Below are 72,089 nucleotides of genomic sequence, written 5' to 3' on the forward strand. Positions count from 1 at the left end.
GGTTTGCTAGGACAAGGTGGGTTAGAGGTTTCACATGGCAACATGGGAGGCATGATATAGCAAGTGGTAGGTATCATAGCATAGGCATAGCAATAGAGCGAGCAACTAGCAAGCAAAGATAGAAGTGATTTCGAGGGTATGGTCATCTTGCCTGCAAAGATCTCTGAGTTGACGTTAGCTTGATCCTCGTAAACGTACTCAACGGGCTCCTCGATCACGTACTCGTCTCCCGGCTCTACCCAAGCAAGAACACAAGCAAAGGGAGACACAATCAACCACGTGCAATGCACAAGCAACATGATGCAAAACATGGCATGATATGCGGGATGTGATATGCGATGCATATGCATGTCTTGGAAAGGAAAATTTGAACCTGACTCAACTTGGAAAACCAAGAGTGCCACTGGAAAGGGGAGTTGATTTCGGTCGAAATCGATATAAAGATCACCGGAATCGGATGCACGGTTTGGAAATGACAAGCCAAAACAAATATGGCACCGATCTGCGATTAACAGCACGAGACCATCTAAATGCATCAAGAACAACAAGCTACAGCACTCTAACACCACAACAAAATACATGGCAGAGATCCACTCATGATGCTTGAAAAAATATGAACACTGAGATACGGCTAATTCACTCAATAGCAGGTTCAAACAAGCATGGCGAAAGTGCAAAAGATATCAGGTTACAGACTTAGTGAAAACAACAAGTCAGGAATTTAACATCAGGAAGTAATGTTTAGAGCAAGATGACAACATGCTACAGGAACATATCATGGCAAGGCAATGCATGGCATGAAGCTACTCAAAGCATAAAATAAAAGTCCCTTACTGACCATAAGCCAAAAGGGATCAGAAAATATAATGGCAACCATGTGAACATAGCAATTATCGTTAACATATTCAGACTTAGCAGAAAACTGGAACATGGCAAAACAGATATTAAGTAGGCATGTTTACGAGCTCGATGCACTCACCACAAGGCATTGCATGATAAACTAAGCATACACCCAGCAAGTAGACATGGCATAGAAGCTAAACATGGCAAGAACAACAACATAGCATGCATGGAACAACTACAACAACCTCGGCAAAAATGCTTAACATGTAAACATTCTGCCAGGAACATTTTATAGCAAAAGTAGAGCTCAATTGAGTCAAGCTAGGGTGCTCCATAATTGCAAACAAAGACATGGATGGATAGAGCATGACAATATCTATAAAACATCCCTACTGGTCATGCTCAAAAGAGGCATGGATCACTCTGTAGCAACAAGAATATATGGCATAAAAATAATGGCAGGGCAAAGACTTAGAATATTTCTAAGTCCCTGAAATCAGCAACATTACGAGAGCTACTTTGCATGCTTGTGCTAGTCACCACAAAGACCACAAAAATACATGGCATACAACCCTGTAAAGATGGCATGGCATACTTCAAAACACATGTAGGGAACAAGTTCATAGGAGGCACACATCAATCATGGCGAAAATGACAAATGTCCAATTACTGATATGAATCTGAAACTAACAGAAACTAGCACTCTTGCAACAGCATTTAGGGCATCAATATTAACTCAAATGAACATGATGCAATGGAATTAAATGAAGTACTCGTCGAGACGAACAATTTGATATGCTACACGCCCAAAACGGAGCCACGGAGATGAAGTTATGATGCGATGAAAATGCCCAAAAATACTGGGGACTTAGACGAAAATTAGACCTCCGATAAGTCAACGGGATGAAGCAGTGCGGGACGACGAGATCCGGGACGGGGACGATGCGCTTGGATGGACGAGTGGGTGGATCTGATCCCACTCTCTCCGGATCCGGCCGGGGAAACTCCGGTGAGGGGCGAGGACGAACTCCGGTGAGGTCGTGGGGGCGGACCCGGTCGGAGGCGAGGGCCAGCGAGGACGCGCGGTCGTCGGCGTGGGCGCATGCGGTGGCGGAGCGGAGCGGATCCGGGGCGGCGGTGACTAGGCGGTGCGGCGGCGCGGCAGGTCGGGCAACCGTGGCGACGAGGTGTGGTGGAGGCGGCGAGGTGAGACGGCGGCGGAGCGCCTCGGCAGCGGCGGGCGGCTGCGCCGGCGATGGTGGAGATGCCCGGGTGGCGGCGTGCGCGAACGGGCGCGGGCGGCGGAGATGCGCGCACCGGGCGGGCCGGCCTCGGGCCCCGCGGGCCGCGGCGGCGCGCGGTGGAGAGAGAGGGAGGCGGTGACAGGTGGCGGTGCCTAGTTGGCTAGCGGCGGCGGTGGGGTGACGTGGCATCATGCCATTGGTCAGAGTGAGGTGGCTGCGGGGCGGCGGACATGTCCGGTGCGGTGGGAAGTTTTGTCCGGCGGCGCAAGGAGCGGGGCTAGGGTTTCATCTGCGCGAAAAATCCGGGAGGCACGCATATTTATAGGTAGAGGGGGCTAGGAGACTCCAAATGAGGTGTGGTTTTCGGCCACGCGATCGTGATCAAACGACCTAGATGATGGAGGAGGTTTAGGTGGGTTTTGGGCCACTTTGGAGGGGTGTTGAGCTGCAACACACACGAGGCCTTTTCGATTCCTCGGTTAACCATTGGAGTACCAAACGAAGCCCAAATGGCACGAAACTTGACAGGCGGTCTACCGGTAGTGAACCAAGGCCGCTTGGCAAGTCTCGGTCCAATCCAAGAACGTTTAACACCCGCACACGAAAAGAGGCAAAAGGGGACGCCGGAGGACATAGGAGCACCAGAATGCAAAACGGACAACGGGGAAAATGCTTGGATGCATGAGACGAACACGTATGCAAATGCGATGCACATGATGACATGATATGAAATGCATGACACGCAAGCATATGACAAGGCAACAACAGCGAATAACTAGAAGACACCTGGCACAACGGTCTCGGGGCGTTACACATCGCCCATTGCACACCTGCACGTTGCGTACGCGGCCGGTGAGCAGACCTAGCGACCTCCATTACAAAGAAAGTTGCGTTACGCGGTCCAACCTGGCACGCGCTGCTCAGTCGCTGACGTCAAGAAGGCTTCGGCTGATACCACGACATCGAGTGTCCATAACTGTTCCCGCATAGTTGGTTAGTGTGTATAGGCCAGTGGACAGACTCAGATCAAATACCAAGATCTCGTTAAGCGTGTTAATTGATGTAACCACGGACACCGACCAGGGCCAGGCCCACCTCTCTCCTAGGGGGTCCCAACCTGCCCTGTCGCCCCGCCACAAAGATCCACCCAGAGGGCCGTCGGGATAAAGGTCCTTTCAACCCCCAATCCATGAATCACTCGCGGGTACTCTACGAGTCGACCCGTCTTTAGTCATCACATGTATCATGTATAAGATATATAATATATAACAGTGATCACCTCCCTAGTGATCATGACCCGATAGTATAGCATGGTAGACGGACAAGAATGTAGGATGACTGATGATAAACTAGCATCCTATACTAAGCATTTAGGATTGCAGGTAAGGTATCCACAACTGTAGCAACAATGACAGGCTATGCAACCGAATAGGATTAACCGAAAGCAGTAACATGCTACACTACACTAATGCAAGCAGTAGAGAGAAGAATAGGCGATATCTGGTGATCAATGGGGGCTTACCTGGAAGCTTTGTTGCATAGGAAGAAGGGTCGTCAGTGACGTAGTCATACTCAGTGGCCTCAACGCTGGTCTCGGGGTCTACCAAAGAAGAAGAGGGGGGAAGAAACAATAAATACGGAGCAAACAAGGCATCACAAAATATAACAAGGCAATACGCGGTGTCAGGGATGATCTAACGCAGGGATAGGTGATACCGGAAAAGGGGGGAAACATTCGGGAAAGTATCCCCGGTGTTTCGCGTTTTCGGACAGATGAACCGGAGGGGGAAAGTTGTGTGTTTGCTATGCAAGGGACATGTGACAGATGAACAAACTGCGCATTCGGATTTGTCTCATTTTTTGATCAACTTTCATGTAGAAAACTTTTTCATCAGAGCTACGTTTGAATTTATATGAATTTTTGAAGTTTAAACAATATTCTAAAATTCATGGGTTTATATTAATAAAAAAACTATGCAGAAAAGGCCAGGTGTACCCGGTGCAGTGCACCCAGAGGTGCACCAGTGGCCAACCGGTGGGGCCAGTCAACTACTGACGCAACAGTTGACTGGTTAAACTTTGACCAATCAGCGAGTCCAGTGTGGCCCGCATGTTAGTTTCTCATTTTTATTTATTTATATTTGTTTTTAGTTCTATTCTTTCTTTTTCCTTTTTTACAGAGGGAGGGGTAGTTAGGACTAAAGGGGAATTAACCCCAGTTGGCAGCGGCCTAGCCGACCCCTCCCGTGGTTGGGCACGCACAGGAGCAGAGGACTTCGATGGCCTAAGCCAGGAGCAGCAGCGGGCTCCGGCTGGGGGTGGCTCCGGTGGCCGGAGCGGGCGCAGCAGTGGCGGTGGAGGCGAGCTCAGCGGTGAGGCGTAAGGCGAGCAGGGGGTGGTCGGGGTGCGTGGCAGCAGCGGCTGGGCCACGCGCGGGCGCGCGAGATTGAGGCGGCACGGGAGCTCACAGCGAAGCGAGCACGCGGGCAGGGGCAAAGCAGTATGCCAGGATGCGGCAGCGGTGCAGGAAGAGGGAGCGACGACTCGCAGGGCAGCGTGGAGCGGCGAGTGCAGGAGGCGATGGCGGTGGTGCGACAGTAGCAACAAAGGAGGCGAGCGGCGTCGGATGGCCAAAGCATGCGGTGTAGGCGGCGTAGGGTGCAGCCGAACGCGGGCATAGACGCGGGGGAAGCACAGCCACAGGCGCGACGAGCGCGCGCGGGACCGAGCCCGGTGCGGGTATGGTGGCGCTTCGGCCATGGCGGATGCGAGCTCGCAAGACGACACTACGTCGACTGATCGACAGGGGCAAGCCGGGATTTGGAGGAGGGGCTCATCTCGGTGCCAAAGATGAGCTCGAGGTGGCAAGGGATAGACCGGAGTGGCGGCAATCAAGGACGGAGGCCGGCGATGTACACGGTGAAGATGAGCTCTATGGCGAGTGTACGGGGCAGGTCTGCTCGATTTGGTGCTCGGGATGGACGGAGTCGATGGTGACGGTCCTCCTGGACGTGTTCTCATGCACCGGGAAGCATGGTGGCCGTGGTGGTGACGACGACCGTGACGAGCGGCGGACGGGCCGCGACCATTTGGACAAGAGCGAGTGAGGGAGGGGAAAGTGAGGGTTTGTGTTTCGTCAGGGGGTCGTGGGGATGCACTTAACCTCCAGGTGGGCTCCGGATGGTCGCCACGACGACAATCGGCGATGTGGATGGCAACAGAGGTGGGGGAAAAGGCATGGTGGGCTGGCCTGTGGGGTGGCCGACTGGGCCGGCTGGGTCGAGGCCCAGTGGAGGAAGGGGGGTTTACTATTTTTGCCTTTCTCATTTAATGTTTCTATTTCTATTTAGTTTTATTTTATTTTTAGTTTTATAAAAATATGACACTAGCCCCTAAATTTGTTTTATTAATTAAGACACTGCCACAAATAACTTGGCACCTAAATAAAATAGTTTTATATTTGTTTTTTATTTAAAAGAATTTAATAATTATTTTTAGCCACTATTTTATTTAATTTAGGACATGAATCCACTTTTAGAAAAATGTTGGTTCACCACCATATTTAGTTATGGAATACTTGCAACACTTTGAACATTTTAGTTTGAAAGTTTGAAAACTTTGCGCTGTTTGACTTGATTTTGAATTTTGAATTTGAACAGGATTGAACCACCACGGGATTAACAATAGTAATCATGGTGATGTGGCATCATTAGCAAAGGTTACTGTAGCTTAATTACCCGGGCGTCACAATTCTCCTCCACTACAAGAAATCTCGTCCCGAGATTTAAGGAGTGGGGTAAGGGGGAAAGACTAGGTTACGAAATTCTAGCGATTCTTCTCGGTCTTGGTTGCTTTTCTCGAAGAGGTCGACCCACTATGTTGATGTATTCATTTCTCTGCTTCCAGTCATCATGATGAAGTCGGCATCCTTTCTTCAAGAACTTCATCGTACTTGCGAAAGAATAAGGAGGGTTTCTAGGAGAACGGACCTCTACAAGGTTGACTATCTGGTAGATAACATCGGGGAAGGTGGCGGAAAGTAACTCTCAAATTGAAACTTAAGAAAATATCATGAGCAAAGTAAGGAAGTATCATGGGAAGTTCTGAGCGTGCAGGCAATCGTTTGATGCCTGAAACAGGGCGTGAAAGGGGTTCAAAGCAACGGGAATAAGTATTGTGTCTGATAGCAGAATTGATCACTAGGAAGGTGGCCCGTGAATTACATATGAAATCAAGCGCGAGGAATAACTTTAGCTACAGGAGAGTCAGGTTTTGATCCTGTGGAACTGTGGGTTATGGGCCCACCATGTGGGTTAAAAGTAGAAAGGGCGCTGACTTCTTGCACGGTCAGGATAGCAAGGTATGTCAGAGGCTAACCTATCAGTCATGTTGGCAACAATAGTTGGTACCAAGGGTGAGGGACGAAGAGAACCATTTTCTTGCTCATTGAACGAGGCGGACCAATAGGAAAAGTTCTCATCCATCGAGGGCTATCGGAAGGTCATCAACAATAGTAACAGGGTCTTACTGACAGAGTTGTACACCGAGGTGTTTTTATAAGCAATGAATTATTACTTCTTAGATCATATAGATCACAAGAAAGGTTAAACGAAGCAATGGAAAGGAAAATATGGTTATCAGATTTAAACAGAACAATGAAAAGGAAATGTGCACACACGAGTATTAGGTGTATCTCCTTCCCAAGAGCAAGCATAGCGGGATAATCATGACATGACTGAAAATAGATAACCACCTAGGGAAAGGGGCGAGGAAATTCATGATGTTACCCATACATCGGTTGGATAATTGATAAAGAAAATTTAGCATTGTGATTCAAATGTTCTTATTGAAAATCGGAGTACCACAGACATGCTTCGAGATAGCATTGACATGGTTATCAGGTAAAGATCGACTTTGGATACACAAAGGATCCATCAGGAACAACTCATAGAATAAGTCTTATAATTTTCTCATGGAAGAATGGCTAACCTTGCTAAAAAGGAAGCTATAACAATAGGTTATCCGGCCAGGGGTGCTAGGCATGACATCACCTTATCGGGTCATATAAATACCAATGTTATAACTCTTGGGAATATGTTCCAACCATCATATCTAACCGAGATTCAGATCTGATTGGTGTCAGGATACCTCAGTCTCAGGATGTCTGAGAAGAAAACGTGAGACACAAATTGACGGTATGACAATGTAAGATTCTCGGGAAATGAACTGTGGAAGCGGGTTCCGAAACAAGAGTTCATCATTAAACCAAGGAGAGGATGAGGAGGTGGCTGATGGACTCAGGAACATTTCCTCGAGATTTCCAAAAAGATGGATGTCCTCAATCATGTGAACAAGGAGATAACATTTGTTAGATCAAATGATATAATGATGTATGCCCAAGGGAAACATACGCGATTAAACATTGATCGAAAAGTGCATCCAAAATATGGACTAAGTAGCATGATCAATGTTAGGATGATGAGTCAACAATCAACACATGAAGAAAGAAACTATCATTCGTAACTTTCAAGAAATAGGTTTGCTAGAAGTTTTGAGTTCACACATCATAGTTCATTTCTCATCATTCTGTTGGGGAACGTAGCAGAAATTCAAAATTTTCCTACGTGTCACCAAGATCTATCTATGGAGAAACCAGCAATGAGGGGAAGGAGAGTGCATCTACATACCCTTGTAGATCGCTAAGAGGAAGCGTTCAAGAGAACGGGGTTGAAGGAGTCGTACTCGTCGTGATCCAAATCACCGGAGATCCTAGTGCCGAACGGACGGCACCTCCGCGTTCAACACACGTACAGCCCGACGATGTCTCCCATGCCTTGATCCCTCAAGGAGAGAGGGAGAGGTTGAGGAAGACTCCATCCAGCAGCAGCACAACGGCGTGGTGGTGGTGGAGTGTGGCGATCCTGCAGGGCTTCGCCAAGCACCACGGGATATGAGGAGAAAGAGAGGGAGGGCTGCACCAACGAGAGAGATCAAATCGCGTGTTATGAGCAGCCCAAACCTCAACTATATATAGGGGAAGGGGAGGGGCTGCACCCCCTTTAGGGTTTCCACCCCTACGGGTGGCGGCCAGCCTAGATCCCATCTAAGGGGGCGGCCAAGGTGAGGGGGAGAGGGAGGCGCACCAGGATGGGCCTTAGGGCCCATCTGCCCTAGGGTTTGCCCCCTTCTCCTCTCCCTTGCGCCTTGGGCCCTTGTGGGGGGCGCACCAGCCCACCTGGGGCTGGTCCCCTTCCACACTTGGCCCATGAAGCCCTCCGGGGCTGCTGGCCCCACTTGGTGGACCCCCGGGACCCTCCCGGTGGTCCCGGTACGTTACCGATAAACCCCAAAACTTTTCCGGTGACCAAAACAGGACTTCCCATATATAAATCTTTACCTCCGGACCATTCCGAAACTCCTCGTGACGTCCGGGATCTCATCCGGGACTCCGAACAACATTCGGTAACCACATACAAACTTCCTTTATAACCCTAGCGTCATCGAACCTTAAGTGTGTAGACCCTACGGGTTCGGGAGACATGCAGACATGACCGAGACGTTCTCCGGTCAATAACCAACAGCGGGATCTGGATACCCATGTTGGCTCCCACATGTTCCACGATGATCTCATCGGATGAACCACGATGTCGAGGATTCGATCAATCCCGTATACAATTCCCTTTGTCTAGCGGTACGATACTTGCCCGAGATTCGATCGTCGGTATCCCGATACCTTGTTCAATCTCGTTACCGGCAAGTCTCTTTACTCGTTCCGTAACACATCATCCCGTGATCAACTCCTTGATCACATTGTGCACATTATGATGATGTCCTACCGAGTGGGCCCAGAGATACCTCTCCGTCACACGGAGTGACAAATCCCAGTCTCGATTTGTGCCAACCCAACAGACACTTTCGGAGATACCTGTAGTGTACCTTTATAGCCACCCAGTTACGTTGTGACGTTTGGCACACCCAAAGTATTCCTACAGTATCCGGGAGTTGCACAATCTCATGGTCTAAGGAAATGATACTTGACATTAGAAAATCTTTAGCATACGAACTACACGATCTAGTGCTATGCTTAGGATTGGGTCTTGTCCATCACATCATTCTCCTAATGATGTGATCCCGTTATCAACGACATCCAATGTCCATGGTTAGGAAACCGTAACCATCTATTGATCAACGAGCTAGTCAACTAGAGGCTTACTAGGGATATGGTGTTGTCTATGTATCCACACATGTATCTGAGTTTCCTATCAATACAATTATAGCATGGATAATAAACGATTATCATGAACAAGGAAATATAATAATAACTTATTTATTATTGCCTCTAGGGCATATTTCCAACAGTCTCCCACTTGCACTAGAGTCAGTAATCTAGTTCACATCGCCATGTGATTAACACTCACAGGTCACATCGCCATGTGACCAACATCCAAAGAGTTTACTAGAGTCAATAATCTAGTTCACATCACTATGTGATTAACACTCAATGAGTTATGTGTTTGATCATGTTGCTTGTGAGAGAGGTTTTAGTCAACGGGTCTGAACCTTTCAGATCCGTGTGTGCTTTACAAATCTCTATGTCATCTCCTAGATGTAGCTACCACGTTCTATTTGGAGCTATTCCAAATAACTGTTCTACTTGGAGCTATTCTAAATTGTTGCTCCATTATACGTATCCGATATGTCTACTCAGAGCTATCCGGATAGGTGTTAAGCTTGCATCGACGTAACCCTTTACGACGAACTCTTTTACCACCTCCATAATCGAGAAAATTCCTTAGTCCACTAGTTACCAAGGATAACTTTGACCGCTGTCCTGTGATCCATTCTTGGATCACTCTTGTACCCCTTGACTGACTCATGGCAAGGCACACTTCAGGTGCGGTACACAGCATAGCATACTGTAGAGCCTATGTCTTAAGCATAGGGGATGACCTTCGTCCTTTCTCTCTATTCTGCCGTGGTCGAGCTTTAAGTCTTAACTTCATACCTTACAACTCAGGCAAGAACTCCTTCTTTGACTGATCCATCTTGAACACCTTCAAGATCATGTCAAGGAATGTGCTCATTTGAAAGTACTATTAAGCGTTTTGATCTATCCTTATAGATCTTGATGCTCAATGTTCAAGTAGCTTAATCCAGGCTTTCCATTGAAAAACATTTTCCAAATAACCCTATATGCTTTCCAGAAATTCTACGTCATTTCTGATCAACAATATGTCAACAACATATACTCATCAGAAATTCTATAGTGCTCCCACTCACTTCTTTGGAAATACAAGTTTCTCATAAACTTTGTATACACCCAAAATCTTTGATCATCTCATCAAAGCATACATTCCAACTCCGAGATGCTTACTCCAGTCCTCAGAAGGATTGCTGGGGCTTTGCATACTTATTAGCATCTTTCAGGATTGACAAAACCATCCGGTTGTATCACATACAACCTTTCCTCAAGAAAATCGTCGAGGAAACAATGTTTTTTGACATCCTATCTGCAAGATTTCATAAATAATGCAGTGACTGCTAATATAATTCCAACAGAATCTTAGCATCGCAACGAGTGAGAAAGTCTCACCGTAGTCAACTCCTTGAACTTGTCGGGAAACTTCTTAACGACAAGTCGAGCTTTCTTAATGGTGACATTTACCATCATTGTCCGTCTTCCTTTTAAAATCCATCTGTACTCAACAGCCTTACGACCACCAAGTAGCTCTTCCAAAGTCTACACTTTGTTTTCATATATGGATCATCTCTCGGATTATATGGCCTCAAGCCATTTATCGGAATCCAGGCCCACCACCGCTTCTCCATAGCTCGTAGGTTCATTGTTGTCTAGCAACATGACTTCCAAGACAGGATTACGTACCACTCTGAAGTAGTACGCATCCTTGTCATCCCACAAGGTTTGGTAGTGACTTGATCTGAAGTTTCATGATCACTATCATAAGCTTCCACTTCAATTGGTGTAGGTGCCACAGGAACAACTTCCTGTGCCCTGCCACACACTAGTTGAAGAGACGGTTTAATAACCTCATCAAGTCTCCACCATCCTCCCACTCAATTCTTTCGAGAGAAACTTTTCCTCGAGAAAGGACCCGATTCTAGAAACAATCCCTTATTGCTTTCGGATCTGAGACAGGAGGTATACCCAACTGTTTTGGGTGTCCTATGAAGATGCATTTATCCGCTTTGGGTTCGAGCTTATCAGCCTGAAACTTTTTCACATAAGCGTCGCAACCCCAAACTTTTTAAGAAATGGCAGCTTAGGTTTCTCTAAACCATAGTTCATACGGTGTCATCTCATCGGAATTATGTGGTGCCCTATTTAAAGTGAATGTGGTTGTCTCTAATGCCTAACCCATAAATTATTGTGGTAATTCGATAAGAGACATCATGGTATGCATCATATCCAATAGGGTGCAGTTATGATGTTCGGACACACCATCACACTATGGTGTTCCAGGCTGTATCAGTTGTGAAACAATTTCCACAATGTCTTAATTCTGTGCCAAACTCGTAATTCAGATATTCATCTCTATGATCATATCATAGATCTTTTATCCTCTTGTCACGACGATCTTTCAACTTCACCCTGAAATTACTTGAACCTTTCAATAATTCAGACTCGTGATTCATCAAGTAAATATACTCAACATCTACCCAAATCATCTGTGAAGTAAGAACATAACGATATCCACTACACGCCTCAGCACTCATTGGACTACACACATCAAAAATGTATTACTTCCAGCAAGTTGCTTTCTGGTTCCATTTTACTGAAACCGAGGCTTTCAGTCATCTTGCCCATGTGGTATGATTTGCATGTCTCAAGTGATTCAAAACCAAGTGAGTCCAAACGATCCATTTGCATGGAGTTTCTTCATGCATATACACCAATAGACATGGTTCGCATGTCTCAAACTTTTCAAAAATGAGTGATCCCAAAGATCCATCAACATGGAGCTTCTTCATGCGTTTTATACCAATATGACTCAAGTGGCAGTGCCACAAGTATGTGGTACTATCATTACTATCTTATATCTTTTGGCATGAACATGTGTATCACTACGATCGAGATTCAATAAACCATTCATTTTAGATGTAAGGCCATTGAAGGTATTATTCAAATAAACAGAGTAACCATTATTCTCCTTAAATGAATAACCGTATTGCGATAGACATAATCCAATCATGTCTATGCTCAACGCAAACACCAATCTCGATGGTAGAGGGAGCGTACGATATTTGATCAACCTTGGAAATACTTCCAACACATATCGTCATCTCACCTTTAGCTAGTCTCCGTTTATTCCGTAGCTTTTATTTCGGGTTACTAACACTTAGCAACCGAACCGGTATCCAATGCCCTGGTGCTACTAGGAGTACTAGTAAAGTACACATCAACACAATGTATATCCAATATACTTCTATCGACCTTGCCAGCCTTCTAATCTACCAAGTATCTAGGGTAATTCTGCTCCAGTGGCTGTTCCCCTTATTACAGAAGCACTTAGTCTCGGGTTTGGGTTCAACCTTGGGTCTCTTCACTAGAGCAGCAGCTGAATTGCCGTTTCATGAAGTATCCCTTCTTGCCCTTGCCCTTCTTGAAACTAGTGGTTTCACCAACCATCAACAATTGATGCTCCTTCTTGATTTCTACTTTCGTGGTGTCAAACATCGCGAATATCTCAAGGATCATCATATATGTCCCTGATATATTATAGTTCATCACGAAGCTCTAGCAGCTTGGTGGTAATGACTTCGGAGAAACATCACTATCTCATCTGGAAGATCAACTCCCACTCGATTCAAGCGATTGTTGTACTCAGACAATCTGAGCACAAGCTCAACAATTGAGCTTTTCTCCCTTAGTTTGCAGGCTAAGAAAATCGTCGGAGGTCTTATACCTCTTGACGTGGGCACGAGCCTGAAATCCCAATTTCAGCCCTCGAAACATCTCATATGTTTCGCGACGTTTCAAAACGTCTTCGGTGCCTCAACTCTAAACCGTTTAACTGAACTATCATGTAGTTATCAAAACGTGTATGTCAGATGTTCGCAACATCCACAGACAACGTTCGAGGTTCAGCACACTGAGCGGTGCATTAAGGACATAAGCCTTCTAAGAAGCAATGAGGACAATCCTCAGTTTACGGACCTAGTCCGCATAATTGCTACTATCAACTTTCAACTAATTTTCTCTAGGAACATATCTAAACAGTAGAACTAAAGCGCGAGCACGACATAATTTGCAAAATCCTTTTGACTATGTTCAGGATAATTAAGTTCATCTTATGAACTCCCACTCAGATAGACATCCCTCTAGTCATCTAAGTGATTACATGATCCGAGTCAACTAGGCCGTGTCCGATCATCACGTGAGACGGACTAGTCACATCGGTGAACATCTTCATGTTGATCGTATCTACTATACGACTCATGCTCGACCTTTCGGTCTCTTGTGTTCCGAGGCCATGTCTGTACATGCTAGGCTCGTCAAGTCAACCTAAGTGTTTCGCGGTGTAAATCTGTTTACACCCGTTGTATGTGAACGTTAGAATCTATCACACCCGATCATCACGTGGTGCTTCGACAACGAACTGTCGCAACGGTGCACAGTTAGGGGGAACACTTTCTTGAAATTTTAATGAGGGATCATCTTATTTACTACCGTCGTTCTAAGCAAATAAGATGTAAAACATGATAAACATCACATGCAATCAAATAGTGACATGATATGGCCAATATCATTTTGCTCCTTTTGATCTCCATCTTCGGGGCTCCATGATCATCGTTGTCACCGGCATGACACCATGATCTCCATCATCATGATCTCCATCATCGTGTCTTCTTGAAGTTGTCTCGTCATCTATTACTTCTACTACTATGGCTAACGCTTTAGCAATAAAGTAAAGTAATTACATGACGTTTATGTTGACACGCAGGTCATAAATAAATAAGACAACTCCTATGGCTCCTGCCGGTTGTCATACTCATCGACATGCAAGTCGTGATTCCTATTACAAGAACATGATCAATCTCATACATCACATATATCATTCATCACACTTCTTATGGCCATATCACATCACATAGCATACCCTGCAAAAACAAGTTAGACGTCCTCTAATTGTTGTTTGCATGTTTTACGTGGCTGCTATGGGTTTCTAGCAAGAACGTTTCTTACCTACGCAAAGACCACAACGTGATATGTCAATTGCTATTTACCCTTCATAAGGACCCTTTTCATCGAATCCGATCCGACTAAAGTGGGAGAGACAGACACCCGCCAGCCACCTTATGCAACTAGTGCATGTCAGTCGGTGGAACCGGTCTCACGTAAGCGTACGTGTAAGGTTGGTCCGGGCCGCTTCATCCCACAATGCCGCCGAATCAAGATTGGACTAGTAATGGTAAGCATATTGAACAAAATCAACGCCCACAACTACTTTGTGTTCTTCTTGTGCATAGAATCTACGCAATAGACCTAGCTCATGATGCCACTGTTGGGGAACGTAGCAGAAATTCAAAATTTTCCTACGTATCACCAAGATCTATCTATGGAGAGACCAGCAACGAGGGGAAGGAGAGTGCATCTACAAACCCTTGTAGATCGCTAAGCGGAAGCGTTCAAGAGAATGGGGTTGAAGGAGTCGTACTCGTCGTGATTCAAATCACCGATGATCCTAGTGCCGAACGGACGGCACCTCCGCGTTCAACACACGTACAGGCCCGACGATGTCTCCCACGCCTTGATCCAGCAAGGAGAGAGGGAGAGGTTGAGGAAGACTCCATCCAGCAGCAGCACAACGGTGTGGTGGTGGTGGAGGAGTGTGGCAATTCTGCAGGGCTTCGCCAAGCACTACGGGATATGAGGAGAAAGAGAGGGAGGACTGCACCAACGAGAGAGATCAAATCGCGTGTTATGAGCAGCCCAAACCTCAACTATATATAGGGGAAGGGGAGGGGCTGCGCCCCCTTTAGGGTTTCCACCCCTAGGGGTGGCGGCCAGCCTAGATCCCATCTAAGGGGGGCAGCCAAGGGGGAGGGGGAGAGGGAGGCGCACCAAGATGGGCCTTAGGGCCCATCTGCCCTAGGGTTTGCCCCCTTCTCCTCTCCCTTGCCCCTTGGGCCCTTGTGGGGGGGAGCACCAGCCCACCTGGGGCTGGTCCCCTTCCACACTTGGCCCATGAAGCCCTCCGGGGCTGGTGGCCCCACTTGGTGGACCCCCGGGACCCTCCCGGTGGTCCCGGTACGTTACCGATAAACCCCAAAACTTTTCCGGTGACCAAAACAGGACTTCCCATATATAAATCTTTACCTCCGGACCATTCCGGAACTCCTCGTGATGTCCGGGATCTCATCCGGGACCCGAACAACATTCGGTTACCACATACAAACTTCCTTTATAACCCTAGCATCATCGAACCTTAAGTGTGTAGACCCTACGGGTTCGGGAGACATGCAGACATGACCGAGACGTTCTCCGGTCAATAACCAACAGCGGGATCTGGATACCCATGTTGGCTCCCACATGTTCCACGATGATCTCATCGGATGAACCACGATGTCGAGGATTTAATCAATCCCGTATACAATTCCCTTTGTCTAGCGGTATTGTACTTGCCCGAGATTCGATCGTCGGTATCCGATACCTTGTTCAATCTCGTTACCGGCAAGTCTCTTTTACTCGTTCCGTAACACATCATCCCGTGATCAACTCCTTGATCACATTGTGCACATTATGATGATGTCCTACCGAGTGGGCCCAGAGATACCTCTCCGTTTACACGGAGTGACAAATCCCAGTCTCGATTCGTGCCAACCCAACAGACACTTTCGGAGATACCTGTAGTGTACCTTTATAGCCACCCAGTTACGTTGTGACGTTTGGCACACCCCAAAGCACTCCTACGGTATCCGGGAGTTGCACAATCTCATGGTCTAAGGAAATGATACTTGACATTAGAAAAGCTTTAGCATACGAACTACACGATCTAGTGCTATGCTTAGGATTGGGTCTTGTCCATCACATCATTCTCCTAATGATGTGATCCCGTTATCAACGACATCCAATGTCCATGGTTAGGAAACCGTAACCATCTATTGATCAACGAGCTAGTCAACTAGAGGCTTACTAGGGACATGGTGTTGTCTATGTATCCACACATGTATCTGAGTTTCCTATCAATACAATTATAGCATGGATAATAAACGATTATCATGAACAAGGAAATATAATAATAACTTATTTATTATTGCCTCTAGGGCATATTTCCAACACATTCCAGTTATAAACAACACGGGGACCAAGAAGGAATGGTGATGGTGAGAAGTATCACTTGTATCAAGAATTCTCAAGAGGTGGTGAAATTCCCACGACATTCTTGACATAAAAGGTGGTAATATTCCAAGGTAAGGAAGAACAAATGCTGGATAGCAAGGAACTCAAGGTATAACACATAACACGAACAAGTTTGTGTTGGAGGGAAGGCAATAAAATGGTCGATGATAACACAAATCATCAAGGGCAAGGATGGTATTTCTCATCATGAATTCGATTGATATCTATACCAATATAAAAAGACCCAAATGGGCAGAACCAAACCATCTCGACCGTCAAATCATGTTATCTAGCGGTTCAATTAGCTGCAATGTTGAGCACCAAACACGTTTAATGCTCTAATTACCCACCACTGCCATTGGTTATAAACACGTTTTGACTCAACGCTATCCCTTGAAATCTGTCATGTAATTAATATCCTACCATTCCCGCGGAAAAGTAATTGATATGTTACCAAATATCTACGTGCACCAGATATCTTACCTAATATAACATGCAACTAATATCCTACCTAATATAAACGTGCATTGCACGTACATTATTACTAGTCCTAGTAGGAGTCAAGATGTTGATGATGATCATGGCAATTTTGTCGAGAGGCTCCACGAAGAAGCAATCGAACAACGACTATATCAAGCAAAAGGACCGATGCCGTGAAAGATTAATGGATCCACGGGTACGACACCAACTCAAAATCAAGCTTGTTGTTAGAGGTGAAATGATAAGACAAGGAAGATCGACGTAAGTTTAGCTCATCGTCGAAAGTTGTGCTCCGAGAATAAGGACCAGGTAGCACAGTTATAATTAGCACGGTAATAATGTAGCCAATTGGGCTAGGAATGACATGATGGAGTATTAAACTTCCCAACAATAAAGTACTAGGAGTACTGAATCACAGTGTTGATTCGATTCACTACGCGGTGTTCTCGGTTGACGACAACCCAGAACCCGTGGAGTGACTATCACAGGAAAAGGGTACTACTTCACCAAAAGTTCAAAAGAGGTAGGGCAATAGCATGATATCCTCAAGATACCAGGGGGTAAACTCGAGAGTAGGATAGAACAAGGGTTGGACAGGGGTAATGATTTGCAGAATACAAGTACTTTAACTTGCCCGAGGAAAGAATCAAGGAAGATCAATATGGCCGGAACCATGATTGCAAAAGACCAGATCCCAGATATAAGATGAACTTATACCAAGGGAAAATTAATTTAAGAGAAGCTTCCATGATAAGATCAACATCGTGTCCATGGGCATGAACACAAAGTTCAAGGTCGACTCCCACTTCTACAATGCATGACCATTCATTCACTACTCTTATAAAATAATTTTAGTGTGAAACCTACCTGGTGAATTACCAGGGGAGTATGACCCGTGAAAACTTTTCGGGTTCAAACCGATTAAGGAAGGCATAGGTTCAACCCATCGGGGCATCTTAGAAACATATACCACAAACTTCAGGAGTAAAATAACTCAAGCTCAGAAGCAGATCATGGTTGACAAAAGCAGAGGATATAATTTACCAAAGGCATTAGATATCAGGGGAAGAACTGACAAGGTTATTGGATATGAAGGACACTGTCGGATAATAACCAAGCAATTGGTCTCGCGGACCACAAGGAATCTGATTTGAGTATCGGTTCTCAATCAGAAGGAAAAAGAATGCACATGCATCAGATTATAGAAACAACCGACTGATTCAAATCTCAAATGCAAATGAATTATGATTTCCAAATCAAGGGATAAAAAACAAACGTTCTGATCGAAAATGAATAAGTTCAATAGACTTAGAAGCACAACCGATCAAGGCATTGATTGGTCAAGAACCAGCTCATATCAAAATGACGTCTGAGCCAGAAGGATGAATTCTAGGGACTGACTAAGGATTGCGAGCATTCACAACATATTGAATCAAAAGACTCAAAATGATAATGACAAGGGATGCCAATAAGATTATGAGACTTATGGGATTAACAATAATGCAAGTAAGCAAGAATTTCAAGAGCAATAGGTGGCTCAGGATTTTCGAAAGATCGAATGGTATTTCGAAGACTCATGTGAAACACATGAACAACTGGGAATGAGCGAATACTCGATAAGTGGAAGGAATTACCCACAGGGGTATTCTTGTGGCAAAGAACTGTAAGGCAGTATGCACAAAGTATTCTCATAACAATAGAGAGAATTTCGGGGTATCTTGTAATAACAAGATCAACGGGGAATGATTGTATGAATGGAAAGTGTACGTGGTTATCCATAGGGGGTTTATCAATGAAAGGAAATTGCAAAAGCGATGGCACAAAGTCTCGAGAGAACATCGTATAGTATCTTTGGAATCTTCTGGTGAAGCAAGCGATCGTCCGGACCGAGGGGATCTCTGGGAGAAAGTATTTACGAGAACCTAGAGTTAGAGTTAGAAAATCATTTAACCCGAATAGGAGAGAGATCAGAGTCCAAGAGTATAGACGGGGAGTAAAAGATCCTAATACCACCCAATGGCGATGTGGGCCCGTAAGCCACACAACCATGTTAGTAAAAGTTTTGCAATTGACTAGACTCGACATCGGCCAAGGAGTTTGGAAGGGGGGGTTCCTACAGGCAGTCAGCTCTGATACCAACTTGTGACGCCCCTGATTTGACCGTACACTAATCATACACGCAAATGTTCACGATCAAGATCAAGGACTCACGGGAAGATATCACAACACAACTCTAGACACAAATTAAAATAATACAAGCTTTATATTACAAGTGAGGGGCCTCGAGGGCTCGAATACAAACGAGTCAGCGGAAGCAACAATATCTGAGTACAGACATAAGTGAAACAAGTTTGCCTTAAGAAGGCTAGCACAATAGTAGCAACGATCGAAAAGGCAAGGCTTCCTGCCTGGGACCTCCTAACTACTCCTCGAAGCCGAACTCCACGTTGAAACATCCTCAGGATCCTATGGCTCCTGGACTCCATCATATGATCCCAATAACCGGGAAAAGGGGAAATAGAAGTAGCAAAGCAACCGTGAGTACTCATCCAAAGTACTCGCAAGCAAGGATCTACACTGCATATGCATTGGTATTAATGAAATGGGTAGTATCTATGGACTGAACTACAGAATGCCAGAATAAGAGGCGGATAGCTAGTCTTATCGGAGACTACGCTTCTGGCAGCCTCCATCTTGAAGCGGTAGAAGAGAGTAGATGGTAAGTTAACCAAGTATCATCGCATCGCATAATCCTACCCGGCTATCCTCTCCTCGTCGCCCTGTTAGAGAGCGATCATCAAGTTGTATCTGGCACTTGAAAGGGTGTGTTTTATTAAGTATATGGTTCTAGTTGTCATAAGGTCAAGGTACAACTCCGGGTCGTCCTTTTACCGAGGGACACGGCTATTCGAATAGATAAACTTCCCTGCAAGGGTGCACCACATTTCCCAACACGCTCGATCCCCTTTGGCCGGACACACTTTCTTGGGTCATGCCCGGCCTCGGAAGATCAACACATCGCAGCCCCACCTAGGCACAACAAAGAGGTCAGCACGCCGGTCTAAATCCTATGCGCGCAGGGGGTCTGGGCCCATCGCCCATTGCTGACCTGCATGTTGCGTACGCAGCCGGTGAGCAGACCTAGCAACCTCCATTACAAAGAAAGTTGCGTTACGCGGTCCAACCCGGCGCGCGCCGCTCACTCGCTGACGTCAAGAAGGCTTCGGCTGATACCACGACGTCGAGTGCCCATAACTGTTCTCGCGTAGTTGGTTAGTGCGTATAGGCCAGTGGTTAGACTCAGATCAAATATTAAGATCTCGTTAAGCGTGTTAATTGATTTAACCGCGGACGTCGACCAGGGCCAGGCCCACCTCTCTCCTAGGTGGTCTCAACCTGCCCTGTCGCCCCGCCACAAAGATCCACCCAGAGGGTCGTCGGGAGAAAGGTTCTTTGAGCCCCCAATCCATGAATCACACTACAACACGGTAGAGATTTGAAGGCATCCAAAAATGCCTTTGAAAGGCCAAAAAATGCCTTCAGAGGCATTTTTGAAGAATGCCTCCGATGCTCAGCCTGTGTAGGCATTTTCTGGAAATGCCTCCGATGCTCATGACTTATGAGGGCATTCTAAAAAACGCCTGTGAAAAAATGCCTCCGATGCTCATGACTTATGAGGGCATTCTGAAAAACGCCTGTGAAACTGCAATAAAATTTTACTTATATGGCATGTAGTTAATGAGAAGTATACTAACATAATATGTTATAACACCGGGCCTTTCTCACGCACACAAATAGGAGTATCATTTTATTTGTCCACGTGTATCTTAGAGCACACATCTTTCAGTCTATGTATGAGAACTCTTACGTCACATAAAGTGGCTCTCCTTTTAAACCGGTCAAATTTTAGTTCGTCAAGCGGTATGGAACTAAATAATTTGCAACTTTGTTCCGAACGAGAAATAGCTCACGCAAAAATGAAAAACGTGCATACCATGACTCAAACCATCGACCTCTGTTCTTTCAGAGTCAACAGTCAAGTCAGCCAACCAACAAACCAGTCGTCTTACTTGATGGCATTGCACGCACAGCCTTAATATGGTATCTTCATCCGGCCACGTCAGTCAAAGGACTAGAAGCCCGTACAGGTACATATATTCCATACAATAGGGACTAAATTGAAAATCTAACCGAGATTTGGAGGCATTTTTCTCCAGAACACCTTCAAGTGTGTGCGGGCAGTTTACAATACGCCCCCTAACCTTTGATATATTACAGCATTTTCTGAAAACGCCTCTAAATCTGAAGTGGCGTTCTGCAAAACGCATCTCAAACTGTTATACATATTACTGCATTTTTTCAAAACGCCAGTAATTAAGCATCTTTTTGAGGCATTCCTCATAAGTGTCTCCTAACAAGAGACATTTGAAGGCGTTTTGTTCGGAACGCTTTTAGGAGAGGTAATCCAAGGCACTTTTTTTAATGCCTTTGTTTCTTAACTGTGTTGTAGTGTCACTCGCGGGTACTTTACGAGCCGATCTGTTTTTAGTCATCACATGTATCATGTATAATATATATAATATATACCCGTGATCACGGCCCGGTAGTATAGCATGGCAGACGGACAAGAATGTAGGGTCACTGATGATAAACTAGCATCCTATACTAAGCATTTGGGATTGCAGGTAAGGTATCAACAACTGTAGCAGCAATGACATGCTATGCAACAAAATAGGATTAACCGAAAGCAGTAACATGCTACACTACTCTAATGCAAACAGTAGAGAGAAGAGAAGAATAGGCGGTATATGGTGATCAAGGAGGGGCTTGCCTGGAAGCTTTGTTGCACATGAAGAAGGGTCGTCGATGACGTAGTCGTACTCAGTGGCCTCAACTCCGGTCTCGGGGTCTACTAGAGAAGAAGAAGGGGGGAGAAACAGTAAATACGGAGCAAACAAGGCATCAAAAAATATAACAAGGCAATACGCGGTACCAGGGATGATCTAACGCAGGGATAGGTGATACCGGAAAAGGGGGGAAACATCCGGGAAAGTATCCCCGGTGTTTTGCGCTTTTGGATAGATGAACCGGAGGGGGAAAGTTGTGTGTTTGCTATGCAAGGGACATGTGACAGATGAACGAACCGCGTATTCGGATTTGTCTCATTTTTCTGATCAACTTTTATGTAGAAAACTTTTTCATCAGAGTTACGGTTGAATTTATATGAATTTTTGAAGTTTAAACAATATTCTAAAATTCCTGGGTTTATATTAATAAAAAAACTATGCAGAAAAGGCTAGGTGCACCCGGTGTAGTGCACCCAGAGGTGCACCAGTGGCCGACCGGTGGGGCCAGTCAACTGCTGGCGCAACAGTTGACTGGTTAAACTTTGACCAGTCAGCGGGTCCAGTGGGGCCCGCATGTTAGTGTCTCACTTTTATTTATTTATATTTGTTTTTAGTTCCGGCTGGGGGTGCCTCCGGTGGCCGGAGCGGGTGCAGAAGTGGCGGTGGAGGCGAGCTCGGCGGTGAGGCGCAGGGCGAGCAGGGGGGTGGCCGGGGTGCACGACAGCAGTGGCTGGGCCACGCGCGGGCGCGCGAGCTTGAGGCGGCACGGGCGCTCGCGGCGAAGCGGGCGCGCATCTAGGCGCAGGCGGGGTGCGAAGCAGCAGGCCGGGATGCGGCGGCGGCACGGGAAGAGGGAGCGGCGGGGGCAGGAGGCGACGGCGGCGGTGCGGCAGCAGCAACAGAGGAGGCGAGCGGCGGCGGATGGCCAAAGCGTGCGGTGCAGGCGGCGTAGGGTGCAGCCGGACACGGGCATAGACGTGGGGGGAGCACAGCCACAGGCGCGACGAGCGCGCGCGGGAGCGAGCCCGGTGCGGGTATGGTGGCGCTTCGGCCATGGCGGATGCGAGCTCGCGGGATGACACTACGGCGACCGATCGACAGGGCCAAGCCGGGATTCGGAGGAGGGGCTCACGGCGGTGCCGAAGACGAGCTCGAGGTGGCCAGGGACGGACCGGAGCGGCGGCAATCGACGACGGAGGCTGGCGATGTACACGGTGAAGATGAGCTCGATGGCGAGTGTACGGGGCAGCTCCGCTCGATTTGGTGCTCGGGATGGACGGAGTCGATTGTGACGGTTCTCCTGGACGTGTTCTCATGCGCCGGGAAGCACGGTGGCCGTGGTGACGACGACGACCGTGACGAGCGGCGGACGGGCCGCGACCATTTGGACAAGAGCGAGTGAGGGAGGGGAAAGTGAGGGGTAGGGTTTCGTCAGGGGGTCGCGGGGATGCACTTAACCTCCGGGTGGGCTCCGAATGGTCGCCATGACGACAATCGGCTATGTGGACGGCGTATGCGTGTGCACAGCACCATAGCCTCCCTGCCTCTGTACAAAGGTGGGGGAAAAGGCATGGTGGGCTGGCCTGTGGGGTGGCCGACTAGGCCGGCTGGGTCGAGGCCTAGTGGAGGAAGGGGGGTTTACTATTTTTGCCTTTCTCATTTAATGTTTCTGTTTCTATTTAGTTTTATTTTATTTTCAGTTTTATAAAAATATGACACTAGCCCCTAAATTAGTTTTATTAATTAAGACACTGCCACAAATAACTTGGCACCTAAATAAAATAGTTTATATTTGTTTATTATTTAAAAGAATTTAATAATTATTTTTAGCCACTGTTTTATTTAATTTAGGACATTAATCCACTTTTAGAAAAATGTTTGTTCACCACCATATTTAGTTATGGAATATTTGCAACACTTTGAACATTTTAGTTTGAAAGTTTGAAAACTTTTGCCGTTTGACTTGATTTTGAATTTTGAATTTGAACAGGATTGAACCACCATGGAATTAGCAACAGTAATCATGGTGACATGGAGGAGCTTGGAGTGTCCAGGGGAAGGAGAAGCGAAGATAAGGATACCTGGTGATGGAATGATGATGTTCAGAAGGCGATTAAAGAGAAGAAAGATTGCTTCAAACGCCTATACCTGGATAGGAGTGCAGACAACATAGAGAAGTACAAGATGGCGAAGAAGGCCGCAAAGCGAGCTGTTGGTGAAGCAAGGGGTCGGGCATATGAGGAGCTCTACCAACGGTTAGGCACGAAGGAAGGTGAAAGGGACATCTATAAGATGGCCAAGATCCGAGAGAGGAAGACGAGGGATATTGGCCAAGTCAAATGCATCAAGGACGGAGCAGGCCAACTCTTGGTGAAGGACGAGGAGATTAAGCATAGATGGCGGGAGTACTTCGACAAGCTGTTCAATGGGGAGAATGAGAGTTCTATCATTGAACTGGACGACTCCTTTGATGAGACCAGCATGCGTTTTGTGTGGCGAATCCAGGAGTCTGAGGTCAAGGAGGCTTTAAAAAGGATGAAAGGAGGCAAGGCGATGGGCCCTGATTGTATCCCCATTGAGGTGTGGAAAGGTCTCGGGGACATAGCGATAGTATGGCTAACCAAGCTTTTCAACCTCAATTTTCGGGCAAACAAGATGCCAGAAAAATGGAGACGGAGTATATTAGTACCAATCTTCAAGAACAAGGGGTATGTTCAGAGTTGTACTAATTACCGTGGAATTAAGCTGATGAGCCATACAATGAAGCTATGGGAGAGAGTCATTGAGCACCGCTTAAGAAGAATGACAAGCGTGACCAAAAATCACTTTGGTTTCATGCCTGGGAGGTCGACCATGGAAGCCATTTTCTTGGTACGACAACTTATGGAGAGATATAGGGAGCAAAAGAAGGACTTGCATATGGTGTTCATTGACTTGGAGAAGGCCTATGATAAGATACCGCGGAATGTCATGTGGTGGGCCTTGGAGAAACACAAAGTCCCAGCAAAGTACATTACCCTCATCAAGGACATGTACAATAATGTTGTGACAAGTGTTCGAACAAGTGATGTCGACACTGATGACTTCCCGATTAAGATAGGACTGCATCAGGGGTCAGCTTTGAGCCCTTATCTTTTTGCATTGGTAATGGATGAGGTCACAAGGGATATACAAGGAGATATCCCATGGTGTATGCTCTTTGCGGATGATGTGGTGTTAGTTGACGATAGTCGGACGGGGGTAAATAGGAAGTTAGAGTTATGGAGACAAACCTTGGAATCGAAAGGGTTTAGGCTTAGTAGAACTAAAACCGAGTACATGATGTGCGGTTTCAGTACTACTAGGTGTGAGGAGGAGGTTAGCCTTGATGGCCAGGTGGTACCTCAGAAGGACACCTTTCGGTATTTGGGGTCAATGCTGCAGGAGGATGGGGGTATTGATGAAGATGTGAACCATCGAATCAAAGCCAGATGGATGAAGTGGCGCCAAGCTTCTGGCATTCTCTGTGACAAGAGAGTGCCACAAAAGCTAAAAGGCAAGTTCTACAGGACGGCGGTTCGACCCGCAATATTGTATGGCGCTGAGTGTTGGCCGACTAAAAGGCAACATGTTCAACAGTTAGGTGTGGCGGAGATGCGTATGTTGAGATGGATGTGTGGCCACACAAGGAAGGATCGAGTCCGGAATGATGATATACGAGATAGAGTTGGGGTAGCACCAATTGAAGAGAAGCTTGTCCAACATCGTCTGAGATGGTTTGGGCATATTCAACGCGGGCCTCCAGAAGCTTCGGTGCATAGTGGACGGCTAAAGCGTGCGGAGAATGTCAAGAGAGGGCGGGGTAGACCGAATTTGACATGGGAGGAGTCCGTTAAGAGAGACCTGAAGGATTGGAGTATCACCAAAGAGCTAGCTATGGACAGGGGTGCATGGAAGCTTTCTATCCATGTGCCAGAGCCATGAGTTGGTTGCGAGATCTTATGGGTTTCACCTCTAGCCTACCCCAACTTGTTTGGGACTAAAGGCTTTGTTGTTGTCGTTGAATCATGGTGACATGGCATCATTAGCAGAAGTTACTGTAGCTTAATTACCCGGGCGTCACAGTAAGTCCACATGCCTTGCATTGTTGTACAAGTTCTGCAAGGCTGTCATAGCATTGTTTGGCCTAGAGTACCCGAGAGAGCCAAATGATGCGAATAGTGCCCGGTTTGTTGGTGATAAATGTAGATAGAGGCTTTCCGTGGATGCTTGGTAGTATAGATTGTATGCACTAGAGGTGGAAGAAATGTCCATCTGCTTGGCAGGGGTTGCATAAGGGACATGTCAAAGGTTGAACTGTCATACTTGAAGTTGTGGCTTCACAAGATCTCTGAATTTTGGCACTCTTTTTTGGGCATGACAGGTTCTCACAGTGACACCAACATGCTTCGACGCTCTCCGGTGTTCGGAAGGCTTGCAAAAGAGGCAACTACCCAGAGGTCAACTTTGAGATCAATGGCCACCAATACAACAAGGGATACTACCTTGCTGATGGTATATATCCTCAATGGTCAACTCTTGTGAAGACAATCTCCAGTCCAATAGGAGAGAAGAGGGCTATGTTTGCTCAAGCACAAAAGAGTGCTACGAAGGATGTGGAGCATGCTTTTGATGTACTTCAATCTCGATGTGTCATCGCTCGGTATCCTGTTAGAACTTGGAGCACCAAAAAGTTGTGAGAGGTGATGACCGCTTGTGTGATCATGCACAACATGATCGTAGAGGATGAGCGTGATGACCAAATCTATGATCAAGGGTTTTAATTTCAGGGTGAAAATATTATGCCTGATCATGGACCGGCAATATTTACACAGTTCACTCAATTTCATATGAAATGTGATTAGCCAATTCACATTCAACTTCATAAATGATTTGGTTGAGTATATGTGGACTCAACTCGGCAACAAATAGATGCATCGGTTTTTTTACTTTCTATGTATTTGTGACAACTTAAACTTCATTTGGTTTATAAACTATGAGATTTTTGTTTGGTTGTAAACTATTTTTTATTGTGATACTATCTGATTTATTTGGTTGTAATAAAACTACGTGCAATGTTGCTTTTTAGATATATGCATGCAAAAATTGTGCACATTTGATCACCGGCAGACCGGGCGGACCAAATGGATCGGCCGGTTGGGCACACTATGGACACAAACACAAACATGCACGGACGCCGTCCCTTTGACCCACACAAACGGACTAAAAAAAGATAAAAACCACGTTCATTGCATTCGCCGGTTTGAGTTGCCCTAACCCCTAGTTAGTTGCACCCAGGACAAGCAGGTTGGGGGCATGCCACACTGATGTGATGCGGTTTCTAAAAAGGATATGATGTGTGTGAGAAGTGCAAGCAGCAACTGATCTCCATAGAGCTCTTTATTTTTCTTTCAATGAAAATATTTTTTTCACATCTTAAAAAATCTGAAAAATATACACATAGACATATGTTTATAGTATAAATGTATAAAGTTTCATAAACATATATGTTAATATGTGATGTACATAAAAAGACAAGCAAATGGATTAAAATAGGCCTTCTCTTTTGGACTGATATTTTTCCTTTTTGTGCAGCATGCAAATAATCAAATTAGTTGCTGAAATTTTTTACATACTTGAAGAACATGCATATGTACTTATATAAAAAAATTGACATTTCTTGAAACTCTTAAATATATATATTTATTTATTGAAAAACGGGCTCCATATAGCCCGTACTTTGCAATGCCGGTCTCATGATGTCTGGTTGTAGGGGACCTCCTCGCTCACCTGGACCAACCCATTTGCGTGACGCAAGAATCAACAAAAACCAGCAGCACCTGGCGGGAATCAAACCGCTGATCAGCAGCAGACACGCACGCGTTGCTAGCCAGTCCATCCGGATGACTTTTGTTGATGATTTACAGCGCGACTTTTAGAGAAAAGAACCACAGCGGCAAAACATAAAAGAATAGCTCGCAAAAATTTCTCGAAAACGTGTTTTAGTGGGACCGAACACATGACCTCCCGTGAGAGAACGACGTCACTAGCTCAGCGACTTTAAAAACAAATCAAATGAGATTTTCTTCTCACAAAAATAAATTGTTTTCTTTTCAAAAAACGGATATTTTTAAGAAGAAATGACTAATTTTCAAAGACACAAACATTTTTGGGAAATCTGAAAAATCAAATAAAGGAGCAACATTGAAAACAAGATTTACTTTTTTTTTAACTACGAACAACTTTTTGAGAAAAATGTGAAGACTTTTTGTAACAGCAACAAATTTGAAAAATGCGAACATTGTTATCAAAACAGGAACCTTTTATGAAATTGCTGAAGATTTTTTGAATGAAGAACAAATTATGAAAATATGAACACTTTTTAATTTGCGAATATATTTTGCAAAGGAGAACATTTTTAAAAATTTCTGAACGCCTTTTGAAATTGTCAATACATTTTGAAAATGAGGATATTTTTCAAAAATTCGTGAAAATTTTCTGAAACATGAACATTTTTTAAATTGTGAACAAATTAACATATTTTGAAAGATCTGAACATTTTTTTGAAATTTTAAACAAATTTCAAAAACAAGAACGTTATTTGAAATTCCTGAACATTTTTGAAAATGTAAACACTGTCAAATTTGTGAACACGTTTTGAAAAAAACTCGAACATTTTCAAAAACAGAATCACTTTTTGAAAATCATGACCAATTTTGTCGAAGCGGTAACATTATTTGAAATTGCAGAAGAAAAGTTGACAACACGAACATTTTTCGAATGTATCAATAATTTTTGAAACTAGAACATTTTTTGAAACATCTAAAAAAATGAAATGTGAACATTATTTGGAATTTAGGAACAATTTTTTAAAACATAAACATATTTTGAAATCCCAACATTTTTCGAAAAGTTGTGAAAATTTTGAATAAAAACATTCCGAGCTGAAAAACAAGAGCATATTTAAAATTCCTGAACAATTTTTAAAAAATGCAAACTTTTTTTGCATTTCTGAACAATTTCTGAAATCATGAACATTTTTTCAATTTTGAATGTTTTTTCAAACCATGAACATTTATTTAAAAGTCTGAACAATTTTCGGAATATGAACCTTTTTAAGAAAATAAAAAGAAAAGGAAAAAGGGAAAAGGAAAGGAAAAAAGAAACAAAAATAAAAAAATAAAAATAGAAAAACCAAAAAGAAAACAGGAAAACCGGTAAAGGAAAAAAACGGTCAGCGAACCTTCTAGAAATTTCCCAAAACCGGCTGGTTAGCAGTGGTAAATTGGGCTTGCCCATTTCTAGCGCGGCGGGCGTTCTGCCTGTGCGTTTCGTCAACACTTTGAGGCAATAAACGGCGAATAGGGTTTTCCCGTGGGTTGATGGGTTATGTGAGTTTATTGTTTGGTTTGGGGCGTGTTTTGTATTATCTGGGAGCTGGTGATGTGGGCTAGCCCACAAAAAGAAGGGAATCTTCAACATTTCGTGTTGCTTGCGGGCCTGGCCCTATAGAAATGGTTGATTCTATAGTTTTTCCAAATGCAACCTTTTCAGCTTTTTCTTTAGTTGCTGACCTTTCTTTTCCTATTGCTGGACTAGTTGAGTCCTCATGCATGCAGCCAAACACCATACAATTGAAGATTTCACTTTGTTAGGCCATACAACCCCAAGCACGCAATCAAACACGTCTTTAGAGGTTTGTACGGTTTTGCAAGACCTGAAGCAGATATCATTTAGAGCGCTGCTATACACACGACGGTGTGCAGTCGATGTTTGCACGATGGTACTGATCTGGCGGTGCATGCGTGGCACAAAGTGAAGGTCGTCTGCTGGATCACATCATCGTCCAAGGTTCGGCTAGTGTGTGTCGGCTGCTCAGTAGTTCTGTATCATTTAACCAGTCTTTAGAGGTACTTAGATGTCGCCGTATAAAGTTCTTGCTCAAAATTGCCCTTAGTGGAGACATTCCTATACCATACCTCAACATACTTTGGCTGTAACTTAATATTATTATGAGTCATGTATAGGAAACTAATGTAGGGTGAATAAGAGGGAGGAACAAGCGATAGCATTGGCAAATAATTAGCAAACAATAATATTGTACGAACACAATCAAAATAAGAACAAAAAAAACTATTATCAATTCACCTTTTCATATATAGTCCATTTGAAATTCATAAACGGGCTAAATTGTGGTATAGATTCATATAAAAATAGATGAAAAATATATATATTAAATTAAACCAAAACGTCTAGAACAAAACTAGGTGCTTTTTCAGGGAACAAAACTAAGTATTGGAAATCACATACTATTAAAGTGGATAATGGCTTGACCGATTGTGAGGCGGAATGTTTTAGCATGTTTTGATGAACATACAACATATATTAAAGTAAGATGAGCATGTGTGGGAGCATCTTGAGTCATGATATGATACTGTGACAGATAAGCATGTGGAGTCATGATATGTTGCTGCAATATCAGGTGGTCAAGGAAGTGAACACATGCATGGTTTCGATACGAGTCTTCAATGTTTAGATTCAATTCTTGGCGCAACCATTACAAAAGAATACTATAAATAGATAAGACATGAAGGTATGAAAATCAAGAGGTTATGAAAAATCCAATCGTTTTGCACACTGGACCTCATACCGTCAAGGATCCTCTATCACCCAAAAGTTTTACCGACACCTAATAGAGCCCATCCATACGCATATCAGCTCTCAAGCTACCAATATAACATGATGTTGTTAATCTAGCTTTGATTGCAGTATCATACATGTACTGTGGAGAATTATCGAAAAATCCAGTATAAACATCACCCGGACGTACCTCTAGCCTGACCCTATAATATACAGCTTGATTCACTACCTTGCTAACTTTAGACCTATACACACAAAAAAAACTTTAGACCCACAAGACCGTGACCTGATGTTTTGAAGTACTCGGGTCTTGACGATTACACCAAATTAAACTATGCAGTATACTATGCTGGAGACGAGCAGGCTTGATTATCTTCTCATCTCAACTTGCCCACTCTGCCGTTGTATCTCGTCCATGACTCGGCCACAACCTCCGGCACTACCTTCCTAGTGGCCAAGGAGGACATCACCTTCGCCCTCGTCACCTTCCTCACCAGAAGCCGCCATGTCTTGTCCGCTTTCTCCGTCTGCGCCTTCGCCTTGAAATGGCTGCACAAAATTAGCCAATCACGATGAAACGTTACGTTGCGGTAATCTGATATCACCATCACAAGTAAATAAAATCTATAGTTGGCAACTTGGCATGCGTCAGAGTCATTTGGGTGGAGATTTTTGGTAGCGCTGGCCCTGTCGTCCAAGTCATTTTCATGAAAAGGTAAGAAAGCTACGTCCGTTTTCTCAGTACGATGGAACAAATGAATTCGTCCGGCGGAAGGCGTCTCGCCGGCCTGCTGCATCGACCGACGCAGAGGTCGGTCGATGTGATCCCCTTTTCGGGGCAAAGAAAATCTCGGCAGACTGCACCTTGTGCTGCTGATCCGGCGACATATCCTCGGGCATACGCCTGACGAGCTATCGCTAGATATGTCCATCGATCGGACGGGACGGACGTAAATTTACGGCGGGAAAATGCATGCATGTTTCTTGGTTGCGTTTTCTCACCTGCAGAGCGGCACACGGCAGGCCTGGTCCGGCCGGTCGCAGACGGAGGCGTGGAGGCGGAAGAGCTGCAGCATGCGCTTGCACCGCGCGCAGCCGCCCGGCGCCACCTTTTTCTGGCACGTCGCGAAGTGCCGCATCAGCAGCTGCAGGCCCCGGCAAGTGCACCCTGCCTCGGCGCACGGCGCGTCCGCGCAGACGGCGCCGTCGCCGGGGAAGATGTGTTCGAGGGAGGCCATGGCCTCGCCCAGCTGCCGGCACGCCTCCTGCGCGGCCCTCTCGCGCGCCCACCGCTCCTTGCGCTGGTCGGCGTCCTCGAGGAGCTGGAGGAGCTCGAGCTGGAGCGCGATGTCGTGGCGGCGGGCGAAGCGCCATCCGTCCGACCGCTCGACGGCGGAGAAGTCCTTGGCGGCGAGCCGCGCGCAGCGCAGGTACAGCCGCCGCGCGTCGCAGAGCCTGGCGAGCTTGAGTATGTCGACGGCGCGCTCTGGCGTGAGCCGCGCCGACACCGCGGCCTCCGCCGCCCGCTTCAGCCACCCCACCCGGTACGCGTGTGCCAGCGCCAGCAGCTGCGTCCCGTGCGCGCCCACCAGCTCCTCCTCCTCCGGCGCCACCTTGGCGGAGTAGAGGAAATGGAGGAAGGCGCGGACGGCGTCGAAGGAGACGCCGAGGACGCGGATGGTGCAGTGGGCGCCCCACCCGCGCCGCGCCCTGTCGATCATGCGCTCCAGCACCGGCGACGCCGAGGCCTGAGGTTGCCGCCAAGTTCCAGACCAAAAGGTCAGCGGCATAGCACAAGGCAAGAAGATCCAGACAAAGAAGAAACATGATCGGCAGGCTGGCTTACAAGAACGCAGGAATGAGCCGCGATGCTCTGTCCGTCCGACGTGACGATCCGCACGTCCGCCGCCGACGCCCGGAGCGCATCGAAATCAGCGCACAACGTCATTGATCCCTTGTTGCACTGCACGATCCTCTTGGAAATCCTTTGTGCTCTTCTGGTGAACTCTTTGGTTTCGGTAGCCAATAGACGAAGGTAACTAGACCAAAGCGATGTGGACGAGGAATGGGGAGAAGCCGGGAGCTCGGCGACAGCTATATAGTGCCGTGGAGAAAGGGAGCTGACGATGATAATATATGCCGCGCCGCACAGTGCACACACAGGACCAGGTATACGCGGCGGATATCGCCGTTGATGAGAGGGCGGATTTGACCGGTGAGACGGCTGGAAGAGAAGAGGAGGATCCGAGTCATCGGCTAGATCCAGGGCGGCCCACCAGCAGCGTTCGCGGCCGGTGCCTCGCCAGGCTGGGCCTACGCCGGTGCTGATCGGGACGCGTGGACGATGCGTGTGCCACGAGCTCGGTGGGGTAGAGCAGGAAATATTTGTGTTCCGTTCTTTTGTTGCTTTTGGCCGAAGATTTGCTGACTCGGACACACGTTTGAGCCCCTGCCTGTTTTATTGGATGCATATCCAAAGGCCATATTTATTTGGAAATGTTTAAATTTTGTACTCCCTTTGATCCATATTATTTGTCTTATTAAGACACGTTTTAATGTTAGATATATTCATATCTAGACAAATGGATCGAAGGAGGGAGTATAAGATTCCTCTCTTCTAGTTGGTACTTGGATGGAAGCTTTTTTTTTACGATGATAACTTTCAATCTATTCATCAGCTAGTACAAAGAACACCATAAGTAAATGGTCCTGATAACGCCCACACATGTGGCATATTAGACATCCGCTCACACACCGTGTGTGGCGTGGGCAGGAGGCAGCCCACACTGACCGTGTGTGGGCGAAACATTATAATTGCCCACATGTGTGGACGCAGCTATTTCGTGTCACACGTCCAACAAGTACTACTCATTCCCACCCCGCACGTGTGGCACGAAGCAAATATGCCACACGTCCTGGCACAACTACGTTAGGTACCCGCGGGATGATGATTTAATTGTCATCCGAGATGGCAAATGTAGTTATCCGGGATGAAAAATGTAGCTGTAAAAGCATGACAACTCTCTCTGTTTTGGTTAACTATAGTTGTCATGTCTAATTTATGGTAGTTGCCGCGTGTAATCAAACCATAGTTGTCGTGTGTGATTAACTACTTGCCACATATGGTCAAACAATAATTGCCATGTGTGTTTACCTAGTTGCCACGTACGCGCAACTGCAGTTGTGTCACGTCCAATATGCGATACTATCCTAAAGAGACTCGAAGGTCCCACCAAGGATAGAACCGCATATTGACACACTTTTGCAAGGTGGATATCATTACATCGACATTACATAATAAATGGGGATACATAAAAGGCATACAAATGCCGCAAGAATACATCAATACATCATACATAAGATCAACATCCGACTACGGATGAAAACACAAACAAAAGCTCGAACGGCATCCACCCTGCTAGCCCAGGTTGCCGACCAGGAACCTAACCCAAGATCGACGACGAAGAAGAAGAACTCCAACACAAGCAAAACATTGCTCTCGCGTCATGATCATAGCATTACTTGTACCTGCAACTGTTGGTGTAGTAATCTATGAGCCACAAGGACTCAGCAATCCCATTACCATGAGTATCAAAACTAGCAAAGCTTAATGGGTATGTGTCGGTGTCAAAACCGGCGGATCTCGGGTAGGGGGCCCCGAACTGTGCGTCCGAGGTTGATGGTAACAGGAGACAGGGAACACAATGTTTACTCAGGTTCGGGCCCTCTCATTGGAGGTAAAATTCTACGTCCTGCTAGATTAATATTGATGAGTATGGGGGTTACAAGAGTTGATCTACCACGAGATCATAATGGCTAAAACCCTAGAAGTCTAGGCTATCTGATTGTCATTGTCCCTACGGACTAAACCCTCCGGTTTATATAGACACCGGAGGGAACTAGGGTTGTACAAAGTCGGTTACATATAAAGGAATCTTCATATTGGGACGCCAAGATTGCCTTTCATGCCAAGGAGAGTCCCGTCCGGACACGGGAGATAATCTTCGGTCCGGTATCTTTACAGCCCATCAGTCCGGCCCACGTACCATAGTCCGGACGCCCGAGGACCCCCTAATCCAGGACTCCCTCAGTAGCCCCTGAACCAGACTTCAATGACGAGGTGTCCGACGCACAAACTGGCTTCGACATTGCAAGGCGGGTTCCTCCTCCGAATACTCCAACACAGTCTTCAGACGCAACGAACGTGTCCGGCTCTGCAAAATAAATTCCACACACAACCGCAAAGAGTATAATATATCTTGAGTCCAATCCGCTGACAACTATTGGTAATGTGACACCACGTCACCACTCGGTCATTATTTTGAACCGTTTTTCGGCCTGCCGCTTCGAGACGCGGTCTCATTGGCACGTCTTGTCAAAGCAGAGATCATGTCCCCTTATTGCGAGATTCTCATCAATACGGGCGTGGGTAATCCAACCGCGCCGTTCACATGACCCTTGGGAATATGTGAGTTTCAAGGCGAGTGGGGAGGCGCTTGATATTCACTGCCTTTATAAGGAGATAAGGATTCCCCCTTTTCACCCACGCCTTCTCCTTCTCTTTGCCCTCCCATTCTCAAGCTCCAGCGCCCGGGTCCTCATCTTTTCCGCCTCAAGGAAGCACTCGACCATGTCCAGATCTGGAGCACAAGGCAAATGGATGGCCTCCTCCGTCAAGGAGAAGGACATCACCAAGCTTCGGGAGGCCGGGTATCTGGCGAAGGAAATCGCCCATCGACTTCTAGCCAAGGGGAAAATCGTTCCCACCCCGAAGCCCAATGAGCGGGTGGTGTTTATCCCCCATTTTGTCTGCCGGTTAGGGTTTCCTATCCATCCTTTCATCCGCGGACTCATGTTTTATTACGGGCTAGATTTCCATGATCTAGCTCCAAACTCCTTCCTCAACATCTCGGCATTCATTGTCGTGTGTGAGGCTTTCCTCCGCATTCCACCCCACTTCGGACTATGGATCAAGATCTTCAACGTGAACCTGAAGGTGGTGGATGGCCAACACGCGGAGTGCGGAGGCGCCATGGTGAGCAAGCTGCCCAACGTCACATGGCCCAAGGGTACTTTTGTGGAGACCATCAAAGAGTGGCAGAAACTATGGTTCTATATCACAAAGCCCCGCGATACCACCTGGGTTGCGGCTCCCGAATTCAAGTCTGGAGCTCCAATGCGGCTCACCTCCTGGATAGAGAAGGGTCCGAATTGGTCCTCGTCAGACAAGCTGATCCCGCTACAAACACGCATCCAAAGTATGGTGGACAAAAACATCAAGCTCGTCAATGTGATCCAAGTGATGTTAGTTCGCCGGATCCTTCCATGCCAGAGCCGGACTTGCCCTTTGTGGGAATTAGATCCGGAGAAGCACTGTACCTTGGAAAGGCTCTTTGGAACCACACATGAAGATATCTGGAAGTTGCTCTTCAAGGGCAACGAGACACCGCTGGAGACGGACGAGGACCGCGGGCACGATTTGGCCCATCCTGCCAGTGCTGTAAGTCTTTTGCGTTTTCAAGGTGTATCCTCTACTTGCTTATTCAAGGAAGATACCTAAACTCCACTAGTTATTTTTTCAGGTATGGATAGAGAAAGCAGAGCGGATTAAGTGTCCGGGTCCGCTGCCCGAGGAACCAGCCATCCCTCTTCTGACGAAGATGCTGGTTCCGGTGCCTTACCAGGTGCCGGAGAAGAAGGCCAAGGGGGCCCGGAGTGGCCTCCGTCGCAAAGGAGCTTCAGACAGGACGTCCGAAGACAACGAGACTCCCTCCTCCACCGCTGAAGACAACGAGGAAAGCAGCTCTCCCCCTGAGGAGGAAAGAAGAAGAGGGCGACCTCCATAAATCTGGAGGCAGAGGCGTCCAACAGGGGGAAGAGATCCCTTGTGGATAACTCCGCGTGGGACGTCGACAACAGCCCAGAGCCGCGCCGCCGAAACAAGCCCCTGGCCACATCATGAGTACTCAAAAGACTCTGGCATATTCATATATTCGGCCTCTTCGGTTCGTAGTTTTAACGCATTAAATCATGCGCTTGTAGTCCGGCCCGCGACAGCTCCCTGCGATCCTCATCAGGAGGTTCGTTGGATTCAAAGGCGATGGCCAGCGAGTCATCGCCGATCACTCAATCTCCCACAGCCAAGGGCGACGACGTGGTGATGTCCCAAAGGACCTTCCGGGCCAAGGAGAGGTTCAGGAGGCTGTCCGGATGGCGCCAGAGGGTGACCCTTCAGCCGCCAGACACCTGGGAGAGAGAACCCTCGTGGAGACTGGCGATGGGGGCCATGTCTAGTTCGGATCCCAGCCGAGTATGGTTCCGGAGACCTATACGGCTCCGGAATCTGGCAAGCAGCCTCCTTCGAAAGAAGGCGGTGTGCCTATTCCGCCGGTGACCTCTGTCTAGCCAGAGGCACCAGATAATCTCCTGGAAACGCTACGAGGTGCTTCCATTATGGAGGAACACTGTATCCTTATGGGTACGGTGGTTGAGAGGGTTCAGTCCGTCAAGAGCGGACTGACCGAAGCCTGCACCAGCCTGCTGACAGGCTTTGAGGTAAGCGATGCGAAAGAAAAGGTCATAGTATAGACAGTGTAGCCCCTGAGACAGTGTCCGGTGTTCGGAAAGAAAAGCCGGACAGAGGATCAAGTAATTTTTGCAGGAAACTAACTAAATATGTCTTATGAGCACAGGCGTGGCTGCTGGCCGCCACTTCTCATGCCGCCGAGGTCTCCGGACTAAAGCAGAGTCTAGAGCAGTCCAAAGAAGAGCTCGGCCTTGTGAAAAGGCGGCTGGAGGACATGCAAGGTATGTGGAGACTTGTTGTATATTCGGAAAGAATAAATGATGTATATTGATTGTAGTGCCGTGATATTTGTAGGAGCGGCGATTGAGGTTGAAACCCTCAAGAAAGCCCTGGCCGAGGCCGAGGAGAGGGCGGCGAAGGGACAAGCCTTCCGGAAAAAGCATGAGGCCAGGGTTGGGGAGGTCCAGTAGGAGCTCCAGGTCGCTTTGAAGAAATACGAGTCCTTGGAGCGTCAGCATGCAGACCAAGAGTCTGAACTTGAGAAGGCCCGCTAGAGCGCACAAGAGGCCCGGACCGAAGCCCAAGGCGCCCTCCAAGAAATCCAGGAGGCCAAAAAGATCGTGGCGGGTAAGGCTTTTATTATGCAAAGCAAGTATGTGAAGAAGAGGTATCTCTTACTGACCCAGATTTGGAGTTCTCCAGGGGCGTTTGCGGATATGCCGCATAGCGTTTCTGACGCCACTGAATTCTTCCGAGCCGAAGAGGGGAGCTCGACGGAGAAGCTGTTCTGGTCGCAATACCTTGCGCTAGAACATTCGGTGCCCTTGAGCGACCAGCTAAAACAGCTGGTCGAACTGCATAGGGTGGCCGAACTGGCCATGAAGGACTTGATAGTCCGGCTGTGGCCAGCCGAAGCTATACCCGGCAGCTACTTCGGTCTCGTGAAGCGGCTAGTCGACGCCTGCCCTCGGCTTGATGCCATCAAGCGGTCGGTTTGTATCGAAGGTTCGCGGATGACCTTTGCCCGTGTCAAGATGCAGTGGGCGAAGATGAATGCTGCCACGATCGTGATCGAAGGACCGCCCGTGGGCAAGGAGCACCACACGCCCGAGCGATATTTTAGCGAAGTCCTTGAGAGATCCCGCATTGTGGCGGAGCAGTGTACAAAGGATGTAATCTTCGAATGAATACAGTTATATTGTCTCGCCCTATATTATAAGAACAAGTTCGGCTATGTAATATAATGTTTGTTTAATATTTTACCTCCTGTGCGGCCGTGTTTATGAGCTTTTGAGAGTTGGCCAGTCGTTGGCTTCAGCTCCCACGTAGGTAGTATGGGGGTGTTCGGGATGGAATCTTAATACTCTTGATCCAATTTGTTTGGTCCTTAAAGGAGGTGTTTAGCGCAACGAACCAGGCAATCGTACTATGTGGCTTTATCACCCTCACTTAGCCATAGGAGTTCTACAATGAAAATTCCGGCGCAGCCCCTAGTATCCAAACTAGGGTACTGTAAACACCTGATCGGGTAAAAAGCCGATTCGTCGCATAATGCGGAAAAAATCGCTAAAGATTTGAAACCTCCGAAGAGCTGACCGGCTCTCGTCGCATCATGACAGTTAGTTTTCGGCTTTCTCTACTGAGGTGCTCATCCGGATAAACCAGGACACAATCGCAGTAGTTCTCCCTTTACTACCCTAGCCGATATAGCGGAACGTAAGGTAGTAAGCACAGGAGCCGGGCAACCCAACTATTGACCAAAGACATGATTCGGAGCCAATGCATATAATGCTAAATTCAGGGTGCCGAACTATACTGTAAAAGTGTTCGGACTTATTGCCATAGTGTGGGGCACAATAAAGCCCCTGGCGGATTACTGCGTACCAAGGGGGTATGGATGCAAATTAAAATAGCAAAAATAAAAATAAAGAAGAATCTAGTGCCACATATGTTGGGCCATAAACTATTTTCATTATAATTTTAATTAATACGTCAGAGCGTACTTGAAAAAAAAGTGCGAGAAGCAACAGTGGCTATTTAACATGCCAAGACCAAGGAGGAGCTGCGTACGAGTCCTGAAAACAGGTAGAGTGATCGCCAAGAAGGACATCTAGAGATTCCCCCGCACGTATGTGCTACTTGCCACCTTGGTGTGTCCGTCCTTCGAAAGGACCGATTATGAGGCCGATGAGAGGGGCCTGCGGAAAGGAAACCTGAAGAGGAAAAAAATAAAAAGTGAAAGTATGTGTGTCCAGGGGAGGTCGAGCCTTATTATGGATCACATTCTAGTTATGCCTCTGTCTATGCCCATGGTATTTTGAGTGCGTAGTTATGTACGCGCAGTACGAATGCCGCTTCTTGGTTGGGACCGGGACGGAGGCCGAATTGCTAGTCGAGCTCTTGACGAGCTGGGCTGTCCTGCTGCAGAGTAGTCCAGACTTGTTTGACAGTGTTCGGGAGCTCGGCCGACAAATTAAGGTTCTTCTTGAGGAGACCACTCTGTACTTCTGCTGCTAACGCAGCGGTGTGCTCTTCGGTATGGAGGGAGCGTTCCATGTTTCCGTTGACTATTATGACGCCGCGTGGACCGGGCATCTTGAGCTTAAGATAAGTTTAGTGTGGCACCGCGTTGAAGCATGCAAATGCGGTTCATCCGAGCAGTGCGTGATAGCCGCTGCGAAAGGGGACGATATCAAAGATCAGCTCTTCGCTTCGGAAGTTGTCCGGAGATCCGAAGACAACCTCTAGTGTGATTGAGCCCGTACAGCGGGCCTCTACACCTGGTATGACTCCTTCAAAGGTAGTCTTTGTGGGCTTAATTCTTGATGGATTAATGCCCATTTTGCGCACTGTATCCTGATAGAGCAGGTTCAGGCTGCTACCACCGTCCATGAGGACTCGCGTGAGGTGAAATCCATCAATGATTGGGTCGAGGACCAGTGCGGCTGAACCACCATGACGGATACTGGTCGGATGGTCCCTGCGATCAAAAGTGATCGGGCAGGAAGACCATGGGTTGAACTTTGGGGCGACTGGCTCCATCGCGTAGACGTCCCTGAGCGCGCGCTTGCGTTCCCTCTAGGGGATGTGGGTAGCGTATATCATGTTTACCATTTTAACTTGGGGGGGGACTTCTTCTGTCCCCCTGTGTTCGGTAGCCGGGGCTCCTCGTCATCGTCCTCGCTTTGCGACCCCTTCTCCTTGTTCTCGGCATTTAACTTACCGACCTGTTTAAAAACCCAACAGTCTCTGTTGGTGTGATTGGCTGGTTTGTCAGGAGTGCCGTGTATCTGGCATGGGCGATCGAGTATGCACTCCAAGCTGGATGGGCCCAAATTGTTCCTTTTGAACGGCTTCTTCCGTTGGCCAGACTTGGAGCCGCTGAATCCGGCGTTGGCCGCCGTGTCGTCGGTATTATCACCGTTGTTTCGATGCTTGTGTCTGTTGCGTCGGGGCTTGCTGTTGCTATTTTTGGCTTCCGCAGTGCCAGGTTCGCTTGCACTGTTATTGCTACGGGCTAGCCAGCTATATTCGCCCGCGCAAAAGAGGGTCATAAGTGCCGTAAGGGCTGCCATGGACTTCGGCTTCTCTTGGCCGAGGTGTCGGGCGAGCCATTCGTCCCGGATGCTCTGTTTAAAGGCCGCCAAGGCTCCAGCATCCGGGCAGTCGACGATCTAGTTCTTTTTAGGTAAGAACCTAGTCCAGAGTTTCCTGGCCGACTCTCCGGGCTGTTGAATTATGTGACTTAAGTCATCAGCATCCGGAGGTCGAACATATGTAACTTGGAAGTTGTCAAGGAAGGCCTCTTCCAAGTCCTCCTAGCTGCCGATGGAGTTTTCGGGCAGACTGTTCAACCAGTGTCGGGATGGTCCTTTGAGTTTTAGTGGGAGGTATTTGATGGCATGGAGATCATCGCCGCGGGCCATATGAATGTGAAGAAGAAAGTCCTCGATCCATACTGCGGGGTCTGTTGTCCCATCATATGATTCTATGTTTATGGGTTTAAACCCTTTTGGGAATTCGTGCTCCATTACTTCATCGGTGAAGCAAAGTGGGTGAGCGACGCCTCTATATCGGGCCACGTCGCGACGTAGCTCGGATGGAGTCCGTCTGCGGTTCTCGGCCTGGGTGTGAGTATGACTATTGCGTTCCGGCTACATAGCCGTTATCGCGTGTCGGGGCACGTCCCCATGATCCATAGATCAATCTGTTCTGACCTGCTCTAATGTCCAAGTCCTATCGTAGGTCATATGTGTGTCCCCGAGCTGTTTTATCTCTGCCTTTACGGTGAGGTAGGGCAGGCTAGTGTTCGGCTTGAGTTGCCGCTTTATCCCGACCACGTGCTGGTCGGTCAGCCACATTGCACGATGATGGTAGGGGCTCCAACGCCTCGTCATCGAACTGAGGTAGCAATTTGTGCTTCGGGTAACTTTTGGTTGGGCGCTTGAGGCCATATTCCTCGGCTGCCAGGACATCAGTCCATCTATCATTGAGCAGATCTTGGTCAGCTTGAAGCTGCTGCTGTTTCTTTTTCAGGCTCCTTGCTATGGCTACTAGTTGGCGCTTGAAGCGCTCCTCCTCGAGAGGTTCCTCAGGCACGATAAAATCCTCGGTGTTGAGGCTCGCCTCATCCCCAGAGAGCGGAAGATAATTACTGTCCTCTGAGTCTTCGTGTGTGGCCTGTTCATCAGGGCTAACTTGTCGTCTTCCCGTTTATCTTGTTCGGAAGTTGCCTCAACGGGGTCTTCATTGTCTTCGACATTGTCCGGAGTGTTATCTTCTCCTGTGCCGGTGTTGCTGTCTTTGCTGCAGCATGACTTAGAGCGGCGCCGCTGACGCCGACGCTTTGGTTGTATCTTGGGAGGTTTATCCTCAACTGGATCTTCCTTGTCACCGCCGCTATTCTCTTTTGGTGCATCCACCACGTATACGTCATACGAGGAAGTGGACGTCCAGCGTCCGATAAACGGTGGGTTTTGGGCCTCTTCTTCTCCGACATCGTGTCCATACCGTCGATGTCGTCGGAGCCGTAATCGAGCATGTCAGTTAAGTCTTTGACAGTGGCTATTAAGTGGGCGGGGGGTGGGAAGCGAAATTCTCCGTCATCAGCCTCCAGTTCGAACCGGATATAATTCGGTTGTGAGTCCCCTGCTAAGGAGAGTGTTTTTAATGAGTTTAGCATGTCACCTAAAGGCGAGTGCCGGAAGATGTCTACGGAGCTGAATTCAACGATCGACGCCTGATCAAGTTTGTCATGCGCGGACGCACATGCTTCGGAACCTGTAGCCGGAAACGTGTCCGAGGTTCTAGTAACACAGATCTCACTTGAGGTTGGGTCTGTGTGCGGCTCCAACACCACTGAGTCTGCGGCCTCCGTGGTAGGGTTGAGCGTCCCGTCCTCGGATGGCGTGATCTGCTCCAGATGTAGAGCCGGAGCAGTTGCAGGTTCTATCTCCTGGGTGTGGTTCGATGACTGATTTAAGTCTTGTTCATCATGGTGACAGGGAGCGGCTACTACCGTGGTCTCGAATCCGTCGAAGATCAAGTCTCCGCGGATGTCCGCGACATAGTTCAAGCTTCCAAATCTGACCTGATGGCCATGGGTGTAGCTATCGATCTGCTCTAGATGGCCAAGCGAGTTGGCCCGTAGTACGAAGCTGCCGAACATTAAGATCTGTCCGGGGAGGAAGGTGTAGGATCGAAAGTATGTCTAGAGGGGGGGGGTGATTAGACTACTTGACCAAATAAAGATCGCCTTTTCCCAATTTTAGTTCTTGGCATATTTTAGCTATCTTAGCACAAGTCAAGCAATCTCCACACAATTCAAGCAAGCATGCAAAAGAGTATATGAGCAGCGAAAATTAAAGCATGCAACTTGCCAGAATGTAAAGGGAAGGGTTTGGAGGATTCAAACGCAATTGGAGACACATATGTTTTTGTCATGGTTCCGATAGGTGGTGCTATCATACATCCACATTGATGGAGACTTCAACCCACGGAGGGTAACGGTTGCACGAGTCCACGGAGGGCTCCACCCACGAAGGGTCCACAAAGAAGCAACCTTGTCTATTCCATCACGGTCGTCGCCCACGAAGGACTTGCCTCACTAGCGGTAGATCTTCACGAAGTAGGCGATCTCCTTGCCCTTACAAACTCCTTGGTTCAACTCCACAATCTTGTCGGAGGCTCCCAAGTGACACCTAGCCAATCTAGGAGACACCACTCTCCAAGAAGTAACAAATGGTGTGTTGATGATGAACTCCTTGCTCTTGTGCTTCAAATGATAGTCTCCCCAACACTCAACTCTCTCTCACAGGATTTGGATTTGGTGGAAAGAAGATTTGAGTGGAAAGCAACTTGGGAAGGCTAGAGATCAAGATTCATATGGTTGGAATGGAATATCTTGACCTCAACACAAGTGTAGGTGGTTCTCTCTTAGAAAATGTGTATTGGAAGTGTAGGTATGTTCTGATGGCTCTCTCCCCCAAAATGAAGAGTGGGTGGAGGGGTATATATAGCCTCCACACAAAATCTAACCGTTACACACAATTTGCCAAACTCGGTGGGACCGAATGGTTAAACTCGGTCGGACCGATTCAGCAAACCTAGTGACTGTTAGGATTTTCGGTGGGACTGAGATGCAACTCGGTAGGACCGATATGGTTAGGGTTAGGGCATAACGTAATCTCAGTGTGGCCGATTACACAAACTCGGTGGGACCGATTTTGGTAATAAGCTAACCAGAGAGTTGGTCAGGTAAACTCGATGGGACCGATTCGCTCATCTCGGTGAGACCGAAATGTTACAAAAGGGAAACAGAGAGTTTACATTGCAATCTCGGTGGGACCGATCGCTCATCTCGGTAAGACCGAAACGTTACGAAGGGAAACAGACATATTACAATCTCATCTCGGTGAGACCGAGATCCCTATCGGTGAGACCGATTTGCCTAGGGTTTATGGCAGTGGCTATGACATTTGAAACTCGGTGGCGCCGGATAGAAAGAATCGGTGGGGCCGAGTTTGACTTTTGGTTTAGGTCATATGTGGATGTGGGAAGGTAGTTGAGGATTTTGGAGCATATCACTAAGAATTTTGAGCAAGCAAGCCATTAAGCAACACCTCATCCCTCCTTGATAGTATTGGCTTTTCCTATAGACTCAATGTGATGTTGGATCACTAAAATATAAAATGTAGAATCTTGAGCTTCAAGCTTGAGCCAAACTTTTTGTCCTTAGAATTTTGAGGGATCCACTTTCCTCATCCATGCCATGCCATTCATTGAGCTTTTCCTGAAATATTAATCTTGGAATAATGTTAGCTCAATGAGCTATATGTTGTTAGGAATTACCAAAACCACCCAGGGATAGTTGCACTTTCAATCTCCCCCTTTTTGGTAATTGATGACAACATATAGTTCAAAGCTTCAAAAAATGATAATAAGAGTGAAAGATATTGTCACTTTGAGAAGTATGTGAAAAGCAAGAGCTCCCCCTAAATTTGTGCATATCTTAAGATTTGCTTTGGTATGCAAATGCACAATGAGTTAGGCTCATGGGTTACTCTTCCATGTCACATACATCTTGGTGGAGCGCTCAAAATGATAAGAATTAAATACATGCACTCATCACCAAGCAAAGTGAATGATCATATAAGGATAAGTAAGATAATATCATCTAACAAGCATAAGTGTAGCTTATGATCAACCACATGATCATCGATGTCTCACAGATAATAGCATAGTATCTCAAGCAATGAAAAGACAGCCAAAGTTCAACCACCAAAGCAAGAGAGAATAAAAAGCAACGCTCTCTCTCGAAGCCTATGATCTATACATTTTTCTCCCCCTTTGGCAACAAGTTACCAAAAAGTTCATAGAAAATGCATAGCACTAGAACGTCTCTCAAGCTTGGTCTTCAGGTGGTGGTGTTCGGAGAACGCCAAGGATGAAGGCTTCAGTTGATGTGGATGGAGCTGAAGGAGTTGGTGCTGGAGTTGGTTGCGCTGGAGCTGTAGCTGGTGCAGATGAAGTGACTCTAGTGTCTGGAACAGGCACTGCAGCAGACCTCTGAGCTCTAGGCACTCTGGCAAATGCATCAGTGGTTGTCTTTCCCTTCCTCTCCTGCATATCATCTTGAAGTTGCTCCACAACTGACTGAATCTCAGTTACTTTAACATCTAAATCATAGAATTTTTGCTCGACGATTCTTTCCAAGCTCTCCTGGTTTTGAGTCAGGGTGGCCAGTCCCTTCTCAATCCTCAGAGTTGATGCTATCAAGTAACCAATCTGGTCCTGCTTGCTTTTCAAAAAGTACTCAGATGCCTCCTCTTGAGTTGGCATCTTGGCAGCCTTCTCTTTCTTTGCTTTCTCCTTCTTCTCTTGAGCTTGTACTGATGATGGTTCATTCTCATTCATCACAACTTGATTGTCCTCAAAGTCAGGATAGATAGGCAAGTGTTCCTTATCCAACAAGTATGTGCCTGTGCCCATCTTTGAGTTTATCAACTCCTGGATCTGTGGGGCATATCCACAACTTCTTTTCTGGTCAGCTGCAGTCCTCTTGATAGTCTCAACTATAAGGCTCATGACCTTGAACTTCTGTGGCACATCAAATATATGTAGCAAGTTAATTGCATGGCTCTGATCATTCTGTGATCACCAGACTTGGGCAAAAGAGTGTGCCTAAGGATCCAATTGATTGTAGGCAGCCCTGACAGCAAGTGTTTTACTGACCCAAACTGGTGAGTCTCAAGATCATCTTCAGGAATCTCCTTGTACATGTTTTCCATGGAGTTGTGATCCATCTTCTTCTTGGCATAGACATCCAAGTCATCTTCTTATTCCTTAGGAGCATTGATCAGATTTGCCCATTCCTCAATAGTTGAGTGGTACCTTGTACCTTCAAACATCCATACTATCCTGCCATCTGGATAGAAGTGTGCTGTGGAGTAGAATTGCATTATGAGCTCCTCATTCCACTTTGTGAGCTTCTGCCCAACAAAGTCTGCAACTCCACAAGCACTGAAGCTGTCAAACACACCAGGATAGTGTTCCTCATTTTCCTTGATATACTTCCAGTCGACCCACCTCATTTCACACACTATAGGCTTCTTGTCCAACAACACTGTCTCATAGAAGTCCCGTTGTTCCTTTGTGTGGAACCTGTAATAAACAGCAGTCCTTCTCCTGGTAGATCTGTCTCTCTCCATAGCCTCAACCCTGAGTCTCTCCTGATCTTCATGTTCTCAGCCACAGGATGAGCATCATTATGGTCTGGAATCTTGGGTTTGAGCTTTCTCAGGACTTGTCCTTCATCATCTTCATCAGCAGCAACTTCAGGCACTGGGGCCTTGTTCTTCCCAGCAGCTGGTATACTTATGGTATTCCTCTTAGGTGCACTCTTGGGCTTGGAGGCTGCTTTGGGTGCTTCTTTGGGCTTTGATGAAGCAGCCCCTGTCCTGATAGCATCACCCATAAGCTTCTGTGCCTTGGGTGCTGGTGCAGCAACCTCTTCTTCCTCTTCCTCTTCAGAATCTCTCATGATTGAGGATCTCCTAAGCACTCTAGCAGTGGTCTTTTTGATCCTCTCCTTCCTCTTCTTCCCTTCTGCAGCAGCCTCTTTGGGTTCAGATCCCAAAGGGACTTGAGTAGATGCTCTGGCCTTAGACATTGGAATTCTCTTTGCAGGAACCTTTTGCTTCATGCCTGGCTTGGTGGCAGCAACAGTGCTATATTCCTTCTTAACCACTTTCTTCTTGGAAGTGGCCTCATCCTCAACTGCCACATAGTCTTCATCCTCAGACTCTGAAGTTTTCTTCTTCCTTGTTCTGGTGGCAGCTTTGGGCAAGTTGCTGGGAGTGCTCCTGCTACCATCATCTGAACTGCTTGAGGGACTAGTGCCCTCACTCAGGTGAACCTGCTCCTCTGACCTGTTCTGGCTGTCACTCTGATCAGACATATTGCAAACACTGACAGCAGACCCTGTGAATAGATATAGATGAGATAGAGTGGATGAGCATCACAAAATGCAGAGGTTTTTGCAAGAGAATGAGTCAAAAACTTAGTTTTAGTTTTCCATACAAAGCATTTCGGATCAAACGATTTGTAGACTCGGTGATACCGAAGCAGCTGTTGGAACCTAAACTAGTGAACTCGGTCAGACCGAGTCACAGTTCGGTGGCACCGAGACTGCTAGGGTTTCACAAAGTCCTGAACTCGGTCACACCGATTTGCAATTCTCGGTCAGACCGAAAATTACATGTGCAATGGCCTGAGCCGAATCGGTGGTACCGAGTTCCACAACTCGGTGGGTCCGAGATGGTTTCGGCGGAAACCTAACCCTAAATTTTCAATTCAACTCTAATCTACGGAGTGTTTTGACTGGATAAGATCGTTTCAATCGTGGTAAGAATCATAATGAACACAATGTGCTAGGAATCGGACGGGGATAGCACTGTGATCGAGTCCATACCCTAGTTTGGCGATGAACTCTCTATGGCGGCAACGGCAGGGAAGAATTCCGTTGACAGCGGCGGAGACCAGCGACAGGAGGCGGCTGGCGATGAGGAGGACGATCCGGAGACCCAGGAGGCAGAGCGAGCAATGCACGGGCGAAGGGGTTTCAGAGAAATTTCCAAATTTTTTCCCATGAGTATATATAGCCCGACCCTGTCGGTGTGACCGAGTGGAACAACTCGGTGGCACCGAGATTCATAATTGCAAGCAGTTACTGAAACTCAGTGTGACCGAAAGGTTCAAATCGGTTGCACCGAGATTGAAAACCTAGATCGACTTAGTGATCTCGGTATGACCGAAATGGATGAATCGGTCAGACCGAAACGCACAAAGAAGTTTTGGAAGTTTAAGTCTATGACGAATCGGGGACTCCGAGTGCTCCTCACACAGAGTGGTTTGAATCTGACTTGATCAAATTTTGTGATGTAGCATGAATAGAGTTTGAGACAAGAAAAGCATAGATAGCTAGAGAGGGTTCTTAGGCATTCTTGTCCATCCACTTGGCAAAAGAAAAGAAAACCAATCAATCAAAACAACAAGTGGATGTCCTCGAATGAGTAAAATATGCAATCAACATGCTCACACAATAAAATGGCAATTGAAATATGTGGCAAAGCATGCACAACCAATTCTAGCATCTATCAAGCAATTGGCGATGACTAGGTCATCTATATATGAGTATATTGACTTAGGAGTCAAATGAGAACATTTGATCATAGGTCATACTCATCGTTTAAGCACAAGTGGCGTTACCACTTTTACATAAAGCATTTGTTGTGTTCACACCATTAGAGTTGCTTTAGCTCAATTCTTAGAGTAAAGCTCCCCCTAGATGTGAGGTCCCCCCTAAGAGGGATGAACTAACCTTGGGTTTTGTCGATGATGACTTCATGTAGATGTTGAAGATGTGGATGCTCAATGTTGATGTAGATCATTTGAAGCTATCCATTGGAGTGAGTTGCACTTTCAATACCTACACAGGTTAGTCCCACAAGGAACAAACAAGGATATCCATATACATAAAGTGATGCACACACAAGATGATGTCTATGAAAGCTTTTAGGTTACGTTGTCCCTTGTCTTACCAACAAGAGGGTTTGTGACTCCTTGAACTAGTGCAAGATGTGGAAGTTGATTGCACTTGTTCTTGCCAAGATGATAAGAGTGAAGTATGTTGGCGGAGTCACCCTCAAGAACTCTCTAGTTCTTCTTCTTCGGGATCCACACCATCTTGATGGGAATCCTCGGTGTTGTAGTTGTACTTGATGAAGTGGAACTTGAAGTAGTCTTGGGAACCCACTTTACCAAGGCCTCAGGAGCTTCTTCAAATGCATCAATTTCCTCTTGAAGCTTGTCCTTGCCTTTTTGCTTGTGGTCTTGTGGTGGAAGATCATCTTAAGCTTGTGTCCCTTTGAGAGAAGTAGGATCATACTTCTCTTGTTGAGGAATAAACTTCGTCTTGGGATATTGATCTTCTTCCCACTCAACTCCATTGGCATTGAACTTTCGTTCAAAACCAACACCTTGATTCTTCCGGTGCCTTCCTTGCTTGCGTACAATTTCCTCGAATTGCTTACTTCCGGCAAGGCTCTTGTAAACACCTTTCTCTATAATTCCCTTCAATAAGCTATTTTCTTGCTCAAGTATCACTTGGCTAAGAGAATCATTAGTGGAATCAAGAGAACTACTAGAAGCAACAATATTGGATTTAGCATGATTATTGTTACTACTAGAGGAAGAATCTTTCTTGTTCTTGTTACTAGACTTGACTTGAGGCATGTAAGTGGATAAGAGTAAACGCTTGGCAATGTAAGAAGAACTTTTCTTACGAAGATCATCATTGATTGCTTTTAAGAACTCATGCTCTTGCTCAAGGTTGAGCTTTTCAAAGCGCAATTTCTCATGAGTCCTTAAAAGTTCTCGATGATCTCCTAAGATAGTTTCATGAGCTAACTTAAGAGTGTTTAGTTCTTTAGTTAGAGACTCAATCTTCTCCTTATCATTGTCATTCGTTTTATCTTGATTAGCATGATTAATTGACGTTTCATCATAGTATTCATCACTAGAGTTGTCAACAAGTAAATCATCATCACCTAACAAGTCATCTTCATCACTATTGAAATCAACATACTCGGTGTGTGATACCTTTGGGCCTTTAGCCATGAAGCATGTTCCAACTCCTTCATTTGGTGAGTCAAATATGTCGTAGGAGTTGGTTGTCACAAGTGCTAGACCGGCAACACCTTCATCTTGAGTATATTCGGAGTCGGAGTGATAGCTTCTCTCGGAGTGGTTGTCGAAGTCGGAGCCGGATACCCATTCACCAACATGAGCTTGATGTCTTCGTTTTGTGTAGCTCCTTGATGACTTGTCCTTTCTTTCCAAATCCTTGCTTCTCCGTGAGGGTCTTCATTCATAACGATCATCTCTACTCCTTCTTTCTCTAGATGGTGATTCTTCTCTTCTACTTCTTCTCTTGGGAGAATCTTCTCTTCTCTTATAGGGGGCCGTACACTCATTGGAATAGTGTCCAGGCCTTCCACAATTGTAGCAATTTCGCTCTCGACTAGAAGATCTTTTGTCATTGTAGGACCTTGACTTGGAGCTTCTCTCTTTGCTTCTACTCTTGTAGAACTTGTTGAAGTTCTTCACCATTAAGCTCAATTCTTCATTGAAGGTTTGTTTCTCACTCGATGATGTGGGGGCTTCACATGAGGCTTTGTAAGCACCACTTGATTTGTTGTGAAGTTCCTCTTTATCCTTGAGTGACATCTCATGAGCAACAATTCTTCTGATGACTTCCGTTGGCTTGAGATCTTTGTAATTGGGCATCATTTGGATCAATGTGCACACGGTATCATATTTTCCATCCAAGGCTCTTAGGATCTTCTTGATGATGAATCTATCGGTCATCTCTTCACTCCCTAAGCCGGCAATCTCATTTGTGATAAGAGCAAGCCTAGAGTACATTTCAGCGACACCTTCACCATCCTTCATTTTGAACTTGTCAAGTTGACTTTGAAGCACATCCAATTTGGATTCCTTGACGGAGTCAGTACCTTCGTGCATATCAATCAAAGTATCCCAAATTTCCTTTGCATTCTCAAGACGGCTGATTTTGTTGAATTCTTCGAGGCACAATCCGTTGAAGAGGATATCACAAGCTTGAGCGTTGTATTGCAGCATTTTCAACTCCTCCGCGGTGGCTTCACGGTTCGGTTCTTTCCCGTCAAAGAATTCACCTTGCAAGCCAATACACACAATAGCCCAAACGGCGAGGTTATGTCCAAGAATATGCATTTTCATCTTATGCTTCCAACTAGCAAAATTAGTACCATCAAAGTAAGGACCTCTACGGTGATAATTTCCCTTGCTAGACGCCATACTCTCCTAGGTTGTGAAACCAAGGCTATGACCACCAAAAGCAATGGAAATCAAAGCAAATGGAGACCAAAGCTCTGATACCACTTGTAGGATCAAAAGTATGTCTAGAGGGGGGGGGGTGATTAGACTACTTGACCAAATAAAGATCTAGCCTTTTCCCAATTTTAGTTCTTGGCAGATTTTAGCTATCTTAGCACAAGTCAAGCAATCTCCACACAATTCAAGCAAGCATGCAAAAGAGTATATGAGCAGCGGAAAGTAAAGCATGCAACTTGCAAGAATGTAAAGGGAAGGGTTTGGAGGATTCAAACGCAATTGGAGACACGGATGTTTTGGCGAGGTTCTGATAGGTGGTGCTGTCGTACATCCACGTTGATGGAGACTTCAACCCACGGAGGGTAACGGTTGCGCGAGTCCACGGAGGGCTCCACCCACGAAGGGTCCATGAAGAAGCAACCTGGTCTATTCCATCACGGCCGTCGCCCACGAAGGACTTGCCTCACTAGCGGTAAATCTTCATGAAGTAGGCGATATCCTTGCCCTTACAAACTCCTTGGTTCAACTCCACAATCTTGTCGGAGGCTCCCAAGTGACACCTAGCCAATCTAGGAGACACCACTCTCCAAGAAGTAACAAATGGTGTGTTGATGATGAACTCCTTGCTCTTGTGCTTCAAATGATAGTCTCCACAACACTCAACTCTCTCTCATAGGATTTGGATTTGGTGGAAAGAAGATTTGAGTAGAAAGCAACTTGGGAAGGCTAGAGATCAAGATTCATATGGTTGGAATGGAATATCTTGACCTCAACACAAGTGTAGGTGGTTCTCTCTTAGAAAATGTGTATTGGAAGTGTAGGTATGTTCTGATGGCTCTCTCCCCCAAAATGAAGAGTGGGTGGAGGGGTATATATAGCCTCCACACAAAATCTAACCGTTACACACAATTTTCCAAACTCGGGTGGGACCGAATGGTTAAACTCGGTCGGACCGATTCAGCAAACCTAGTGACCGTTAGGATTTTCGGTGGGACTGAGATGCAACTCGGTAGGACCGATATGGTTAGGGTTAGGGCATAACGTAATCTCGGTGTGACTGATTACACAAACTCGGTGGGACCGATTTTGGTAATAAGCTAACCAGAGAGTTGGTCAGGTAAACTCGGTGGGACCGATTCGCTCATCTCGGTGAGACCGAAATGTTACAAAAGGGAAACAGAGAGTTTACATTGCAATCTCGGTGGGACCGATTGCTCATCTCGGTAAGACCGAAACGTTACAAAGGGAAACAGACAAATTACAATCCCATCTCGGTGAGACCGAGATCCCTATCGGTGAGACCGATTTGCCTAGGGTTTGTGGCAGTGGCTATGACATTTGAAACTCGGTGGTGCTGGATAGAAAGAATCGGTGGGGCCGAGTTTGACTTTTGGTTTAGGTCATATGTGGATGTGGGAAGGTAGTTGAGGATTTTGGAGCATATCACTAAGCATTTTGAGCAGGCAAGCCATTAAGCAACACCTCATCCCTCCTTGATAGTGTTGGCTTTTCCTATAGACTCAATGTAATCTTGGATCACTAAAATATAAAATGTAGAGTCTTGAGCTTCAAGCTTGAGCCAAACTTTTTGTCCTTAGAATTTTGAGGGATCCACTTTCCTCGTCCATGCCATGCCATTCATTGAGCTTTTCCTGAAATATTAATCTTGGAATAATGTTAGTCAATGAGCTATATGTTGTTAGGAATTACCAAAACCACCCAGGGATAGTTGCACTTTTAGAAGGTTTCTCCCTCGACAATGTTGTTGTGGATGATTGACGGGGCCATCGAACCTCTTGACGATGACACATCGGAACTCTCAATGAAAGCACCAATGTCGGTGTCAAAACAGGCGGATCTCGGGCAGGGGGTCCCGAACTATGCGTCTGAGGTTGATGGTAACAGGAGACAGGGAACACAATGTTTACCCTGGTTCGGGCCCTCTCGATGGAGGTAAAACCCTATGTCCTGCTAGATTAATATTGATGAGTATGGGGGGTACAAGAGTTGATCTACCACGAGATCGTAATGGCTAAAACCCTAGAAGTCTAGCCTATCTGATTGTCATTGTCCCTACGGACTAAAACCTCCGATTTATATAGACACTGGAGGGAACTAGGGTTGTACAAAGTCGGTTACACAGAAAGGAATCTTCATATTGGGACACCAAGCTTGACTTTCACGCCAAGGAGTGTCCCGTCCGGACACGGGAGATAATCTTCGGTCTGGTATCTTTACAGCCCATCAGTCCGGCCCACGTACCATAGTCCGGACGCCCGAGGACCCCCTAATCCAGGACTCCCTCAGTATGGAAGGGGTAAAGTGGTGAGGTTGCAGTAGCGACTAAGCAATGTATGGTGGCTAACTTACGAATACAAGAGTAAGATGAGAAACTACGCAAACGGTCACAAACTAGAAGTGATCCTGAACTACTTACGGTCAAACATAACCCAACCGTGTTCTCTTCTCGAACTTCCCTGAAAAGAGACCATCACGGTTACGCAACGTGGTTGGTGTATTTTAAAAGAGTTTAGTTCAAGTCTTCTACAACCGGATATTAACAAATTCCCATCTGCCACATAACCGCGGGCACGGCTCTTGAAAGTTTAAACCCTGCAGGGGTGTACCAACTTAGCCCATGACAAGCTCACCATCCGTGGAGACAATCCTCCATAGTGGGACACCCGATCAGACTCAGAATCCCGGTGCACAAGACATTTTGACAATGGTAAAACAAAACCAGCAAGACCTCCCGATGCACCGACAAATCCCGATAGGAGCTGCGCATATCTCATTCTCAGGGCACACCGGGTGGGCAAGACGTCGGGTTGGCTGAGACCCTAGTTGCCCAGGTGGCGCCGGACATCACCCGGTTTGGACCAACACTCAGAGGAGCACTGGCCTCGGGGGTTGATTAAAAATCCAAGGGTGGTAGCCGGTCCCTATGCAAGTTTTAGTTGTTATTAGGCAAATGGTAAAACCAATGTTGGGACTTGCTGGAAGAGTTTTATTCAAAGCGAAATGTCAAGAGGGTCCCATACCCCTCATCGCGTTAGGGACGCAGAATCAAGGAACATAACACCGGTATGACGATAACTAGGGCAGCAAGAGTGGAACCAAACACCAGGCACTACACCACGACACTCAAATCAGTGTCAAACAATCTGTCGGCATAGGTCACCTAAGGTGACACATTTAGTGTCGGCAAAGACCTTTTCCGACAGAAAGGAGTTATCGCCTATAGTCCTGCCGGGAAAGGTCTTTACCGACAGATAAATCTATGCCGACAGAAAGTATGACATCGTTTGTGAGATATACACTGACAGACATCTCTACGCCGATAGAAAACTCTATGCCGACAGTTCATCTGCCAGTGTGCTATGCCGACAAATTGTGTGAGGTTCATTGCTACACCAACAGTTTGTCTATCAATGCGCTATGCCGACAGTTTGTGTGACGTCAAATACTTCTACTGACACATTTGCTACCAGTGCTCTACATTTCAGCACAAATGCAAATACACAATATTTTGAATGAAATTACATTCACAATATTAAATTCATGTTCAATATGCAATACATACAAACAATTGCACTCTTCGATTCATCACAAGATATCGTTGATCAATGCATTCATTCAATATATATATAGAAGATTCATTGGTTTTCTACACTCAGCTACAACCATTATGGAAATACACAAGTTAGATATACAAGAAATGCATGTTACAAACATAATGGCCAAAGTTCATAAGAGACCAAGTGCTTGTTCACTGGAGTGCTGCTACTACAGAATATTATGGAAGACCAACTCTTCGATCGCCAAGCCAAATCAACTTCCATATGAAGGAAATGTGTCATCCATGTTCTCAACAAAAGCAATCACGAGAACATCTTCGATCAACTAGTGGACTTGCTACTTTCTACCATTTGTCCCTACAAAAGAACTCATAAGTTTCAGCAATCTTTGAAATAATACAATGTATTCAAATTCATGAGGTGCCTTTGAGTCCAAAGGTCTAAGAAACGAGAGATGTACAACACACTATCTTGCTTTCAAGAAAAGTAAACTAATACTCGATTGCCCGACCTTTCTAATAAAATTATGCATGTCATTGCGGTTCATGCATAGTATAGTTATAAAGCAAAGATTCAAGTTACAAAAGATAACCTTATTACTCCCTCCGTCCCATAACATAAGAGCATTTTTGACACTACACTCGTGTCAAAAACGTTCTTATATTATGCGACAGAGGGAGTAGAATATAAACCAAAGTCTGCATAGCACCTAGCATATCACAAATGGCTTATTATAAAAATATCTGAACTTGCTGATGAGTAATTAGGTTGTTGTAAGCCATCAGGAGTAAGGTCCTTACTGTAATTTCAGAGATTGCATTTGAAGTTACTCAATCAGCAAACAATCACATAAGCATTATTATATATATATATACATGTACCAGCAGTCATATATGTAATAGTGCACTTGGTGAAAACAAGTCAATTTACAGGACATCACTTGTGTTGCGGATCATGCACGCTATGAAACATTTTGTGGTATACAATAGGGGTTCGCATATGTTGTTTTTCTGCTATGGTTAAAATCCTGAAACTGAACACAAAAGGCTACGACACCTATGTTTACCTAAAAAGGGAGTCAGGTGTAATCCTAATATGTGGACTGAACTAAATATGCTTCCCGGAAAAATAACAGTCAAGTATTTTTTCGGTGGCTGATTCTTTCAAAGAGAGCAAGCTTCAGTTTAGCTACTATTGCACACTGACGGGCAATAGTAACTCGCCATATTTGAACAAATATGCAAGCAAACATTCAGTTTATCTTGCATACTAAATCAAACATTTCTGCTAGCTTACATGATCAAGTCACTGAACTTGATACTATTTGCATGATAATGGGGGTTGCATTGTACACATATAAACATAGAAACCAAACATTCTATGTTCTGCTATAACCCAGATTTAGTATCACCTTATCATGCCCTTAATTCTTGTCTATTTCCAATAGAAACTAGATACTCAAGTAGCCTGATGCATCATCTATTTATAATGACACTACAAACCACACTGTATGTGCTTAATTATGAAGCATGAAACCTGACTAGAAAAATACAAAGATTGCCCAAAAAAATAATAGTGTTTAATTCAAACTGAGGACACTTTTCCTCATTCCGAACCTATGTCTTCCTAACCCAAGCATTAAAAGAAACATAGCAGTGTGATCTCATGGAAAAAAGCTGACATGAATAATACCTGGTGTTTCCACATTTCTGATTCCTTGAGAAAAGATAACTTGATGCATCTATCCAATTTGTCGTTGCATTTGTTCCGTGCGCTCTAGTAGAGCAGAAACTTGTTCATCTTATCGACGAAATTGAGTTTCCATTGCAAGTGTTGTTGGCGGTTCAGCTGCTTCTTTAGGTTATTTCTGCAAAAAATAGAGCAAATGGGGCAACTAATTTATTTCTACAACGAAGTCAGTGCAATCTATACTTGTCATCAATTGATATGCAGTCACGTGCATTGCTGTACTAAATAAAACCACATGAAGTGTATGTGTGACTAACAATTAGTGTATCTGCTTGTGCGGAGCTCCAATTTTACGTGTATGTGCTCTCACAAATATTTCGTCTTTCTGCAGGTCATGGTCAAGTTTGTCAGCCTGCAAGAAATTTATTTTCCCTATTAATTAGAAAACCAACTAATGGATGCATCACTTTGAAAATAAACATAACTCTTGACGCCAGCTACGAGCATAACTCTTGAAGCCAGCTACATGTAGCAATGAAAACTCCGAATAAACTTTCTTCCTGGGTCGCTGGGACGAGCCACCTACTTCCCCAGAGGGCCTCGTGTTTCCTCCCAATGCTAAATATTTTCTTTTTATTTCAACAAGGCTCTCAACTTCCTTTTGTTTTCTGCAATACTTGCAAGCCTTGATTGTTCATATGCAGGGATCTCACTTCCACCCTCTTTTTCCTTCGATCTTTTCTCCTGCGAATAGCACATATCAGACCATGATGCTTAATAAAAAAATAATGGAAAAATATGCATACGGAGCAAATTATGTGATGAGTTAAATACATGGCAACAACTTTTATCAAGAAGCAGCAGGTAACTGCACTATCCACCAAGCAACTTCATGTGAAGTAGTATGATTCAGAAACATATTTAGGAAAATATATATAGGAGAAGTGGGCATTCACTATGAACATACATACCAAATAAACAAAACATAAATAGTAGTGCGCCAAGGAAGAATAAACGGATACTAGAGAAATGTAATTTGCCATTACCTTTTATCCTTACAATTTTGTGACTTTGATTTCTGAAGTTTATGGAGCTCTCCACTTGAGCAGACTAAAACAGAAGTTAAAATATGATATGCCACAAATAGAGTTGAGCAGACGGTAAATGGAGGCTACATTAACAGATTCAGAAGATTTCTTGATTCGGGAAGCATTAAACTTGTGATCCGTGAGACATCATATCAGAGGAGCAGTCTGCATTTGTGACAGGAAGACTAATCACAGATAACATTATTTGCGCATATGAATGTTTGCACTTTATGAAGAGAAGCAGGGCCAAATCCAACAATTATTGTGCGTTGAAGTTGGACATGATGAAAGCTTATGATAGATTGGAGTGGACGTATCTCCGGGCTATGATGGCAAGATTGGGCTTTGCACAAAGTTGGATTCAGATAGTGATGAATATGGTATAGTCAGTATCCTTCTCAGTTCTTTTCAATGGTGAGAAACTAGAACAATTCACACCCACAAGAGGCATCCGACAGGGAGATCCTATCTCCCCTTACCTTTTATTGGTTGCAGCAGAGGGCCTTTCATGCCTTTTAAAATCAAGTTCTCAGTCGTCAGGTTTGGAAGGGATCAAGGTGGCACCATCAACTCCGTCTGTGAACCACCTCCTTTTTGCTGATGATAGCCTGTTGCTTTTTAAGTCAAATGTTGAGGGCGCGACAATGGTATCAAACCTATTGGATGTGTACTGTAAGGCTTCGGGACAAAGGATAAACAATGAAAAATCTTCTATCTTTTTTAGCAAGGGGTGTCCCCAAGAGGTTAGAGATAACGTAAAGCAGACTCTGAACATGCACAATGAGTCTTTGAGCGATAGGTATCTGGGAATGCCAACTGATGTAGGTCAATCCAAGATGGGTACTTTCAAGTACTTAAGGGACAGAGTGTGGGAAAAGGTTCGAGGATGGATGGAGAAACTACTCTCGGCTGCCGGTAAAGAAGTTCTTATAAAATCTGTTGCACAGGCCATCCCAATATATTCAATGGCATGCTTCAGATTACCACGAGGTGTGTGTGAGAACATCACCTCGATAATCCGACAGTTCTGGTGGGGGAGCAAGCAAGGAAGAAGAAAACATGCCTGGGTGGCTTGGGACATCATGAAAAAACCAAAATACCTCGGTGGCATGGGTTTTAGATATATTGAAATTTTCAATCTTGCGTTGCTTGCTCGTCAGGCATGGAGGCTAATGGATGATCCTACATCGCTCAGTGCTAAAATACTTAAGGCGGCCTACTTCCCAGGTAGCAATTTTTTGGATGCAAAATTGGGGAATCATCCTTCGCAGATATGGAGGGCTGTGATTGATGGAAGGGAGGTTTTGAAGCAAAGTATTATCCGAAGGATCGGAAACGGGGCTTCAACAGATATATGGGATACCAACTGGATCCCAAGGATTGGTCCCTTGCGACCAATTGTAGCGATCTCGGATAACCCTCCGAGGTTAGTGTCCGAACTGATAGAATCCACCTCCGCGTCCTGGAGGGAAGAACTTATCCGGGCAACCTTTCTACCTTTTGATGTGGATGCAATTTTGTCAATCCCATTGTGCACGGGAGCTGTGGATGATTTTTGGGCATGGTCAGGTGAACGTAGCGGTAAATTCATGGTCAGGTCAGCCTACCGGATGGTCATGAACACGAAACACCACCATGAGAATTGGTTGGAGGGATCTGGTGGGGTTTCAGACCTCAATACAAACAGCAATGAGTGGACAGAGCTTTGGCACATTAAGGTGCCGTCGAAGTTAAAAGTTTTTCTCTGGAGGTTAGCTCAACACTCGATCCCGTACATGGATATTTTGCACTGTCGTAATATGTCTACCACCCGCCGTTGCGCCCTCTGTGGCTGTGATGATTCATGGAGACATGCCCTACTGGAGTGCACCATGTCCAGGTGCATATGGTCTTTGGCTGATCCTTGCCTAGTCGAGCACATGAGCCAGAACACGGACAGGAATGCAAGAAACTGGATCTTCTCAATGCATGAAGTACTATCTCAAGAAGAATTTGTCCTTCTGGTGGTAACGCTGTGATCGGTCTGGAAAGCTAGGCGAAAGGCGATCTACGAGGACATTTTTCAGAGTACTCAATCTACACATCACTTTATCCAGGCCTATATGAACGACCTTCTTTCAGCTGAGGAGAGCAAGAGTAGCACGAGGTAGGTGCAGGGAGTACCATGGCCGAGGCCAACACAGTGGATTCATCCTTCGGAGGCAATTTGCAAGATCAATGTAGACGGAGCAGTCTCACAGAACCGGAGGAGGGGAGCTGCAGCGGCAATATGCAGAGATCACAATGGTAATTACCTTGGAGCATCGGCAATACTTGTGAAGGGTGTTTACGATCCACCTACACTTGAAGCCTTGGCTGTTCGGGAGGCGTTAGCCCTTGCCGAAGATCTAAACTTGCAGAGAATACACATTGCATCAGATTGCAAAGCAGTGATTGAGGACTTGAAGGAACAAAACCCGGCTAGCTATGGTGCAATTCTACATGAAATAACATACCAAGCTACTCGTTTTGCCAAGTGCAACTTTGTTCATGAATTTAGGAGCTTGAATTTCGAGGCTCACAATCTAGCGAAGCATGTTTTAAAGTTAGGGGTGGGCCGCCATGTTTGGTTGGGGCACCCTTGTAATCTTGTGTTTGTACCTGTAAACATTACTTCAGGATAAATAATAAAGCTTCGCGTGATTGTCTCAAAAAAAGGCTAAAACTACACCGACACTTTTCTTGTGGCTAAGCTTTGGCGACACATAATCCAATGGGCAGTCAAACATACGCCGACACATGGTACGTTGCTGAACTGTTAAACATTACCGACAGATGGAACGTCGAAAATGTTGAGCAATACTAATGATTTTTGTGCCGGCGTTGTTTTGGACAGATAATGTGTCGGAAATGCACAGCTTTGCCAACAGATGCATGTCGTCATTGTGGTGTCGTGGTGTAGTGAGGCATAAGGCCGAGCCTTCCACCATTTACCAAGTATATAGATGCATTAATTTAAATAATAGATATTGCGATATCCCAACAATGTTCATGATATCCATGTCCCAGCATGGAACAACCTGCAACTGCACCTGCAACTAGCAACGCTATAAGAGGGGCTGAGCAAAGCGACAACATAGCCAAACAACGTTTTGCTAGGAAGGGTGAAAAGGGTTAGAGGTTATCATGGCAATTTGGGAGGCTTGATTAACAAGTGGTATGTAGCGTGACATAGCGATAGCATCGAGACAACTAGCATAGCAAAGATAGTAGTGAGATCCAAGGTGACGGTCATCTTGTCTGAAATCCCGCTAGAAAGAAGAACGAGTCCATGAACAAGATGAAGCCACATAGACGAACCAAGCGTAGACGAACGAATCCTCACGATCGCAATGAAACAGGAACTAATGAGAAGAAGCACAACTAGAAAGAAGCAAACAACAAGGTAAACACACAACACATAAACAAGTCATGATGCTCAACCAAGTATGATGATTGACAAGACTACATGATGCTACTCATGGAAAGAGATGATGCATACAAGAGCCACACATCAAAGCAAGTTTAAATGAGGCCGGAAACAACATCTAACAATTCCGGTAAGTCCTCATATGCAAATTTGGAAATTGGTCCATGCTACCTCTTGATCACTGCGTTGGATTTCCTCGAAGAGGAAAGGATGATGCAGCAAAGTAGCGTAAGTATTTCCCTCAGTTTTTGAGAACCAAGGTATCAATCCAGTAGGAGGTTGCGCGCGCGTCCCTAGTACCTGCACAAAACAAATAACTCCTCGCAACCAATGCGATAAGGGGTTTTCAATCCCTTCACGGTCACTTACGAGAGTGAGATCTGATAGATATGATAAGATAATATTTTTGGTATTTTTGTGATAAAGATGCAACGTAAAATAAAGGCAAAGTAAAAAAGCAAAGGAAATAACTAGTATTGGAAGATTAATATGATGAAGATAGACCCGGGGGCCATAGGTTTCACTAGTGGCTTCTCTCAAGAGCATAAGTATTTTACGGTGGGTGAACGAATTACTGTTGAGTAATTGACAGAATTGAGCATGGTTATGAGAATATCTAGGTATGATCATGTATATAGGCATCACGTTCGAGACAAGTAGACCGACTCCTGCCTGCATCTACTACTATTACTCCACTCATCGACCGCTATCTAGCATGCATCTAGAGTATTAAGTTTATGAAAACAGAGTAACGCCTTAAGCAAGATGACATGATGTAGAGGGATAAATTCATGCAATATGATAAAAACCCCATCTTGTTATCCTCGATGGCAACAATACAATACGTGCCTTGCTGCCCCTACTGTCACTGGGAAATGACACCGCAAGATTGAACCCAAAGCTAAGCACTTCTCCCATTGCAAGAAAGATCAGTCTAGTAGGCCAAACCAAACTGATAATTAGAAGAGACTTGCAAAGATAACCAATCACACATAAAATAATTCAGAGAAGATTCAAATATTGTTCATAGATAATCTTGATCATAAACCCACAATTCATCGGTCTCAACAAACACACCGCAAAAATAAGATTACATCGAATAGATCTCCACAAGAGAGGGGGAGAACATTGTATTGAGATCCAAAAAGAGAGAAGAAGCCATCTAGCTAATAACTATGGACTCGAAGGTTTGAGGTAAACTACTCACACTTCATCGGAGAGGCTATGGTGTTGATGTAGAAGCCCTCCGTGATGGATACCCGCTCCGACGGAGCTCTGGAACAGGCCCCAAGATGGGATCTCGTGGATACAGGAAGTTATAGCGGTGGAATTAGGGTTTTGGCTCCGTATCTGATCGTTTGGGGGTACGTAGGTATATATAGGAGGAAGGGGTACGTCGGTGGAGCAATAGGGGGCCCACGAGGGTGGAGGGCGCGCCTGGGGGGGGGGGGGGGGGGGGGCCCCCCCCCCCGGGGCCCCCCCCTTTTTTTTTTTTTGTGTTATTTGGGGGGGGGGGGGGGGGCGGGGGGGGGGGGGGGGGGGGGGGGGGGGGGGGGGGTAGGCGCGCCCCCTACCTCGTGGCCTCCTCCTTTGTTTCTTGATGTAGTGTCCAAGTCTCCTGGATCATGTTTGGTGAGAAAATCACGTTCCCGAAGGTTTCATTCCATTTGGACTCCATTTGATATTCCTTTTCTTCGAAACCCTAAAATAGGCAAAAACAAAAATTCTGGGCTGGGCCTCCAATTAATAGGTTAGTCCCAAAAATAATATAAAAGTGGATAATAAAGCCCAATAATGTCCAAAACAGTAGATAATATAGCATGGAGCAATCAAAAATTATAGATACGTTGGAGACGTATCAAGCATCCCCAAGCTTAATTCCTGCTCGTCCTCGAGTAGGTAAATGATAAAAACATAATTTTTGATGTGGAATGCTACTTGGCATAATTTTAATGTAATTCTTCTTAATTGTGGTATGAATATTCAGATCCAAAAGATTCAAGATAAAAGTTCATATTGACATAAAAATAATAATACTTCAAGCATACTAACAAAGCAATCATGTCTTCTCAAAATAACATGGCCAAAGGAAGTTATCCCTACAAAATCATATAGTCTGGCTATGCTCTATATTCACCACACAAAGTATTTAAATCATGCACAACCCCGATGACAAGCCAAGCAATTGTTTCATACTTTTGACATTCTCAAACTTTTTCAATCTTTGCGCAATACATGAGCGTGAGCCATGGATATAGCACTATAGGTGGAATAGAATGGTGGTTGTGGAGAAGACAAAAAGGGAGAAGATAGTCCCACATTAACTAGGCGTATCAACGGGCTATGGAGATGCCCATCAATAGATATCAATGTGAGTGAGTAGGGATTGCCATGCAACGGATGCACTAGAGCTATAAGTATATGAAAGCTCAAAAAGAAACTAACTGGTTGTGCATCTAACTTGCTTGCTCATGAAGACCTAGGGCATTTTGAGGAAGCCCATCATTGGAATATACAAGCCAAGTTCTATAATGAAAAATTCCCACTAGTATATGAAAGTGACGAAATGAGAGACTCTCTATCATGAATATCATGGTGGTACTTTGAAGCACAAGTGTGGTAAAAGGATAGTAGCATTGTCCCTTCTCTCTTTTTCTCTCATTTCTTTATTTGGGACTTTTCTCTTTTTTATGGCCTCTTTTCTTTCTCTTTTTTTTATTTTTCGTCCCGAGTCTCATCCCGACTTGTGGGGGAATCATAGTCTCCATCATCCTTTCCTCACTTGGGACAATGCTCTAATAATTATGATCATCACACTTTTATTTTCTTACAACTCAACAATTACAACTCGATACTTAGAACAAAATATGACTCTATGTGAATGCCTCCGGCGGTGTACCGGGATATGCAATGACTCATGAGTGACATGTATGAAAGAATTATGAATGGTGGCTTTGCCACAAATACAATGTCAACTACATGATCATGCAAAGCAATATGAAAATGATGGAGTGTGTCACAATAAATGGAACGGTGGAAAGTTGCATGGCAATATATCTCGGAATGGCTATGGAAATGCCATAATAGGTAGGTATGGTGGCTGTTTTGAGGAAGGTATATGGTGGGTGCATGATACCGACGAAAGGTGCGTGGTATTAGAGAGGCTAGCAATGGTGGAAGGAAGAAAAGTGCGTATAATCCATGGACTCAACATTAGTCATAAAGAACTCATATACTTATTGCAAAAATCTACAAGTTATCAAAGCAAAGTATTACACGCATGCTCCTAGGGGGATAGATTGGTAGGAAAAGACCATCGCTCGTCCCCGGCCGCCACTCATAAGGAAGACAATCAAAAAATAAATCATGCTACGACTTCATCACATAAAGGTTCACCATACGTGCATGCTATGGGAATCACAAACTTTAACACAAGTATTTCTCAAATTCACAACTACTCAACTAACACAACTTTAATATCACCATCTTCATATCTCAAAACAATTATCAAGCATCAAACTTCTCATAGCATTCAACACACTCATAAGAAAGTTTTTACTAATATTTTATTCCAAGCATATTAGGATTATTTAAGTAAATTACCATGCTATTTAAGACTTTCAAAATAATCTAAGTGAAGCATGAGAGATCAATAGTTTCTATAAAACAAATCCACCACCGTGTTCTAAAAGATATAAGTGAAGTACATAGAGTATTCTAACAAATTCCAAATCATGTATGGCTGTCTCAAAAGGTGTGTACAACAAGTATGATTGTGGTAAACTAGCAAGAAAATACTCAAATCATACAAGACGCTCCAAGCAAAACACATATCATGTGGTGAATAAAAATATAGCTCCAAGTAAAGTTACCGATAGAAGTAGACGAAAGAGGGGATGCCTTCCGGGGCATCCCCAAGCTTTGGCTTTTAGGTGTCCTTAGATTATCTTGGGGGTGCCATGAGCATCCCCAAGCTTAGGCTCTTGCCACTCCTTGCTCCATAATCCATCAAATCTTTACCCAAAACTTGAAAACTTCACAACACAAACCTTAAAGTAGAAAATCTCGTGAGCTCCGTTAGCGAAAGAAACAAAAGACCACTTCAAGGTACTGTAATGAACTCATTATTTATTTATATTGGTGTTAAACCTACTGTATTACAACTTCTATATGGTTTATAAACTATTTTACTAGCCATAGATTCATCAAAATAAGCAAACAACACACGAAAAACAGAATCTGTCAAAAACAGAACAGTCTGTAGTAATCTGTATCTAGCGCAATATCTGGAACCCCAAAAATTATAAAATAAATTTCTGGACGTGAGTAATTTATCTATTAATCATCTTAAAAAATAATTAACTAAATAACACTTTCCAAATAAAAATGGCAGCAGTTCTCGTGAGTGCTAAAGTTTCTGTTTTTTACAGCAAGATATCAAGACTTTCCCCAAGTCTTCCCAACGGTTCTACTGGGCACACACACTAATTAAACACAAAAAACCCAACCAAAACAGAGGCTAGGTAAATTATTTATTACTAAACAGGAGCAAAAAGCAAGTAATAAAAATAAAATTGGGTTGCCTCCCAACAAGCGCTACCGTTTAACGCCCCTAGCTAGGCATAAAAAGCAAGGATAGATCTAGGTATTTCCATCTTTGGTAGGCAATCCATAAGTGGCTCTCATAATAGATTGATAAGGTAATTTAATTTTCTTTCTAGGAAAGTGTTCCATGCCTTTCCTTAGTGGAAATTGGAATCTAATATTTCCTTCCTTCATATCAATAATTGCACCAATCGTTCTAAGGAAAGGTCTACCAAGGATAATAGGACATGAAGGATTGCAATCTATATCAAGAACGATAAAATCTACGGGCACATAATTCCTATTTGCAACAATAATAATATCATTAATTCCTCCCATAGGTTTCTTAATAGTGGAATCTGCAAGGTGCAAGTTTAGAGAGCAATCATCAAAATCACGGAAACCTAACAAATCACACAAAGTCTTTGGAATTGTGGAAACACTAGCACCCAAATCACATAAAGCATACAAAATCACGGAAACCTAACAAATCACACAAAGTCTTTGGAATCGTGGAAACACTAGCACCCAAATCACATAAAGCAGCATTCATGATCTTTAATTTTAATTTTAATAGTTGGTTCCCACTCATCATAAAGTTTTCTAGGGATAGAAACTTCAACTCAAGTTTTTCTTCATAAGATTGCATCAAGGCATCAACGATATGTTTAGTAGCTTTATTTTGACTATAAGCGTGAGGAGAATTTAGCACGGATTGCAACAAGGAAATACAATCAATCAAAGAGCAATTTTCATAATTAAATTCCTTGAAATCCAAATATAGTGGGTTTAGCAACATCTAGGGTTTTAATTTCTTCAATCCCACTTTTATCAATTTAGCATCAAGATCTAAATATCCGAATTCTTAGAACGCCTTCTAGGTAAAGGTGGATCATATTCAGTCCCATCATTATCAAGATTCATATTGCAAAACAAAGATTTAATAGGGGACACATCAATAACTTTTAGATCTTCATCTTATTTTCATAGCAATCCGGTTTAGCGGCCATCCATTAACTAAGGTAGCCTGCCTATCCGAAATTTCAGCAGTAATTTCTCAAGATGAGCAATTTGGGATCTTAAACCATCGAATTCTTTAGACATATCATCAAGCTCTTTATTCATAAAACTCATAAAACTTTGTTCCTTAAGCTCGTTTCTGAAGAAACTATTATGTTCAAATTGCAAAACCATAAAACTCCTGACATTGCTTTCGATCTCTTCTAACCTTTTAAGGTGAAGATCACCAAATTTAGGTAGATCCATAGACAAGCAAGCAAACTAACACACAAGCAAACAAAAAGCAAGCGGGCAAAAAGAGGCAAATAGAAAGAGAGGGAGGATAAGAGAGAGAGGGCGAATAAAACGGCAAGGGTGAAGTGGGGGAGAGGAAAACGAGAGGCAAATGGCAAATAATGTAATGCGGGAGATAAGGGTATGTGATGGGTACTTGGTATGTTGACTTTTGCGTAGACCTCCCCGGCAACGGCGCCAGAAATCCTTCTTGCTACCTCTTGAGCACTGCGTTGGTTTTCCCGAAGAGGAAGGGATGATGCAGCAAAGTAGCGTAAGTATTTCCCTCAGTTTTTGAGAACCTCAGTTTTTGAGAACCAAGGTATCAATCCAGTAGGAGGCTACGCGCGAGTCCCTCGTACCTGCACAAAACAAATAAATCCTCGCAACCAACGCGAATAGGGGTTGTCAATCCCTACACGGCCACTTACGTGAGTGAGATCTGGTAGATATGATAAGATAATATTTTTGGTATTTTTATGATAAAGATGCAAAGTAAAATAAAAGCAAAGTAAAAGCAAAAGGAAATAACTAAGTATTGATAGATTAATATGATGAAGATAGACCCGGGGGCCATAGGTTTCACTAGTGGCTTCTCTCGAGAGGATAAGTATTCTACGGTGGGTGAACAAATTACTATTGAGCAATTGACAGAATTGAGCATAGTTATGAGAATATCTAGGTATGATCATGTATATAGGCATCACGTCTGAGACAAGTAGACCGACTCCTGCCTGCATCTACTACTATTACTCCACTCATCGACTGCTATCCAGCATGCATCTAGAGTATTAAGTTAATGAAAACAGAGTAACGCCTTAAGCAAGATGACATGATGTAGATGGATATACTCATGCAATATGATGAAAACCCCATCTTGTTATCCTCGATGGCAACAATACAATATGTGCCTTGCTGCCCCTACTGTCACTGGGAAAGGACACCGCAAGATTGAACCCAAAGCTAAGCATTTTCCCATTGCAAGAAAGATCAATCTGGTAGGCCAAACCAAACTGATAATTCGAAGAGACTTGCAAAGATAACCAATCATACATAAAAGAATTAAGAGAAGATTCAAATATTGTTCATAGATAAGACTTGATCATAAACCCACAATTCATCGATCTCAACAAACACACCGCAAAAAGAAGATTACATCGAGTAGATCTCCACAAGAGAGGGGGAGAACATTGTATTGGGATCCAAAAAGAGAGAAGAAGCCATCTAGCTACTAACTATGGACCCGTAGGTCTGAAGTAAACTACTCACACTTCATCGGAGGGCTATGGTGTTGATGTAGAAGCCCTCCGTGATCGATGCCCCCTCCAGCGGAGCTCCGAAACAGGCCCCAAGATGGGATCTCATGGATACAGAAAGTTGCGGTGGTGGAATTAGGGTTTTGGCTCTGTATCTGATCGTTTTGGGGTATGTAGGTATATATAGGAGGAAGGAGTACGTCGGTGGAGCAACAGGGGGCCCACGAGGGTGGAGGGTGCCGGGGGGGGTAGGCGCGCCCCCTACCTCGTGGCCTCCTCTTTTGTATCTTGACGTAGGATCCAAGTCTCCTGGGTCTTGTTCGTTGAGAAAATCACGTTCCCGAAGGTTTCATTATGTTTCGACTCCGTTTGATATTCCTTTTCTTTGAAACCCTAAAATAGGCAAAAAAAACAACAATTCTAGGCTGGGCCTCTGGTTAATAGGTTAGTCCCAAAAATAATATAAAAGTGGATAATAAAGCCCAATAATGTCCAAAATAGTAGATAATATAGCATGGAGCAATAAAAAATTATAGATACGTTGGAGACGTATCAGGCACCCTCTCTGGCGCTCTCTCTGGCACGATGGCCGGAGTCACCTGCAGCATCGCAACCGGCGGCGCCCCACCCATCGGCGCCTAAGGCGCTCCTCCCGGCGCCATCCACGGTGCCTCCATCCGCGGTGCCTCCCCCAAGACGGTGTCACCGCCCCCACCCTTGACCTCCGCCCGCTCGACCACATCAGTCCACGGCGGAGTGTCGTCGTTGACCTCCACGACCTCCTGGTCGAGGTCCACCACCTCTGCGCGACCACTCTGTCCGCGCTCCCCCTGTGACAGCGGCATGAAGACCGTCGCCACTAGCTCCATGCTCGTCGGCATCTCAGGCCACGCTGGCCCCTCGCCGGTCTACGCCCACGCCGCTGCGGCGCTGACCCAAGCCTGGGTCGACGCCACCTCCAGCGCCGCCTCAGCCCTGTTCCGATCCCGCCAAGCCAGACTCTCGGTGTCGACCGGGTCCAGGCCCAGGTCCGGGTCAACCATCTCCTCGTCCTGGTCGATGGTGCTGGTCTGGGTCTTTCGGAACACGACGCCCCCACTAGACGCGGCCTCCGCCGCCGCAAGCACCAGTGAGATCGGTGACCTGGAGCTCGACGGAGTACACAAGCAAGAACTAAGGGAAGCCCCTCGGTGACTCAAATTCAACGAAAAAATAACTCACCCGGGCAACAATGGGATGGCGGGTCTCGCGACGTCTCCTGCGGAGCGCGACGCTTCCTCTTGGCGGGCGGCTTCGTCCCGGCTGCCGGATCCGCCGCGCGCTTCACGGCTGGACCTCGGGGCGCCACGTCGCCCTTCCCGTGCGGACGTCTTGCCGCCGCAGTCCCCTGAGACGACCCTGCTCCAGCCGCGTTGCCGCCTCCTCCACTCGGCGCCGCTGTGCCAACAACTCGCGTCAAAAATCCCCACGCCGCCTCACGATCGGCGTCTCAAGTAATAAAGAGGGTGGAAACTTACCCGCATGGCACCCCGCGCCGGCGTCGGCGTCCGCCTCCTCCACCTCCTCACCCCGAGCCACGGGCTCCTCCGAGCCGGCCCGCACCACCTGCGTCGGCGCCCGGTCATATGGGTGCCGGATGGCATTCAGAAGCACCTCCCATGTCGCGTTGGGACGAATAAGAAGATGGGAGGCGGCAAAATACAGAGACCAAGGACTCACCACTGGTGCCGGGTTTGCCTGGCTGTACGGGGGTTCCACGAACTCCCAATCCTCCTTCAGCCCGGCCTTGGAGATGTCATTGACCCGGTGGGCGACCTGGTCCGCTCCCATGTGTAGGTTCGACATCCGGTTGGGGTCCTGAAGACCAGTCATCAGACCGATGATATGGGTGCGCTGCTGCAGCAGTAGTACCCAGCTCTTGATGAAGGCGGCGATAAGGTCGGTGCCGATGAGCCCCTCCCGCTCCTTCATCTCTGTCACCCACTAGCACAAGTTGCGCACCTCCTGCGACGGGTGCCTGGGGAAGTAGTTCTAGTTTTGCTTCCCCCGTGGCGTCGCGTCGACGAAGGGCGGCAAGTTGATGTGGTCCGCGCCGAGGTTTCGGACGTAGAAGAAGAAGTTCCGCCACTTCTTGGCAGAATCCTCTAGCGGCATTTTGGGGCAGACCCCGCCTGTCCGTTTGCAGATGACGGCGGCCCCGCAGGTGGACATCTCCCCGGCCTTCAGGCCCTATTGCTTCAAGGCGAAGAGGCGCACCTAGAGATCGATCGTGGGTTCGACCCCAGGTACCCCTCGCACAGGGTGACGAAGCCGGAGAGCTGCAAGATTGAGCCCGCACCAAGATGATGGGGCTAGAGCCTGAAGAACTCCAGGATGGTGCGGAAGAAATGGCTCACGGGGAGGCCAAACCCGCACTTGAGGTGCGGGTAGAAGACCACGTGCTCCGTCCCCTCCGGTCGCGGCTCCCGCTTGCCCTCCGGCAGGTGCACGGCGACCTCCGTTTCCCTCGGCAAGCACCTGGTGGAGCGGAGGTATGCGATGTCCTCCGCGGTGATGGAAGAGCCAATCCACGAGCCTGACAGGAGCGCCATCAGTGAGACGGAGCAAGGAAGAGAAAGAGAAGAAAATAATGGCGGTGAAGCTGTGCTCGAAGCGGCGGGTGGCGCAGCGTGCGGTGGTCGCAAGAAGCAGAGGGAGGACGAAGAGGCAGGGGAGCGCGAGCGAGAATGATTTCCGCCGCCCCTCCTCCCAATTTATAATCCATGGCTCAAACGTGGGGAAGTGGGATCGTTTGCGCTCGCCCTTCCCTCTTCCCCGCAATAAGTGCGCATGTACGCACATAATAACTGCCTCGAGGATGGCAACCGACTCGCAGATGCCGCAATAAATCCACGTGCGTGGGCCGAGGGCATGCAGTGGCGGGCCCCAGCCCATCGCCCTGTCCCGTCGCGTGCGTGGACTATTAGGCCCCTTCAGCTCCCGAGCGCCAAGTGGCGTCCGTGTATAGCCCAAAGATTGCTCCAAGATTCGACGGGCTCCTCGGTTTCCCGCCCGCGCCACGATCCTGCTTCTGGAAGCCGGCACATAGTGGGTGTTGCCGGACCCGACGGTCACAACTTCGCCTCCTCAGGGGGGGAACTGTGAAGGCCCACCCGCTTGAAGACGGCGGACCTTCACAACTTCGGGGACTACTGTCGGGGGGATGAACCCCGGGCAGGCAACGGACCTGGATCCTTTTCAAAAACATCGGGGCCAGCAACGCCCCTCAATCCGGCTCACACTTGGCCTGGTTGCTCAACCCGGCCAAGCCCCTCGACCCGGCCCCGACGGCTGGTGCAAGACGGCCGAACCCGGCATATCAAGACTTCTCCAACAAGCCAGCTCCCCCTTGGCGTATTCCTCAACCCAGCCACGGGTCAGCTCCCGTCCCATCCCAAACGTACGATGGGATGAGTCTCCATTCAAGGGTGAGCGAGGCAACAGTGCCCCACCAACTCCTTTGACCAGCTGAGGCATAGCAACAGTGCCCCACCTACCTGCTGACCAGGGCCGACATGGCTACAATACACCCGTTGTCACTGCTGATGCCAGCAAGCGGCGGCCTAACGGTGCGCCACTATAGCGGACTCGACCCAGCCACTCCGTGACGATCGACAAGACGGAAAACAGTGCCCCCTGGCGCACGGGGCCCGCGCTCGTAGAACCCGGCGAGCCCTGACACCCGACAGGTCCCCGCGCCTACTTCCCAGACAATGACAACCCGGCCCCACGGCCTTGTAACATTACCATTGTAACCCCGGGGGGTTGACCTATAAAACCCCCTAGAAGCCCTCATGCATACGGGCAGACACAAGATCGACCAGGCTAGCCACACACACATAAGGAGAGGGAGCAGCCTAAGCCTTGGCATGTCTTCCTTCTTCCTTCATACAGCTCGAGGAGCAACTCTGTACTATTCCATATAAACCAAACTCGGCAGGACTAGGGGTGTTATCTCTCCGGATAGCCCCAAACCTGGGTATGTCTTGCGTCCCACGCTCGCTCATGCTTACCTCACCTCTGGAGCCCACCGGTGCCCTCGAGCCTCCTCCTCTCTTTAGCCATCCCTTGGCATCTGTCGTGCGCCCACCACGACACTTACCCTATTAAATTTAGCCCTTTCGATACTTTTGCTTGCCACAAAGAAACTTGCTGCTGAACCAAGGTTGTATGAGATGAGTTTTCGAGATTTGCCCTACCATTATTACGATTATACTTA

The 72,089-nt window shown here is 46.1% G+C and overlaps 1 protein-coding gene across 1 annotated transcript; it reads right to left on the reverse strand.

Moving 5' to 3' along the window:
* Positions 1 to 30,534: 30,534 nt before the first annotated feature.
* Positions 30,535 to 32,592, reverse strand: LOC125538744 (BTB/POZ and TAZ domain-containing protein 2-like). Its single transcript, XM_048702021.1, has 3 exons — positions 32,281 to 32,592; positions 31,437 to 32,182; positions 30,535 to 30,983 (listed from the first exon to the last, which is right to left on the reverse strand). The coding sequence occupies exons 1-3, from the start codon at positions 32,380 to 32,382 to the stop codon at positions 30,812 to 30,814; spliced, it is 1,020 nt and encodes a 339-aa protein (XP_048557978.1). The 5' UTR covers positions 32,383 to 32,592; the 3' UTR covers positions 30,535 to 30,811.
* Between the last annotated feature and the right edge of the window lie 39,497 nt (positions 32,593 to 72,089).

Source organism: Triticum urartu, chromosome 2 (genome assembly GCF_003073215.2).
Source record: "Triticum urartu cultivar G1812 chromosome 2, Tu2.1, whole genome shotgun sequence".
Taxonomy (NCBI): domain Eukaryota; kingdom Viridiplantae; phylum Streptophyta; class Magnoliopsida; order Poales; family Poaceae; genus Triticum; species Triticum urartu.

Excerpts from the sequence above, each read along its gene's own strand:
- LOC125538744 (XM_048702021.1), bottom strand. The coding sequence starts at position 32,382 with ATGACGTTGTGCGCTGATTTCGATGCGCTCCGGGCGTCGGCGGCGGAC. Across the intron at positions 32,183-32,280 it reads CGGCTCATTCCTGCGTTCTT|GCCTCGGCGTCGCCGGTGCT; the intron begins GTAAGCCAGCCT and ends CGGCAACCTCAG. Across the intron at positions 30,984-31,436 it reads TGCCGTGTGCCGCTCTGCAG|CCATTTCAAGGCGAAGGCGC; the intron begins GTGAGAAAACGC and ends AATTTTGTGCAG.